This window comes from Archocentrus centrarchus, chromosome 2 (assembly GCF_007364275.1).
Source record: "Archocentrus centrarchus isolate MPI-CPG fArcCen1 chromosome 2, fArcCen1, whole genome shotgun sequence".
Taxonomy (NCBI): domain Eukaryota; kingdom Metazoa; phylum Chordata; class Actinopteri; order Cichliformes; family Cichlidae; genus Archocentrus; species Archocentrus centrarchus.
Window position 1 is genome coordinate 30,788,366 of NC_044347.1, and position 71,330 is coordinate 30,859,695.

Below are 71,330 nucleotides of genomic sequence, written 5' to 3' on the forward strand. Positions count from 1 at the left end.
GATCTGCAGCAATGTGACAGGTACATGTTTGTACTGTGTTGATGTGATTGGCCTAATGGCCTTTCAGCCACCCGTCACCTCTCATCTGTCGCATCCAGTCTGTTCTCTCTTTTTGCTGTTGTTGTTGTCTTCACACCCACATGCTGTCTCTCCATCACAACCTCAGTCTCTCTGCTCTGCTTTCAATTTCACTTTGATTTTCCCTTCTCCTGCCTTGGCTCTGGATTGTTTATTTATTTTGTATTTTTCTGATCTGCAGAAACTATTTGATCTTTTAACAGATTTGCTTTATCTGTATGACCTTGTGATGTCTTTCCCGCAGCACTTATGTGGGGGTATATGGGGAGTACATGGAGGGGGTTTACTTTCTCTACAATCGGCCTGTAGAAAAGAATTAAACCTTTGTCATCTGGCCTGAGCCATGAGAAGTATAATTCCTCACACAATTTCCTCTGTCCACACAAATACAAAAACATTCAGCCCGTGTTCTCACACTAACTGTGTCTTGGATGGATAATGTTCCCTCCATCATTTTTCTGAAAGTGCCTCTTAATTATAACTTTGCTCTGGATAATGACTCTGATATCTGAAATTGAAGTTCTTCATTTCTTTTATCCTTGAATTTCACAGACTCTGGGCTGACAGTGTGTCACACATGCACTTTCTAACAGCTAAGCTTTGCCACAGGCATTCCACTGAATAACTACTAGCTCCTTTATCTAGAAGAATAATTAAATCACAGCTCAAGGCTAAAGCATCATGAATTTAACCTCTGCTTGAATAATGAATGGCTGAGGTTAGCATTGCTTTGGTAGTTGTGTCACTGTGTTTGGGCTTCTGAAAAAGAGATTCAAAATACACCAGGTACATCTTTTGTTTGTGCTTATGAACATCCCTTTATTTGTTTCAGTGAGCTTACATTTGTAGAAAACGCAGTGATCAGTGGAGGGAACCTTCACTAAAGGAAAAAGAAGCAAGAAATGCTTTCCTGTTGTAATGTGGCTTGACTTACTGACCTCCCCTTCAGAGCATTTCCATGCCTTTCAAGGTTCTATGGGCATAGATTGCTGTAAATTGTAAATGGACTTGCATGTTTTTCTTGTATTAATGACCACCACAGGTCACATTCATACATTCAAATATAAACATACATTGTTTTTTTAATCAGTCTGCCTCTCACACACAGATGAAGGCTTCAGGACTAAAAGGGGTTTTGCTGTAGTTCTCCCCTTACTGATCTAAGCACACCTAAGCAGACAGCAGGTATAGTCTTCTTCATTAAGATGTTTCCTACAAAGTGCTGACAGAATAATTTTTTATGACACTCATTTATACAGTTTATGTCACTATACAAACAATGGCAAACACACTGCAAACAACAGAAGGCCTGCTAAATCTAGGAAAGGTCTACTGGTGTAAAACAATCCAACATAATAAATGGCCTCTATTTTTACAGCTTTAGCTTTCTTCTGGCTAATAGTGGGAAGAAGCTGATTTAGTTTATCTCTAGTTGTGTTGAGTTTGTTGTTAAAAAAAATTGAAGACAGCTGAGTGTAACAGGGATGCTGAGTTTGACTTAGCTGTGGCTGTTTGTCAGCCTGGCTATAGTGCTGAATAGAAATCTAGGATTATTCTTGCTCTGTTCAATCAGTGTTGAATAATATCTAGTTTGAGCCTGACGCAGAGCTGGCTTATAGGTTAAAAGACTAATTCTCCAGGCCTTCAGGGACTGCTCTGATTTGGAATGCCACCAAAGCCTTTCTAATTCATGAGATACTTGTTTGAGGGAACATATCTCGGCATTAAACCATGGTGTAGCTCTATTCAGTCTCAAAACCTTTTGTTTTAATGGAGCTACATTATCAAGAGCCATTGTAAATGAGCGCACAGCACCATTGACAAATTCATCACTTTTAATGAGATTAGAACTGTTGGAGGTGTTGTCAATAATATCTGAAGACATTGTTTTGAATATTGGTTGGGTTATTTCTTTAAAATGAGACACAGATTTATCACAAAGTTCTTCTAAATAGAGTCTTATTCATAGCAGCAGAGGAGCCCTTAAGTATAAACTGAAATTAATTCAAAATGAGCTGAGAGGTTACAGTTGTGAGGATGGACTATTACTTGACTGATCTCAACACGTATGTTAAAATAAGGTCTAATATGTGGTTGTAACTATGAGTTGGTTCATTTACTTTTGTTCTGTCCTCAATACATGTGCTGTATATATCTCTGGACAGACAGATAAACTCTTTTCTACTTCAAGACTCTGAAGACGTTGTCAGCTTGTCCACAGGTTTATTGAAGACTCAGAAAAGTGTGAAACTAAAACACATGAAAACACAAATCAGTTATATACTAATTTCTCTTAATGTACGTAAGCACAACAGAAATATACACAATTACATGAACTGCATATCTTAACATCACTGTATCTATAACCTCTTTGGTCTAGAAGATATGTTAACTTTATCAACTAACAAGTTTAAACAGTTATCATAGCTTGTTGACACACTGAACAATGTGCTCCGGCGCTAAGCCGTTCCGATCCGATTTCCCGTTACCGTCAACAAAATACACACTCGTTCCAAAAAATACACATCTCAAAATAAAGTTGTCTTAGTGTAAAGCGTACATACCCAAGATGCAATCACCACGCCTAAGATGAAAGGCAGATGTTACGCGATACTCTTACATGTGGTATCACAACACCATGTTTCTTCCGTAGCCATGCTCTCACTTCCTGAGTTAGGTCACATGACCGGAAGCTCCGTAGCTCTCTTAAAGCGACAGTACAAAACTGAACTCAATACATCATGCACTAACGTATTCCGTTAATCGTGTAACAGAACACTCCCCGCCTGACGTGGTTACACGTCACCCAAACAGTTATCATCTTAACTAATACAAACATCTAAACATCAGGAGGAAAAAGAAGAACTGTCTCTGAAATAGGTCTAAGAAAGAACGCGTTTCCACCAGGTTTCATGGTTTTCACTTCCACCTGGCGTACTCTTCCGTCCTTACTCGGAAAAGTCTTGGTTACCAGTCCAAGGGGCCACTCATTTCTCGGTGCTTGCACGTTCTTGAGAAGAACAACACTTCCTTGTGTGATATCCGGATGAGTGGAATGCCACTTCTTGCGAGGCTGTAGAGTTGGTAGGAACTGCTTCCGCCACCTGTCCCAAAAGGTGTTGGACAAGTGTTGCACTTGACGCCACTGACGTTTGTAGAGGTCCGACTCTCCAAATTCCCCTGCAGGAACTGGAACACCGCTAACCTTCTGCGTTAGAAGAGCAGTTGGCGTAAGTATGAACCGATCATCAGGATCTGTTCCCACAGGAATGAGAGGTCTGGAATTTATAATAGCTGCGACCTCCGCCATGAAGGTCACCAACACTTCATGAGTGAGTTTGTCTTTGAGTTGAAAGAATATGGACTCCAGAATCCTTCGAGCAAGACCTATCATCCTTTCCCATGTACCACCAAAATGGGATGCGTGTGGTGGATTGAAGGTCCACGAACAACCTTGGTTTGACAGGTAAGTCTTCACCTTCGTCCCATCAATGTTCGAAGGAATCTTCAAGTCTTTACAGGCATGGACGAAGTTTGTGCCGCGGTCAGACCGAATGTGTTTCACAGGTCCCCGCACAGCGAGGAAGCGTCTCAGGGCGTTGATGAAACTAGAGGTGTCCAGAGTCTCGATGACCTCTATGTGAACTGCCCTTACACTCATGCATGTGAAGATCACCGCCCATCGCTTGCTGCATGAGAGACCTCCTCTAATATGCCGTGAGGCAACGACCCATGGACCAAACACATCCAAACCTACATTTGTAAAAGGTGGGTCTGTTGAAAGACGATCTGATGGCAGACTAGCCATTTTCTGAATGCAAGTTGGAGCTCTTAGTCGTCTACAGGTGACACAAGAGTAGACGATGCTGCTCACTTTCCTTCTCCCGCCAACTATCCAATAGCCAGCTGCGCGGACAGCACCTTCTGTAAACAAACGCCCTTGGTGTTCAGTCTGTTTATGATAGTGTCTGATGAGCAGCGTAGCAACGTGATGTTTGCCAGGTATGATCAACGGATTTCTTTCATTTTGATCAAGGCTTGAATGGTCGAGACGTCCTCCGACTCTCAGAAGACCATGGTCGTCGATATAAGGACTCAGTTTCCTAATAGGATTGCTTTTGTTAATTTCCTCCTGCCTCTGGATGCATTTGATTTCTTGCTCATACTCTTCCTCTTGTGTGGCTCGGATGATGATTGTCAGTGCTTGTTCCGACTCGTCTGCTGTAAACTCTGAGTTGCAGTAATGCCAGCCCTTACAAGAGCTCTTTGCCTTCCCTGCGGTGTTGAAGGCTCTGACTATGTGTACAAGACGAGTAATAGCTCGAGTTACTGCCTTCCAACTGGAGAACTTGGCAAACCTTTGAGACCCAAGTTGGTTGACTGAAGTTGCAGTACCCAGGGTAGACACAAGAGGTCGAATGTCTGGGTCTGAAGTAGGATCAACCAGACCAAAAGCATTTCCAGACTCGTTTGTTTTTCCTGAGGTCAAGAATGGTGGCCCGGTTAACCAGTTTGTGTCCGTCAAACGGCTTGCTGGGACAAAGCGTGTTGCATGGTCTGCCGGGTTTTTGTCCGTGGACACATAACACCACTGGTCTGGGCTGGAAGATCTCCGGATACGAAGTACCCTGTTGCTTACGTAGACGTAGAAACGTCTAGTCTCGTTATGTATATATCCCAAGACTACCTTGCTGTCTGAGTAGTAAGTCACTGCATCAAGCTTTAGGTCCAGTTCTGTTGAGATGAGTTCTGCTAGCTCCACAGCAAGTACTGCTGCACACAGCTCTAACCTAGGGATCGTGTGCTCTGGTCGGGGTGCTAGTTTTGCTTTCCCCATTACAAATCCCACGAAGTTGTTCCCAGCTGAATCTGTGACCTTCAAGTACGCGACTGCTGCGATGGCCTTAATTGAAGCATCACAAAACACACATAACTCTCTTCTCACAGCACCGGAGGTTGATGTTGGGGTGTAGGGCCTCGGAACTGAAAGTTTAGATAGCTCTGTCAAAGAGGCTCTCCATGATGTCCAAACTCCTTCCATCTCTTGAGGCAATGGAGCATCCTAATCCCCGTTCTCCGCTGTAAGCTCCCTGAGGATAGCTTTGCCTTGTATTGTGACTGGCGCTGCGAATCCTAAAGGATCATAGAGGCTGTTGATGGTGGACAAGACACCCCGTCGAGTGTATGGCTTAACCTCCTCTGAGACAGTGAAGAGGAAATAGTCGGTTTGGAGGTCCCACTTGATACCCAGACTGTGTTGTGTCGGTAGCACGTCTGCATCCAGGTTAAGATCTTTAAAGTCGCTTGAATGATCGCTCTGCGGAAAAGCCTCCATGACCTTTCTATTGTTCGCTGCGATCTTGTGGAGTCTCAGGTTTGACTTTGAGAGAGTGTCTCGTGTCCTTCTCAACAAGCTAACAGCCTCCTCAACTGTGGGCAACGACGTCAAGCCATCATCCACATAAAAGTCTCGCATCACAAAGTGCTTGACATCTGGGTCCACATGGAAGTCGCTGAGCTGGACTGACTGGTGCAGGCAATGAATAGCCACAGAGGGTGATGGGCTGTTCCCAAACACGTGTACTCTCATGCGATATTCTACAACGTCTTTGCTAAGATCGTTGCCCTGGAACCAAAGGAACCGCAGGAAGTTCCTGTCTTCTTCCCTTACCAGGAAACAATAGAACATCTGTTCTACGTCTGCTGTGAACGCAATCGCTTCTCTTCTGAAACGAATCAGGACACCAAGCAGTGTGTTGTTCAAGTCAGGTCCCGTTAATAAGGTGTCGTTGAGCGACACACCATCGTATGGGGCGCTTGAATCGAACACCACCCGGATTTTGTCTGGTTTTCTTGGGTGGTAGACACCAAATATTGGCAGATACCAACGTTCTTCATCCTTGCCGAGAGGAGGAGCTAACTCTGCATGACCATTTTCAAACATCTGCTCCATGAACCTGAGAAAGTGATCCCTCATTTCGGGTTTCCTGTCGAGGTTGCGTTTAAGCGACATAAGACGTTTTAGTGCCTGGGGCCTGTTGCCAGGGAGACGTTGGCGTGGTGTTTTAAAGGGCAACGGAGCGATCCAACTACCGTCTGGGTCCCTTGTTAATCCTTCATCCATTATCCTTATGAATGCAATGTCCTGGACTGAGGGAGCCACTTGGTCATCATCCCTGCTGCGCTCAAACACTGTGCATCCCAGGTGACCTGTGTCACAAGGACTGCTTTCTTCAGGTGATGCTGGCGGATGTTTGAGGACCTGAATGTCACTGTATTTCTCCTTAATGTGGAATACATTAGGACACGGATCAAAGAGGGTAGGACGTTCCAACTCTGTGGTGTGTGTATAGAACGCCCTGACTGTAGGTGGTCTGTGAACTCTTCCAAGACACACATTACCAACAATAACCCACCCAAGATCCAACTTCTGAGCATAGGGTTGGTTGTGCGAGCCATTCACCTGCTTGCGGACCTTATGGACTCTGATAATGTCTCTGCCCAAAAGGAGAATTATTTGAGCCTGTGAGTCAATCTCTGGGATGAGATGGGCTACTGATTTCAGGTGTGGGTGATGAACAGCTGCGCTGGGGGTTGGTATTTCATCCCAGTTGTTAGGAATGTCATTACATTCAATGAGACTTGGTAGTGGGATCCTCACTGTTCCATCTAGTGATTCCACTTCAAAGCCACTGGCCCGTCTTCCCATAGTCTCCTTTTCTCCCGCACATGTCCTCAACACGTAAGGAGCACTTGGGCCTTGGTTGTTAAACAGATCGAAAAACTGAGAGCGAGCCAGCGAGCGGTTGCTCTGTTCATCCAATATTGCATACAGCTTCACCGCCTTTTCTCGCCGGCCGGCGGGGTACACATTCACAAGACAGATCTTAGAGCAAGATCTACCTGATAGATTTTCACCACAAACCTTAGTGCATTTGCTCGTGACTTGCGATTCCGAAAGGTTGTCCTCCTCCCCGCCGTGCTCTTGAGGCGAGGCTTCCTCTCTAATCCATGGAGCAGGTCCGGGGTGAAGTGCTGAGTTATGCCTGTCACTCTTACATTCTGCACACTGGATTTTAGCTTTACAGTTTCTGGCGATGTGTGTGGATGAAGCGCAGCATTTGAAACAGACGTTCCTCTGTCTCAGAAATGTTTTACGCTCCTCCATGGTCTTTTCTCTGAATGCATGACATTTACTTAAGGGGTGTGGCTTCCTGTGGATAGGACACTGTTTCTCTATGTTTTCTGAGTTTGTTGGAGGCTCATCAGTCTCTGTCGCCGTTTTGAAAGACGTCTCAGTTTTGTGGACGGAGACCTCACTGTATTTGTTTTGTCTCCAGACTGACTTCTCTGTCTTTGGGAGAATGTCTGTGTAGGAGGTGAATTTAAAGCTTGGGTCATTCCTTATCCTCGCTTCCTGACCGATGAATTCCACAAAGCACACAAAGGTTGGATAAGAAACACGATTTTGCTGCTTGTAACATGCACCAACTGAAGCCCACTTTTCCTGCAGATGAAATGGGAGTTTTTGAACAATCGGGTTGACCCCTCTTGCTGTGTCGAGGAAGGCAAGACCCGGTAAGTCTCCGTCTGCTTTTGCTGCCTCGAGTTCCATTAGCAAATCACTTAACCTTGTCAGTTTTGAGTAATCCCGGCTTGTGATTTTAGGGAAGGAGTCAATACGCCTGAACAGGGCGTCCTCTATCGCTTCTGGTGATCCATATATTTGATCGAGTCTGTCCCATGTCATAGCAAGCCCTGCTGCTGGGTGGTTAATATGAATTGCTCTGATCTGCTCCACGTGCTCTGCAGACTCCTTACCAAGCCACCTGAGCAGTAGATCCATTTCCTCACTTGGCAAGAGGGTCAGACCTGCAGTCACGGTGAGAAAGGACCGTTTCCACGCTCTGTAATTCTGTGGCCTATCGTTGAACTGCAATAAGCCTGTAGCCACTAGCTCACGACGCGCTAAGTACCTCACAAAGTCGTTCGTGTTTATGCCACCATCGTTGATGTCAGGAGATACTGGGTACGATGTCAAACTCGGGCGCTGCATGGGGGAGACAAAATCTCTATCAAACTTGACTTTACGTGATGCCGGGCTGTACTTATCTTCATAAGCGTAGGGCTGCTGTAAAGTAGAGTGAACTGCACCGTTTCGCCCTGGCACGAACGGTTTTGCTTTTGGCTTGAGGTGTGAGGCGCTGAAGCCTGTGCTTGGCTCTGCCTTAACGGGAGAAATGTCCTCGCCTAGCTGTTCACAATCCTGTGAAAGTTCTGAACCTTTGACTTTAGCCTGGTCGACCACATATTGTCTTGTGCGTTCCGTGGCTTCCAAGGGAGAGGAGTCGAGATTCAGTTTGCAGCTGTGTTTCTCACTTGCTCCATCGACAGCTGCTTCAAGTGCTTCTGCCTCTGCAATGGCTGCAGCAGCTTCTTTTTTATGACTCAGCATTTCTATGCTTGCTTCTAGCTTAGCTTTCTCCAGTTTTAAGCTTACTTCCTCTTCTAGAAAGGTAAGGCGTGTCTTAGCGGCCTCCGCTCTTGCCCTGGCCTTGGCTGCCGCTGAGCCAGTAGAAGATGCTCTGGATACTGATGTTGCAGCTGACACTTGAGAGCGTGTCTTTAACGATGAAGCTTTTTCTGCCATGGCGTAGGTTAGCGTTGTAGCTCCACTTTACTGCTTCCGTGATGACTATTCACATGCCACATGTGACCAGGTAAGTAACACTGCGCTTGTCTTGTCCGCTAGAAAGCCTTGGTTTCACTGTTCTGTCCTCAATACATGTGCTGTATATATCTCTGGACAGACAGATAAACTCTTTTCTACTTCAAGACTCTGAAGACGTTGTCAGCTTGTCCACAGGTTTATTGAAGACTCAGAAAAGTGTGAAACTAAAACACATGAAAACACAAATCAGTTATATACTAATTTCTCTTAACGTACGTAAGCACAACAGAAATATACACAATTACATGAACTGCATATCTTAACATCACTGTATCTATAACCTCTTCGGTCTAGAAGATATGTTAACTTTATCAACTAACAAGTTTAAACAGTTATCATAGCTTGTTGACACACTGAACAATGTGCTCCGGCGCTAAGCCGTTCCGATCCGATTTCCCGTTACCGTCAACAAAATACACACTCGTTCCAAAAAATACACATCTCAAAATAAAGTTGTCTTAGTGTAAAGCGTACATACCCAAGATGCAATCACCACGCCTAAGATGAAAGGCAGATGTTACGCGATACTCTTACATGTGGTATCACAACACCATGTTTCTTCCGTAGCCATGCTCTCACTTCCTGAGTTAGGTCACATGACCGGAAGCTCCGTAGCTCTCTTAAAGCGACAGTACAAAACTGAACTCAATACATCATGCACTAACGTATTCCGTTAATCGTGTAACAGAACAACTTTATTTTTGAATAAAGTCAGCAGAGTCTGGGGTGGCTGTAGTTCAGGAGGTAGAGCAGGTCACCTACTGATCGGAAGGTCAGCGGTTCAATTCCTGGCTACTCCAGGCTGTGTGCCACTGCATCCTTGGGTAAGATACTTAACCCCAAGGTGCTTTCCGATGCAAGCGTTGGAGTGTGAATGTTAGATAATAAAAAAGCACTTAGCTTAGTTAATCATGGAAATGCTCGTATGAATGGGGTAAATGTGTTGTATAAGCGCTTTGAGTTCTCAGACAGAGTAGAAAAGCACTATACAGTATAAGAACTAATCCTTTGTCCATCTAGTAGGGCAATAAATGCATTGCGTAGACTGTCAATACTATCATCAACATGTATATTATTACAATTTATCTGAGTGAAGACACAGAATAAAAAGTCATAAAATTCATTTAAAATTTCTGAATAGGGGCCATGGGGGGGGGGGCAGTCTTTTGTAGGTGCTACAAAATCTTTACATGTTCCAGATCCTTGGGAGACCTCTTCCTTTCCTTGAATATTTACTGAAGCTGCAAAGCCAAATGGGTCACACAGACTGGTTATCATCGATACACCTCTCCCACATATTGTGAGAGCAGGTAATGAACTGTTCCCAAAAACATAACCCCCATGTGTTAAACTGTGATGAGCACCTCCATATTGTTGTTTCAATGCCAAAGGGACTGATATCAGCAGTGACTGCCACGTGCTCCTTGCAGAGCTACATAAGCACATTCAGCAAGTTGTTGTTGAGATTGGGGCCTGTTAGGACACTGTTCAGCGTGCCCTGGAGTCAAAAACCACCCTTATTTGATCTGGTTTCTGTGGGTGAGAAACCTCCCAGACAAACGAATGAGCGATGCCAGCATTCCTCTTGTTCCTTCAGTGCCAGTTAATTATGTTTGTTATCAAATATACCCTGCATAAACTCTCATTTCAGGCTGCTCCTTCAGTATGCAACAGACTGAGGCAAGATGGCGGCTAACTTCCAGTTTGTTGATGGGGAGTCACGGTCTTAGAGCACAGACGGGCATCGAAGCTACCCAGCTACGTCTTTGTGTTATCCTGGTACTCTCCTTTTTCCCATTACCTTTAGGAAGGCTTGTTCTTCTGTGCAGTAAGGAGCTTTTTCTTCTGCTCATGTTGTCTGAAAGACGGTTTCTCTCATGTTGTCAGCATCAGACAACCTATTATTTGTCCAGAAGTGGGAGAGTTCATCACTGGACAACGTTAATGGTCTTAATTTTAAAAATGTACTTTTTCAAATTTATTTGTTATATTTATTTAGGTTTTAAAGCTGTTGATGGCTTGGGCCCAGTGTATATGCATATGCATTAATATTGTAGCATATCAGTGAACATTAGAACTGCTGTCCCTCACTAACCAGCAGGCAGCCTTGAGTTCTTCATGCAAGAACCAGACTGACCCTACGTCACTCTAAAAGCATAGAGGAGACAGAGTGTTACCTGCTTGTGGAACAACTTGCCTGTGAAACTTTGGCATCAGCATCTTCTTTTGAATCACTAGTGAAGTTCTATTGATGTCAGAAGGCTTTCCCATTTTTCTTTTCATGACTGGGATAGTCTTAAGAACCTATGCTTTCAGATTTTCACTTACTTGTTACTTTTCTTTTTTTATTCTCTCTCTGGGTTTGTTGAGGTCATCAGGCGTCTGTATGTGTGTGTGAGCCCTGGGATGGACTGGTCACTTGTCCAGGTGTGCTTTGTCTTGCCCAAGGATACATTGGCATGTAGCCCGGAGTAGCCAGGAATCGAACCACTGACCTTCCGATCAGTAGGTGACCTGCTCTACCTACTGAGCTACAGCCATGTGGTGGTGCGTTTTAGTTTTATAAAGGAGCAAGTTAAGATTCTGTTTGCTAATTATGTGTACATAAACCCTCATATATGACCTGTTCTCTTATTACCATTAGCAACCACACTGTAGTTTACTCACGCCACATCAAGCTTCTAGAAAGACTCGTTTAGAAATGTGGATAACTGCTGCTAAAAACAAGCCTCAACAATTCATCTTTTTATTTCTGTGAGCAGATATTTGTGTGTTTTAAGCAGGAAACAGAATGAGTTCCTTGTGTTGCCAGATTTCCTGTGACATGTATTAATATATATTTGTGACTAAAAACAAATACATCTTACTATACTCCTGATGAGCTGGTGGAGGTGACTGGGGAGAGGGAAGCCTGGGCTTCTCTGTTTAGCTGCTGCCCCCGCAACCCAGCCCAGGATAAGCAGAAGAGAATGGATGGATGGATGGATGGATGGATGGATGGATGGATGGATGGATGGATGGATGGATGGATGGATGGATGGACATCTTACTATCTTAACCACATATCCCTCTTATGGTCCCAGGACAAAATCTGAGAGGAGGAAGAGAGAGACAGACAGAGAGAAAGAGCAACACAGAGAGTGAGAGAGAGAGAGAGAGCAACAGAGAGCAACAGAGAGAGAGAGCAGCAGAGAGAGAGAGCAACAGAGAGCAACAGAGAGAGAGAGCAGCAGAGAGAGAGAGAGAGAGAGCAACAGAGAGCAACAGAGAGAGAGAGAGCAGCAGAGAGCAACAGAGAGAGAGAGCAGCAGAGAGAGAGAGAGAGCAGCAGAGAGAGAGAGAGAGAGAGAGCAGCAGAGAGAGAGAGAGAGAGCAGCAGAGAGAGAGAGCAACAGAGAGAGAGAGAGAGAGCAGCAGAGAGAGAGAGAGAGCAGCAGAGAGAGAGAGCAGCAGAGAGAGAGAGAGAGAGAGCAGCAGAGAGAGAGAGCAACAGAGAGAGAGAGAGAGAGCAGCAGAGAGAGAGAGAGAGCAGCAGAGAGAGAGAGCAGCAGAGAGAGAGAGAGAGAGAGCAGCAGAGAGAGAGAGGTGCAGTAAAGCTGTAGGAGCTGCTCTGTGGGACTTGCACACACATCTTTAATGTGTTTGGCAGGTGCTTCAAGCATCTGAGAGAATTTGCCACAGTTTTGTACATGTTTGTGTGTATTTTTCCATAGTGAGTTTTAATTGTGTTTTATGCAGTGTCACACTAGAAATCAACACAACTGCTGTTAGTCTGTCACCAAACAAAATGCATTATCTTCCCTACATTATTTAGACAGCCCACTAACATCATTTCCTCCTCTGATGGAGTTCAGCTCTGCTTTTCTCCACAATGTGTAACCTACCTAATCCACTTTAGGCAATAAATAATTCTAAGCAATACTAAAAGAGTGGAAAATTTGTGCTGACATTCCAGGAAAGCAGAGCATGAGCAAAATGCAGAGAATTCCGATGGCAGCAGGTCCAATGGAAATAAATGCTGACTGAAGTGCTTCGGGGGCAGAAATACACTCTGTGGACTGCTTTAGGTGAGAAACTGACAAACTGCAGTTAATTATAAAACTGGATAGTGTTTTATTGTTTGGGTTATTATATGGACATCAGAACTGCTGTCCGACAGCAGCCAGCAGCTTTGTGGCACTCTCACGTGGTGTTGGCTTTCACTGAGGTGTGATATCACTTCCTGTTCCAGCTGCAACCCACAGTGGTGTTTTCTGCAGCTTAATCTGTGAAGCTTAATTTATTACAAATTTTTACACAGCAGCTTGTTGCATATCTCATCCTTTTCCATGCACACTTTATCTTAAATCCCCCACAAATTATATTCATAGTATTAGTGCAATAACAGGTGCAGACTCAACAGCACTTTCAGATTAGTGTCTCTGAGACGTCATTAAGTTTAATCAGACTGTTATTAATATATTTTAATATACTCTTAAATCAAGATGTAGGCCTGTGTTTCTCCTGTGGTCCTCACAGAACAGCCACTACACACATATGGTTTTATTGAATATGCATCACTGTAGATTAGAGTATAAAGTTGTTAAATTGAGTTTAACCTTAAACATCTTCAGCCGGAATATGAATCCACATGACCCATATAACACTAATTACTTTTTCTTTTGATAATTTGTGTACATTTTGCCAAGAATACACTTTCATGTGTCGTGAGACATTTTCATAATGCTTTATTGCTTCTTTTGCTAAAGGAAAGGCTCTAAAAAAAATTCCTCCACAACTCCTCATTGTTAGATAACAGTTATTATTTTTTTGTTAATACAGTAGATCTTTATTTAACTATAAGTATACTAATAATATACTACAGTTCCTCAGCCAGGAGTGAGTGCAGAACAAAGACGTTGGTGTGGAGTGCAGCCAGCTGCAGGAGGCTGTCAGCACAAGACTGTGTGTTTTAATCTGGTCCAATTTGTCTTGTTAAACAGAGGAAGAAGCTGTGTGTGTGTCTCCACCTGCCTTTCTCTAAGTCACCGCACACCCCTGGGGGGGGTGGTATGTGTTCTTTCTCAAGCTGGGGTCTCTGCCAGAGGCCTGAGTTTGAAGGGTTAGGACTGCTTCATCTGGACAGAGACCTCTGATGTTCCCAGAATCTGCTGGAGCCACTCTTCCAGTTTCAGGGTTGCAGCTCCGAATGCTCCCGTTACCACGGGGACCATCCCGGACTTTATCTTCCACGTCGGCTGCAGTTTTTCCTTCAGCCTCCGGCACGGCTCGAGTTCCTCTCCCTGCTGATGTTGCTGTCTGCTGGGGTTGCCACATCACATCTACCACAACTGTGGTCTTCTGCTCCTGGCCAACCACCGTGTGTGCGTGTGTGTGTGTGTAATTCTGTGCAAAAGTCTTGAGTCACCCATCATTTTTTAAAAATATTTAGCCAGACAGGTTTTCCTGCACTTTTTATTAAAGTGGTCTGGAGCAACAGTTCTCGAGTCTTTCTTCAAAGTCTCTCTCTGGGCATTGGCTGCTTTGTTTTTTAGCTGAGTCGAGGAATGTGATCAATAGCTAACAATGATTACAGTGTCACAGTTAGAGCTGATGATCAATTACAGATGAGAAAAAAGCTGTTTCTCATCAGCTCCAAGGAAAACACAAATAAATAAATAAATAAAAAATGGAAACCATTCTGTGATGACAACATTTAAAATAAACTAAAATCATAAAAATCTCTCTTGACCACAGAGCAATCTGAGCCCTCTCCTGTTTTTAACTTGTTCTGATGCAGCTGTAATCTTAGCATTTTTTAGCACCTGCAAAAGACTCCAAAGCCAAAGTTATGCCCTACAATATGCTTGTTCATTTAGAAAGTTTTGCTACTGGAATGCAGACGAGGGTTATTCACATTTACTGTTTCATTCATTCAGAGTTCAGATTAACTTTCATGTTGACATTCTGAGGATTTTTCTACCTTAAAGCGCCACATTTAGCAACAATGTCTCATCACCCTGTCTGTCTATGTTTACTCTCTGTTGTTACTGGGATGTAGGCTTTCTGCGTTACAGTTTAAATATTTTAATTAGTTCACTGCTTGAAATAAATAAATAGAGTTCGGGGAAGTTTTATTTTGAATTCATGAGCAGAAGAAGCGTTGTTTACTTCCGGTGTCCGCAGGAAGTTCCCGCACGGTTCGTTCTGTGACAAGAGGTACAAAATATGATTATAGTGATGGTTATTAGTTTTGTCATTAAACATAAAGAGTTAGCCGTAAGTGTTCGGTATCAGACACGGCGTGCTGTTCTCTTCATTTTGACCGCTTGTTGCGTTTTTAAGCACTTTGAACGAGCTTAGCATTTTTGTCCTTTTATGTGACCACAGCTCAACGTGAAGTAGAGCAACAAAGGGACAGGTGTGGAACGCATGCGCGACGTGGCGGAAGCGCACGCGGTGCTGTGCCAGCAAACGAGTTCCGGTATTTGCTAGAAAGTGATTGGCTGTATTTAAACTGCTGTAAAGGACTTTTTAGGTCAAACATATCTGACATGAAGTCATTCTGAGTGAGGAACATCATTGCTGTCATAAAGCAGAAGCTGCTCTGTGGCAAACTGACTTTTATTCTTTATTTCTCAGGGTAAAAATGGCATTAAAATGTCTTTTTCCTGAGAGCTGTGGGCAGGAGGGCAGCAGAAACTTCAACAAATATAACATCACAGCTCTATAAAGATATTTGAACTGGATTGATTATAATGTAGATACAATAACACATAAAGATGCTTGTAAACAGGTCATTTCTTCATTTCATATATTAGCCCTTCATAAATCCTGTTGACTGCAGCCTAGTTACAGATATAAGCAAACACATATAAACAGAAGTCATTTTAGGCACAACACTGGCTTCATAAAGGACACATGTTTTCATTATGGATGTGTTTTCACATGCTGCCCTCATACAGCAGCACATGTGAGCAGTGCAGAGGAGTCTGGTCAAAGTCGTGTTTCATGCTGAGCGTTTCCACTGGCTTCCTCGTTTATATGAAAAAGTGCACAATCATACATGAATTACACAAAATTGCTAAGTGCAGCTTGTATAACGTGATTCCACTGAAAGTGAAAATGATTATATGGTCTTATTGCTCAGATCTCCCTACTTGCTTGTATATGTTTCATCAAATGTGCAGTAATCACACACAGATTTCTGGTTTCATGTTGTGCAGGTGCTGAGGATGACAGTCCTGAACCTGTCCTTTGCTGCGTGCGGTTTCCTGGGGATCTATCACTTGGGTGCCGCGGGGGCCTTTCTCCGGCATGGAGACAAGCTGCTGGGCTCCCTCAGGGCCTGTGCAGGAGCTTCGGCCGGGGCGCTGGTGGCTGCTGTAATGATCACGGCACCTGAAAAGTTAGAGGTATCGAGTACTCGCCACTTCATCCTGTCCTCGGGCATGTAGCCTGAGTGGAACCCTCTGAGCTCTTTGAGCAGTTTTCAGAGGTCCCTGAGCAAAATGGGGAGAGACATTTTAGAAGTGCTTCACTCTCCCAATCATTATTTCTTCTTCTGTAGTACAGCTTTAAAATTATGTGTATGGAATTAAAGATGTTGTCAGGGTGAAGGATTTTCAGAGACTCATCATCACAGATTCAGCATCTCAGTAGAAGAACTGACACACTGTAACGGCCACTGCACCCTCAAAACATAAAGGAGCCAATTTATAACTCAGATCCGATTGTAATATACGCAGAAGGAGTAATTGAAGTGTAAATTCAGGAATCTGGATGAACAAAAAATGATTTAGAGAAATATTTTTTATAAGGCAGGCTGTTTTTTTTTTTACAGTGTGTCATTGAGCTGAATTTAAACTTCTGCATTGAATCGATGCAGAGTCCATGATGTAGCTGTCACTGCTGCTGTATTTGGATCTGTGCTGGTCAGCCTCCGTCGCTCTGCTCTTTCATTAGGTGGCGGTAGAGTTTCTCTAAGTTGACCAATCCTCATTCAGAAGAAGAAGGCGTTCATGCACAGGAGGAAACAAAGGTGGCGAGTCCATGTTTCAGAATGGTTTTACACTTACTGACCTGCAGCTTAGACCTAACACAGAAGAAGAACGCCTCTGTTACTGTAGCCCTCCGTGTTTCCTCTGCAGTTACTGTCACAGATTTCAGATTTGGGCTGTACTGAAACAAATCACCAACGGACCAGAAAAAAGAGCTGTGTGAATAAACCTCGTTATACCAGGTGTGACTGCCTGACATAAGATGTGTGATTTCATCACATTGTTTGTTTCCTTCTTCCAGCACTGCAAAGATTTCACCTACAGGTTTGCTGAAAGTGTGAGGCAGCAGCGGTTTGGAGCTGTCACGCCAGGATTCAACTTTATGCTCACGCTCCGGTAATTACTTAGCCAAGGTTTCCTGGAAAATGATTCTTGATGTCATAAATGAAACACAGATAACACCAGCTGGTGGTCAGTGACAGTGTGAAAACAGGAAGCACTGTGGAGATTCTTTCTGCCTACTGCAGCATCAGTTTTGTCTCACTCCAGCAGACAAGCACAGATTCCTTTTAGAGAGAAGGTGCAGTGATGTTGTTGGATTTATTGGATCTTGCACCACTGTCAGGTGTTCCCTGTGTCCTCTGTGGCTGTGTGATGATGGACTTTGGAATCATAAGGTTCTTTCTGAAAGTTTGGCTAAATCGAGGACCTGAGCACGAGTTGCTGTGGGCAGGCTGGTTATCAGGAAGCAGTGACTTAAGTCCTTAACAGAGGTCAGGATTTTGTGGAAGAACATGAGTTCAAACAGACAGAACATCTCTGAGGATCACAGCGCACACGTGCTTTCCATCAATCCTGACCCGGCTTGGGACGATTTGTTGGGAAAATTGGACTAAACTGCACAACTCCAGGCCTGCAAACCAGAGTTATTATAGTTTAGTTTTTCATTTTTATTTTCAACTTAGTTTGGTTTCAGTTAGTTTGCAGTCTCTGTATTTTTATTAGCTGGTTTTGTGGCCAGGGGTCGGTGTCCTCCTGGTGCCGGGCCCAAGTCTGGATAAATGAAGGGGGTTGTGTCAGGAAGGACATCCACTGTACAGTCTTGGCCAAATCAAATATATGGATCATAAAGAATGAGATTTCCATACCGGATCAGTCGGAGCCCAGGTTAGCAGCAAAGGGTGGACAACACGGTGCTGGAGGAAACTGTGCTGCTGTTGGCAGAAGACAAAGGAGGAGAGAGAGGGAAGGTGGGTTAGGAGGCAGCAAAAGAGAGAAGGAAAGGCAGGGGTGTGGTGGTGAGAGCAAGGACTGTAAATGTAGGCACTCTGGGAAAGGAAGAGAGCTGGCTGATATGATGGAGAGGAGGAAGGTGGATGTGTTTTGTGTGCAGGAGACAAGGTGGAAGGGAAGCCACGCCAGGAGCATCGCGGGATTCAAACCTTTCTTCCATGGAGTCGATAGGATGGAGCAGGCGGGATCATGACGAGTGTGAACACTGCTGTGGAGGTGGAGAGAGCCTCAGACAGGATCACGAGTCTGAAGCTGGAATTCAGAGGGGTGATGTTGAATGGTATGAGCTCAAAGGAAAAGAGGAAGACCTCAGAGAAGATTCCTGGATGCAGTGAAGGAGGGCGTGCTGAGGGGTGGCGTGGCAGGGAGAGATGGAGGCAGGTGAGCCACTGTGGCGACCCCTAAAGAGAGCAGCTGAAGAAGGAGAAGTTCTGTAAGCTCACAAAGAGTTTCGGTTTGAATTGTTTTCAGTGGATTGAAATGTTTTAGTTTTGAGTTCAGTCTCAGTGAAGGACAACAGCACTGATGCAGCTCCTGAATGACACTCAGAGCTGTGACTCTCCTGCAAAGTGACGTCACAGAGTGGAGCGTTAGCAAGAGATGACTGCGAAGAAATGCTAAAAACACGGTTTTGTTCTGTTGTTGGCTCGAGTATGAAAGCTCGTTTCTGCCACTAAAGCGAGAAAAAAAAACTGCCATCCATAACTCGAAATTTGGAGTTAACTCTGCCCATCAGGAAGCTCCATGAAGGTAGCAGGAGGCTGAAGGCATCAGCTGTCCAACAGTTCCACATTGAGTCCTTTTATGCAGCTTATTGGCTAGAAGGTCAAAGGTAACTGATACTGTCTCTGCCCGGTTTTGAGTGCACATGCATTGGAGTCGTCTGCTTCTGGGTAACAAAATGACTTCTTTCATGGAGCGTCGTGATTCACAGAGCCAACTCGACATTTTGACTTGTCACGGCGATATTTTGAGATCCATAACTCGATATGGGCTACACTTGGAGGTACAGTACGTGTCTCCAGTACACACACCTTCTGTCACTGTAAACCAGCTGAAGCTACTCAGTTGTAACTCTTGAGCCAGGATTCCTAATTCAGTGTGTGAGCTATTCTTCCAACTCCGGTATCATAAATCTCAGGTCTGTGCGTGCTCTTGCACCCTAGTGTGTCTGAACCCTGTGAATCTAAGTTATTAATATTTATTGATGTTTCATTTGCTGCTGACCCTGTGTGTGAACACAGAGAGGGAACAAAGGAAAGAGAGAGGGTGACCTGCTGCTGATTGTTGGTGTAAGATGACATTTGCTTGTGTAGAATATGAAGTATCAAAGTATCTGTTACCACATCTAACTGAGAGAGTATCAAGGAAGCATGGAAACCAAACACTAAGATATATCTCTTCATTAGTATGCTTCGGTCATTCTGAACTTATTTAACAGCTTGAGTAATAATTACATGTTGCCATTAAAAAACCTGAAACAAAACAGTGTTTATGATGCCATGTGGAGATATTATTATCATTAAAGCTGTGACAGATGAACATCTGTGTTTGGATTTTCCCCAGGGAGGGGATAGAAGAGATTCTGCCCGGAGAAGCTCACAGTCTGGCCACGCACCGCCTCTATGTGTCGGTAACACACTCAGAAAGTGGCAAGAACCACATCATATCCACATTTACCTCCAGGGAGGAGCTCATAAAGGTGCACAGCCCTCTCCATATACTTACAGCAGTGATGCTTTCAGTTTCAAACGCAGTCATAAATGTTTATGATTGTTTTACATCCTTGTTGTTCTCCAGTCTCCAGTTTAGTGTTTGTTCTTTTACTGCTCTGACCTAAAAATGACATTATCAAACTCACTACTTTTTGATGAATGGCTGCATGCTGTGTATGAGCCCAACTTCAGGTACCGTCACCTTCTCCTGCAGTCACAGCAAACGTGACTCAGGCCCCTCCTGCTGCACTGCCAGTGTTTCGTGTGACTTTGGTGGTCACTGGCTGACTGTCTGCCTCTTCTGTCTTGTGCAGGTTCTGTTAGCCAGCAGCTTTGTGCCGGTCTATGCTGGACTCAGACCAGTGGAGTTCAGAGGAAAGGTAAAAGCTTGAGGTTTGATCAAAATAAACTGTGAGGGACTGAGCACGTACTCAGCTGTGTTAAACCTAATGTTTTGGTGACTGAGTTTATGGTGTATAATGTTTAAAAAGCAGTAAATAAAGAGCTGTGTGTAACTGAACACTGAGATTAATAATTGATGCTCCCAGGTTCCTGTTTATGTGACTAATACAAAGGTACAGATTATTGAAGTGACTGATGGCACTGGGTCAGAGTCTGATAAATATTTGACTGGGAATAAATGTCAGCTTTTTCTCCTGCAGACAAACAGCAGATGCTCCTGGGCTTTAATGAGTGATTCATGCAGGGTTAAAATGGGCTTCATATTTAACATGTGGGCATAAAAAGTCAGTGTTATGAGTAATACCTGAGATTTTCCTGCAAGAAGCCAAGATGTGTGAAGAAAATATCTGAATGTGTCTTTAGCCACTTTCACGCATGGATTGATGGTGACAGGCTGTGACATTATCTAAAGCTGCCCTTTCAATCAAAGCGCACATGTAGCAGGTCCACTTCAGACGTGCTCTTACTGTTGGGAACACTCCTGTTGCTTTAGGCGAGGGTGCTGCCTGGTTAGAGTGCGCAGGAGGCAGCACACGTGACACCCACGGTAAATTCAGCAGGCCTGCGCTCTTCTCACATGGATGCAGTTTGACATCACATGGCCTTTGAGCCGGGGCGCTGGCAGGCTCGTCTGATCTGACTGCATCGGGCATTTGAGTTACACACATCTCTGCTGGCTAAGGTCTAGTTCAGGTTTGTGTTTAATGACGAGACTCTTTATGCATTTAATTTAGGTGCTCTTTGGTTTCCCGAAAAGCAAACAGTGAAGAGGTCCAAAGGTCTGAAAGCTCCTCTGCTTTAAAGTTTATTTGTGGCGGTTCTGTGGAGGACCGGCAGTCTTTACACACCCTGTGGCTTTGTTTTCATTAGAAATGGATTGATGGAGGATTCACTGACAGCCTGCCCATTCTGCCTGTGGGCCGAACCATCACAGTGTCCCCCTTTGCTGGACTGCAGGATGTGTGTCCCGTCCACAGGGGGAGCTTCAACACGCAACTCAGACTGGCCAACATGAACATAATGGTGAGAAGTAGAGCACCGGATTGGTCTGTATAACACTTCAATGCACTGAAACCTGTGTGTGTGTGTGTGTGTGTGTGTGTGTGTGTGTGTGTGTGTGTGTGTGTGTGTGTGTGTGTGTGTGTGTGTGTGTGTGTGTGTGTGTGTGTGTGTGGACTGCCATCAGCAGTGGCTCTCAGATGAGGTCCCTTATTGATCAGTTCAAACTAGTGCTGGGTAATAAAATCCTAACAGTAATTATCACACGCAGGAAAATGAGAGTGCAAAGCTCACTGCTGCCTCTGTGGGCAGTTTTACTTTAACCTCCTTCTAAGTGAGCAGTGTTGTACTTTGTGTACATTCATTTGGCTTTCTTTGTCCTTTTTAAATGTACTTTAAATTTGCAGTGCAGTAAAAATGTAGGAGCAGGTTTGGGTCAGTAAATAACTGACATGAGTAAGTGCAGCTCATTATATAACATTACACTGCAGCATGGTTCTAACCAGCCAGGCGGCTCTTTCTCTTTCTCCTCACACTTGAAGCTACAACACATTTCAGGGTCAACTTGAAAGAAGGCAGATGTAAAATGTAAGCGTGAGGTCAGAGGTCAAATGTGATATTTGGAAGCAAACTGATGATACCCGTATCATTTCCTAAATGTTGCCAAACAAAGACAAAGGCAGCAGAATTTGAAGCAGTTTTAAAGATTAAAGATATTTATGAAAGTTTGACCTTGAAGAAGAGGTCAGAGGTCCAAAGTAACGTGATATATCATTTACTGTACGTCTGTATGCTGTCAGTACAAACAATGGCAGTAAGAAACATAGATGTAAACAGCTCTGTGCAGCGTTCTTATCACCTTGACCTTCAGATCAACCAGTTTTATTAATGTGACCTAGAATGTTCAAATTCACACCACAGATCTCAGAACAGTTTGAATCTCGCCGACCTTGACCTGAAAGTAAAGGTCAGAGGTCGAGGTTTCTAAAACTCTTTGAACGTGGCCTAGGATGTTTGAATTGACAGCATAGATGCATACTGTTCAAACGAGACCCATCAAACTTCACTCTAACAGCACTTTGACCCCCTCCACCCACCCACCCACACACACACACACACACACACACACACACACACACACACACCCTTCCCCAGTCTGAAACAAGATGGGAAAAATGATATTCATGATCAGTCCTGTTTTGATGTAGTGTAGGAGTGGAGCTGGAAAGCATGTTAGAAGAGGTACTTGACAGATGCTGCTGCCTATAAATAAATGGCACCACGGCTCTTGTGATCACATTAGAAGATGAGGTCTTTGACTTCATCCTGTTCCAGCACAAAGCAGAGCACGCTGAGCTGTGGTCGCAGAGACCTCCGACTGTCTGAATGGGAGTGCAGAAAGACTCACACTTCTTTGGATGAAGGGAACCGAGTCAGAAACACTGATCTGTATTTCTGTCACTGACTCCCTTGAAGATGTGATGTAAATGCAGTGTTTCCGTTGGTTTCCTCAGTTTTCCGTGGAGAACATCAAACGTCTGAACCAGGCTCTGTTCCCTCCATCCACCAGCACCCTGCAGTCTTTATGTGAAGAAGGCTTCGCTGATGCTGTGAAGTTCTTAAAGAGGGAAGCCCTGATGAGCTGAGTGTCATGGGAAAAAGCATGTGACGCTTGAAGCATCATTTAGAGAATAAATATTGTGTATTTTCTGTATTTATTTCCTGGGTGGCTTCAGTTTGTTAAAAAAAATGCCCAAATATCAGGACTGTTTCCACGGAGCGATGGTGAGAAATACTGTGTCCTTTTTTTTTTTTCCTGGATCGAGATCTCAGTGGATGTTTGTGAAGCATGAAGCAAGGTGTGCATGATTGTGAGCTTCAGTCAGATAACTTCTATCACACAGGTGTCCTCTTCATGACAGCAGCTCAACACGATGAAAGGCCCACGTGTGAACGTGGACTTTTCATCAATTTTCCAAGGAAGCATTTAATTTCCCCTGACTTGAAGCAGTGCAAAAAATATCGGATATCCATTACCCGCTTCACAGGAAGTTCATGCTGCCGTCATGGATGTTTGGGAGCGCCCTCGGGACACGCGGGAGCGTCGTCTTTGAAGTGTTGGATGTTTCTTGTAGGTTTGACTGCTGCTGGGTTACCGTTTGATTTCCTTCAGCTTCGGGAAACGGAGCAAATTCTCCCGTTTCCAGCCGACTGGAGCGGTCCGTGAAAGCTGCTCTCCCTCCGGACAGTCTGACGTACAGGCAGCTGCTTCACTGAACAGTTAGATTTATATAAACTGCACAGTGATTACAAGGAGCTGGGACTGCACATACACACACTGTATGAAAGGAGTGGATGTCGCCACCATGACATCACCCACACGTCTGTGGACTGTTGTTTGGACTGAGTTTGGATTTGTCCACTTTGGCTGAGAGAGTGGCACTGGTCACTTTAACACACGGGGGCTAAGTCCATCTTTCAGATACAGTCTGTGTGCACGTTTCATTTCTGTAAACAAACACGTGACACTTTTCTTTCAAACTGTTTCATCTGAGTGGAATATATGAATATATGAGCAGAGACAGCTTATTTAAACGTGAAACTAATTTCAGTATCTTCATCATCACTCTCAGCTGATGGTCAGAACAGTTCATCAGTGAACTTCTTCCCTCTGAAAGCTTTGAACAGACTAATACAAACTTGGCATGAGGTTGAATATACCTGGAAAAGTTTGGATTCATTACAATAACCTGGATCATATTCAGAGTTCTGGAACAGGTGCTGCTCACACTTTAAAAACACCACAGGTTCCTTTCAAATAAATTCTTCCTGGGAAACATTAAGGATTGTTTTACTACTGAATTTCATGACATCTACATTTGATTTTGTAAGCTCGCGCACACACACACGCACACGTGTTTCCCGGTGTTATTATGTAAGCTCACCTGCTGGCTCTGGTAATAAGGCTTCCTTTAAATGGCCGACTCCACCCGGAGCAGAGGAACCTCAGCGTGTGTGCTGGAGTTCAGGCTCAGTAATGAAGTACAGGAGGAGCTGCTGTCTGGACAGAGGCCAGCTGAACGAGCTCATTTGTTAGTGTAATGATTCAGCTGTTGACTTCGGTGTATGCTTCTGAAAAGCCGTTGTTCACACCTGCAATGTGTTACTTCTGCGATAAGCAGGTTGAGATGTGCTGAAAAGCAGAGAATGCCAGCTCCCCAAAGTTTTTTATCTGCGAGCTGCACCGTCCTAAATGAATGCAGAGTAAACTGATTCTCCAACGGCCCGCGGAGGATCGACCGAAGGAAAAATCCTCTTAGTCTAGTATTTATGCCGTCCACAAAAATTCACGCTTTGTTGTGCTTCTGTCCACAGTTATTTTGGGATGTGTGATTGTGGGTTGTAGCCACGTTACTACAGTGGAGGTTCCTGCTGTGCCCCAGCGCCGCCGGGAGATCCACTCGGGCTAATAATCAAATGACTGCACACGCTTCCATACTACACAAATAAATCTTCATCACCTGAGGGTATAACAGGTATTTCATAATTACTTTAATGTGTGTGTAGGTGCTGCGTGTTTAAGTATGCAGTCCTAGCTGAAGGTGAATCAGGAAGATCCCACTCTCAGCAGACAATTAGATGTTATCACAGCGTCTGATGTGATTTAAGGTCTGTCGTCTTCATCAGAGTCCGTCTGTTCACTCCTTGCTCCTCAAAGCGAAGCGCTCACATCACTGCTCAAACACTCCAGGGCTGCCGGGCTGGTTCTCCAGAGAATTGGGCTACTTTTGAAGTGCTGCTGTGCTTTGATTGAGTTATTTATTTTATTTTTGGTCCGCTGTTCACTAGACATATTTTGCATGCATATGCAGATAGTGTATCCAATTGCAAAAATGCTGTTTTAGAGCCTGGAGGAATGAAGCTGTCAGGAAAGAAGACTTGAGGCTGGATGCTGAGCATTTGTGCTGGTTTCACGACAGGCCTGAACCCTGAAACACACCTTTAGCAGTGAGTAACATATTACAGTTCACGTGCCCTGATGTTCAGTTCAGTTCAGTTCATTTCTTTGGTTATTGCTGCGTTCAGATGACCTTTGAACAGAAACATAACACAGTGAATCAGAGCTGAGCTGACAACAGTGAGGAGTCGGTGACAACTGTGACTCAGTGCTGTCGCTTCACATCCAGAATCATTTATGCATGTGCTGAGCAGGAAAGGCTTCCAGATCCTCACACTGACCACACGTTTCCCGACTGAATCGGACCATCGACCACTCAGCTGCAAAAGGCACAACATAGGATTTCAGCAGCACCAGGACACTGCCTCAGCCCGCACCTGCCTCCCAAACTGGGGGTGGGAAACGACTGGTTTCCACATTTATTGCATATTTGATTTCATGTTGAGGTGTGAGGGGTTTATTTGGGGGGGCTGCTGCAGTGTTTTGATCTGTGATTTACAGCTGCTCCTCTTCCTCATTCTTCAGCTGTGATTTGTTGGAGGTCAGTTATTTACACTGCTGATCAAACTCTGAACACTGGGATCAGGGAGAGACAAACTGCAGCTCTCTGTCATTACACAGTCTGCTGCCAATCCACTACTGCCCCATACCTGATATGATTACAGAGCTACTGCAGCTGTCATCAGTAACAGCCACAGACACACAACTCACAGATATTTCACCAGGCTTGAACCCACTACAGCACCGCACAAGATGAAGAGTTTCTGTACATCTAAATGTGGTTCAGGCATTTTTGTAATTTCAAGTAGCGCTCTTGTGATTGTGCACTGAACCTAAGCTGGGACACACACACACACACACACACACAATAACTGATGGTTTTTCTGAAAAATGCTCCTGATCAGGATTAGACAGTGACATTGTCTCTCTGTGCTCTCCTTGTTTCTCTCCTCTTTCCCATGTTGTGGGAATCTGAAACAAATAACTGAGACTCCAAATGTGGTTTTACTTCTTTACTGAACCTGTAATGAAGCTCTAATGAAACCACAGAAACACAAACAGTGTGTTAATGTCTGAGGGGAATCCTCCGGCCTCTACAGCATGCTTCAATCATGCACACATTACCTGCAGTTACACACAAAAAGCAAACAGAAGTCAGAGCTGTGAACTGGTGCTGTATGAATGAAACTGAATTGCACTGAATCTAACCCAGATGGCAGCGGTGTGTCAGAGTATCTGCAGCACTCTTCCTACCTGCTCATCAAACCTCGTCACTGATGCTGGGTTGTGTTAACCAGCTTGTCTCTGATCATCTCTGTGAGCAATAATTGAGTAATTCTTTTCATGTCAGAAATAAGTCAGTCTTTAGAAATGCATCGGTGCTCTTTATGACATCAGGAGGGTTCTGAGTTGAGAACAGAAGCCACAACAGTCAGAATGGTGGCGGCAGCTACAGTGACGAACATGCAGCCCAGCTGAGGCAGCCATCGCAGTGCACTGAACACCCCACAGGTTAAATATTGTCTTCACATTTTTAATGGAACCAGATCAAAGAGTTGTGTTTATAGGCCAGACAAGCAAACACAGCCTGACACAGCTGAGCTGATTCATATAACAAACTGTTAAAAACAGAACACACCGAAGGGCCTCGCTTGCTTTCTGAGACACTCTTTAATGAACATCATGTTCTCATGTTAAAACTCTGCTACAAACAATGTAAAAGCAAAGGTGCTGTATGGACTGAATCTAAGGTTCACATCAGCTGCTTTTTAGGTAAAAGCCCCTCATTCTGCAGAACAGCTCGGACCCTCTGGGGCACAAAAACAGGACCTCCAGGGATGCTCTACAGATATTAGCAAGGGATCCTTTTGTATCCTGTCCATGCAGGGTGTGGTCTCCATGTCTGCTGTTCTTGAACAGCTGGTGCACTGTGGTGGGGACACAGTCCTCCAGGCTGAGGTGGTCCTTCTGTTAGCAAATGCTTCTTAAAGTGAGAACTGCTGAGCTCAGTGCCAAAGCCGCTTCCACCTGGCCAGATTTTCAGTGCGTTAGCCAAACCAAAGCTCCAGTATCAGATCATGAGTATCATGACAATGGTTACCAACTATCTTTGTCATAACTCGAGTTTTTTTCCTCAGATTCTGGACACAGAAAGAGATCACATTATTTGACTTTTCGTCTGTGCTGGGAGCTAATCAGAGTTTAAAACTATTAAAGCTAAAATCAGAGAGAGCAGCGCTGCAGGACAGTGTTAATCCTGTGAATTCCCATGTGAATACATTTATATCACACTGAATTTATTCTTTCCAGCTCACAGCACTTCATGTTTGTATAAGACAATACTCTGAACTTTAAGGTCTGGCACCATCTCATAATAACAGAGATGATTATTCTCTGTGTTAAGTACCAATAAAAATGTATTTGTAATCTGACAGCTGGTAACTGTACTTAGTGTCCGCTCAGCTTTACTGTTGCCTGATCCAGTTTATAACAGCCAGCTGAGGTACTGATTCTAAAAGCTTTTGTTACTACACTGAGTGAATTAACATCAGTCACATGACTGCATTCTGACAAATCAAAGGTTCATTAATGGATTTGAAGAGTTTTATATTCAGATTGGTCTACCATCACTGTGCTGCAGCCCTGACAGCAGCCTATGGGTCCTGCTGGCACTGACACAGCTGTGTGACAGTGGAGCAGCAGGGCTGCAGCCAGGGCTTCCACACCACGTTCCCTGGACTTAACTGGCTCTTCACGGGCTTCAGTGACCGCTGATGCATCTCCACGGCTTCCTTCATTGTGGCCACGATGGAGTGAAAGGCGGGCTCAGTGTCCGGAGTCAGTGGGGTGCTCTCTGATGGGTCCTTCGAGAGATCGAAGAGCAGCGGAGGATCGTGGTAGGTCACATAGTCCGACGTGCAAAAGCAGCTAAATGTGTGGAAACATGCCATCTTGTCTTGTGGGTAGAAGTTTGGTGTGAAGTAAAAAGCTTTCCACACCGAGCTGCCTGAGAAATAACAATGAAAGCACTCAGTGTTACAGTAATGTGCTGAAGGTCACTTTGACATGTTAGAGAAAGACACGGTTTGGTTTGGTAGTTTTGCCTGTGTACACCACCACAGTGGATTTGAAATCAATCTATCAGGATGTGAAGTGCAGACTTTCAGCTTTAATTCAAGGAGTTTAACAAACATTATGCATTAACTGTTTAGAAATGACAGCCATCTCCCATTTTCAGAGGCTCTAAAGTAATTTGTCAAACTAACAATTTTAAATATAAGGACTGAGCGGAGAAAACAATCCATCCAGCTGTTCCTCTCAGCAGTCACATCATCAGTAAACACTCATGGCCGTGGCTGACAGATGTAGTGTGCTTTGAACCGTGAGCTGTTTCTCTTCCCCTCACTTTGGTTTCATCGGTCCAAAGAACTGCTTTCAGTTTTCCGGCTCTTTTAGATATTTTCTGGCAAAGCTTATGAGTACTTCCTGTCCTCGACTTGTAAACTCTCCATGTCCACTCACAAAGACGTCTATGGATTGTAGCCCTCGACAATAATACTACTTCTCCAAGAGTGTTCTTGACCTGCTTAGATGTTGTGAAATTGTTTTTCTTAATCATGGAAATAGTTGTCATCATGCACCTTGACCTCTGGTTTTTCAGGCCTTTTGATGTTGCTGAGCAGATCAGCAGATTCCTTCTTTTTAAGGCTGCACCCAGGGCTGACTGGGACAAACTAATCGGCCCTGGCATTTTTGGCTTAGTCCGGCCCGCAACTATGTCTTAGAAGCATTTGACACTGTTTTACTCTTATTCAGTGTGGGCATACCTTTTGCTAATAATACTTTTATACTTTTTTTTAAACTTACTTTAGTAATGCTTAAATTGCAAAGCTTTGACGTATCATTTAGTTTTTAAAATCTTTTATTTCACCTGCTTGAGGGCTTTTTAAAACATGTTTAACCAGCACAGAGGCTACAAATTCAAACTACTGTGCAGCCTTTCAACACACCTTTAACCTAAATATCTAAAATGCTGTGATGCAGCCTAAAATGGACACTTGCTGCTCATCCAACACTTCTCGTGGCTGCCAGATTTGGGGAAGTATGCAAATGTAAATAAATATTGATATTAATCAATGGCCATTGCTCATCATGCTGCTGCTGTCTTCACCTACAGCAGAGTCAGCCCAAGCATTGGGGGGGGGGACCTAAGCAATATTTGATTTGGGGCCCCCTTCACACCACTTCATTGTCCCCTGAACTTAATTGTTATTAATGCTGGAGGGTTAAAGTTGATTTATTTTTTTATTTTATTTTTTTTTTTAGGATATATTACAGTTTCAGCCTTTTCAATTCAATTTTTCAATTCAGTTACATTTTATTTATACAGTGCCAACTCACAACAAACAGACATCTCAAGGCACTTTATAGTGTAAGGTAAAGACCCCACAATAATTACAGAGAAAACCCATCGTTCATCCTAATCTTAAAAATAGAGAGGGTGTCTGTCTCCTGAATCCAAGCTGGGAGCTGGTTCCACAGAAGAGGGGCCTGAAAGCTGAAGGCTCTGCCTCCCATTCTACTCTGAAGTATCCTAGGAACCACAAGTAAGCCAGCAGTCTGAGAGAGAAGTGCTCTGTTGGGGTGATACTTATAGTTAGAGCTGGATCAGGTGACCCTGAACCCTCCCTTAGTGATGCTGCTATAGGCCTAGGCTGCTGGGGGGGTTCATATAATGCACTGTTTCTTCTCATTCACCTTATTTACTTTGTTTATACTCCACTCTGCATTTAATCATTAATTGATATTAATCTCTGGCTCTCTTCCACAGCATGTCTTTCTCTCTCCTCAGCCCCCCCTCAGCAGATGACCCCCCCTCCCTGAGCCTGGTTCTGATGGAGGTTTCTTCCTGTTAAAGGAAGTTTTTCCTTCCCACTGTCACCAAGTGCTGCTCATAGGGGGTCGTTTTGACTGTTGGGTTTTCTCTGTATTATTGTAGGGTCTTTACCCACAATACAAAGCGCCTTGAGGCGACAGTTGTGATTTGGCGCCATATAAATAAAATTGAATTTCTTCACACAGATGTAGGCCTGCTGGGTTCACACTTTCCATCTCTTTTTAAAGCAAAGCCCCAAACACAGGTATAACAGAGCTAAGGCATAATTCTGTGTAAAGTGTAGTAGTATAATATCTGCTTCAGTGTGCCCTCATAATGGGCTATGATGCAGCTCAGCTGTGGCTGGGCCCTTTGGGAAAACTGCTCTACTGTCTGTTAAAGTTCAAATAAATAGAAACGCTGCAAACACACATTTAAAAATGAAGCTTTCCACAGCTTCACTCTTTATTTTAGGAACTCCTGAAAATAGTTTGGACACACAAATAGGTCAGATCCTTGTTTCCACCTTCATTCATGTTCCTGCTAGTAAACACTTTTAGTGGCAGTTACTCATTTAGGTCATTTCAGCTTGTGAGAGAACGTCAGGCTGTGTTTCAGGTCAGGGGTCTGGTACAAACCGCTCCAAGAAGTTTGTCCTTCAGTTTAGGTGAGTTAGACTTTAGTAGTTTAGTAGTTAATCTGTTACTTTGTACTTATTAGGACATATCTGTATCTGTGCACTGTGGCTGCACAGGTTGCTAACCATGCTAGCTGGATAACTGTACCCTCTCAGCTAAATATGGTCCTATCAGTCTCTAAAACTAACAACAAGGTGATGTCATGATGACTCCATCCATCTTTAATATACAGTCTGTGTTTCAGACTTACTGTTTCGGGGATGCCATCTGACAGCGTTCAAGTAGGCATTACAATAATGGAACAGAAATTCATGCTTCGACCTTTCAGCTCTCCCCTGCAGCAAATCCATGAGGTCGTGACCATCTATCTCCCTGCAGACAGAAAGTGAACATGGAATAACACAGAACCACATTGTCTGATGAAACCGTGCGATCAAAGCCTCTGGATTACCTTAATACCCCCCCTCTTCATTAGCAAACATGTTTCCTCTGCTCAGATCCAGGATTTCCCTCACTGTGAGCCCAGTGAAGCACTCAGCCTCTCACTGCCTCTCCCTTCTTTAAATGTGACCTAGATTTCAGGCTGCACTTGTTCTGACTGACATGAGGAAGGAGTGCAGGCTCCCTGCTGCGCAGCCTCACCTGTCCTCTGGGACTGAAGCTCCACTCAGCTGCACCACCGTAGGAAACAGGTCCATGTTGCTGGTGGGCTCGTCGATCTGTCTGCCACCGGGGATTCTGCCAGGCCAACGCAAAATTCCAGGGACCCTGATTCCTCCCTCCCAATTTGTGGACTTCCCTGCTGCTCAGAGAACAAAAAAGGACACAGTCATAAAAACAGTTCTCAACCAGCTACTACAGCATTACACTGAATCCCTGTTGAGCCTTCTACACAGGCGGTACTGTCGCTGTCTACATTAATACTGTGCTGGTGTGTCTGGAGTGCTCTGCCATCACGATTACAAATGAGCTGCTCGTGCTGGACTTGGAGCTCATAAATCTTGAACGTTTTCACGTCTTAGGTTTGAAACGGCAACGAGCGAAGACAGAATGAGTCTTTACACGTACTGTCAGCGCTCTGGAAAAAGCAGCATACTGGCAGAATACTACCTATTTTTCTAGCACACCAGGAGAGCTAGATAAAACTACAGCCTATTACATTTCAGTTCATGAAGTATGATCCCAGTGCTAATTAATATACCGTGTTAACACCACATGTAACTACCAGACAAGCCTATCACACTTGCAGGGAGAAGGGGAGAGAGCTACACTGCTGTAGCTTAATGCAGTACTATACATTAACTCAGCAGGCCTGGGCTGAAAGCACTCCTGGGTTTGTAACTAAAGGAACAACTCACTTCTTGAGACTGACCCCTTGCAGAGATTAAAGGGCACGGCAGCCATGGCAGCCTTACAGAACGCTCACTGCTCTTTGAACCAAATCTGCAGAGTCCCCGCAGCATCAGTGACGAGGATCTGCTGCCGACTGTCAGAACAAACCAGTCCACCCTCAGTCTGCCATATCAATAAAATACATGGTAATAGTACCAGGGTTTTTTGATCTGCACTTTGTCACATCCACGGGGGAGGGTTTATTTTAGCCGAGCTTTATTCTCCCATAATTTCATACAAAGCTTCCTGCAGCAAACAGGGCAATTCAGAGCTAACTACAGAGAGGGTGAGGCAGTGCTCTCAGTTATCCTTCCTTGTGTGGTGCTGAAAATGGTAACTTTTGAACAGATGTGTGAAAGAGTATTTAAACAAGCTTTAGGTTTACTTATATTTAATGGCAGTACATATTTGCTGTAAGTGCTTGCTTTATTCATAGCTGTATTGTGCTTACAGTGGTTTTCTCTTTGGGCTTAAGTCTACAAACTGTCAAAAAGCAACTGTCCAGTGTATGGTGTGGAAAACTATGTCCTGGTCCAGGGTTGGGTGGGGTTTTCTCCCTCTTTCTCTCCAGCCTACTCCGTTCCCTCAGTTCTCAGGTGGAGTTTGGGCTGGCCCCGCCTTGGCCTCCACCTGCTGGCAGTGTTTGCCTGTTTCCAGCTCTTCAGCCAACACACCTGTTTGTTCTCTGTTCTTGTAACCTCTGTATTTATGCAGCAGCTCCAGCCTGCACCCCTCACCAGACTGTCATTGAATATTACTGAAAACATCATCCTTGGTTGGCTGATGCTCCCAAAAGGATTACACTTCCAGATTCCCGAGCCGGTTTGTTCCTGTGGAAGAAGAATTTTACTTGCCTACGCCTCACCTGCCTGCTCACCCTCCACTGCTTCCTTTTCTTTCTAGAAAGACTCCGGGAGGAAAGGAAGCAGTCTATTCTGGGAAAGAAATCCAAAGGACCACTTCCATGACATTCACTTGAGAATCTCTGAATGCCAAGCTCTCCCTCTGCTGATGTTTGTGCCTATCCCAAAAAGGCCTGAGCTCTTGGAGTGTGGTCACTGTTGTGGAAAGTTGTCAGCTCTTCTCTGGTAGAACCTGGCAGGGTGTGAGTACTGCCCTGCCTGCCATGTACCGCAGCAAACCCTGATTCCACAGCAGCAAACCTGCCTCACTCTGTAGCACGTCAGTCCTTTAGCAACCAGGCCAGGATTCAGAACTGCCCCTCGCCTCATCAAATTACAGCAAGGCAAGCATCAAAATCTGCCTGCAGACTCCTGCCTGGACAGTGCATTGGCTGGAGCGCTGCTACACCCAGAGTGGTCGTTAACCTCAACATCAAAAACTGATAGCTGCACTGTCCACCTGTGCTCTACCACACCCAACTTGGCTGTTTGAGGTGGCACCGAGGATTATCATCAGATCACACAAAACACTTGGATCCCTGTAAATAATTGAACCGCCCATTTTAAAGGAACCTATGGAGCTTCATCTACTGCAGTGATGCTCATTTTTCTCAGCCTGGCGTAACCTGGGACTACTCATCCTGCTGAAAGCATCCAGCCCCTAGACCGCGCTGACTGGCACCCGTCTCCACTAGGAAGGGTTGGATGAAATCAGCAAAACACAAAATGGGAGCTGAAGTAAGTTTGTCCTTCAATTTTAGAACATCTTTCATATCTTGATGAAAAACAAACAGCTATATTAAACACACATACGGCCTTTTTAATATTCCTCTATGAAATATAATATTCATATATGATCCATTCGGTCATTTTACTAAATAGCTCCTGGTTAAGTCTGTTGTGTTATATTGTGTTATGGATCTTGTGAGGTTACACTGATGCTGTTTGTGATGCTGCTGATGCATATTGATGTAAGATGTTTGTCAGACTAATCTCCATAGATTTTTTTTATTGAATAGCTGAAACAAAAGGGGGTGGAGAAGTGAACATTAAGAAACAGTATTCTGTATTTGAGCAGTGTTCATTTTTATCTAGGATTTCTCTCACAGCAGGCAGCCCTTGTAATGATTATTTGCTTTCTCACTGAGCTCTCTATATTCACTGCTACTCTGCTCCCTGCTTTTAGATTAGCACTGTGTCTCTCACCACCTAACCAGTCTGACTCTGCCAAACTAACTCCTGAATGATTGCACTGAGTGGTCCTGGCAGGAAAGTTTTTACCCTTTAGCATTAAAAAAAGGTTCTCAGTTTTCCCTCCATGCTGTACCTTTGTATATTCCGTTCCAACCCCTGTGAACTTCCCCTGTGGCAGAGATTTCCTCCAGGTGAGCCCCTTGGTCTGAAGTAGGGTTTAATATTTTTCCCGAAAATGGCATGAATCAAATCCCGGGAAAAGACGAGCAATTTCCCGGGAATCCCGGGAAAAAGTGGGTTTTATTTATTTTTATTTTAATTAGGCCTTCTGTAGCCTGTGTCTGGCTTAACCTATTTTGATATTGTAGATATTTTACTCAACTCCATTTTAAAAGCGAAATATGTTTAAGTAATCTATTTCATGAGACCTTCTTCACACATTAGGCCCGTATTCTAATTCATGATTGTTAGTAAGTGGCTGCAAACGAGGAAAAGAAACACTCGAAGTTAAACAGATATTTCTTTATTGTTCAGGCATATACTATAGGCTATATAATGCAAGATAACAATATATAATAATATAAAATTAACAACAAATTAAAGAGGAAAGAAGTACAACTGTGTATTAAAACGCTTGAAACGGAGGCTGAACGTGCCTGAAATGAAAAGTAATGCTTTCGCATTAAACGAACCCTTCTGTCAATATTTCCTTAACTTTAACATTCGGAAGCTTTCTTTTTTTTCTGAAAGTGTGCTTTTAAGAAGCAGAGAGCATCGAGAGATTCTGCGCTTAAGCGATTTCGGAGTTTAGTGACAAATTGGCCGCAGATAGAAAATGCTCTCTCCGCCTCCACGGATGTAGCCTGAACAGAATGCAGGGCATCAAACAACTGCTGCAGGTGGGGCGGTCTCCTGTTTGTAGCTTCGAACAGAGAAAACTCTTTGGTCAGAACTTTCATGAGGTCACCCTCTTTGATTTCATCTGACGCCGGCGTAGTGGTCATTGAAATGGCCTGCTGCAGATCCAATGCTAGGTTCCCTTCAGTTGAGACGTCTTCAGTCGGTGATGTAGGTCTGGCATCTGCATCACCCTCGCTCGCGCTCTCTTCGGAGAAACGGCCGAGGAAAAGACGCTCCACAAGTCCCTTAGCCGTCCGTATCAGCATCTGTCTTGATGGCATGGTGAAAATCTCAGTGGGCCTTGGTGCTGGTGCGACTAGAACACCGGGATCCAGAAGGTACCTGCCAAAAAATATAGTACTGAAAATGAGCGGATTGACCAAGGCCTCATTCTCCGATCACAAAATTAATAGGCTACGTTACTACTACTACTACTACTACTACTACTACTACTACTACTACTACTACTACTACTATAATAATAATAATAATAATAATGCTCACCTATACAAAGATACCAAGTTCTTCTGTCTCCGTTCCATGAATCTCCTCTCAATCGCATCCCTCATTTCAAGGCTCAGGGGGGTGTCCTGCTTTGTCAACTGGTCAATCATGAAGATGAAAATCCCATCAGCTTTAACGAGGGTGGTGTCACGGTTACAAAGCGATTCGACTCCCATCTTCACCGGCTTTAAGCAGGAGCTGAGTTGCTGAATGAGTGCAAGCTCTTCGTTGGTGATGATTAGTGCATTGTTGATATCAACGAGGGTCTTCGTCACTGGTCTGTGTAGTGCAATGTAGCGGTCCAGCATGTCAGCCAAACTGTTCCATCTGGTGCGACAATCCAAGATGAGTGCCAACTCTTTCCCCTGGTCTTGTTTGACACATTCCCTCAGCTTGTCGTTGCTGACTGGGGATTTGTGGAAGTGCCTCGCAATTTTACGCACTCGCTCCACGCTCCTGTACATGTCCTCTCTCACTGACCGATACCCATCCTCGCACACAGCTAACTCGTCATCAGAGTCTTCACTGCTCTCCTCCTCTTCTTCACTTGCTTTGCTCTCTCCATCAGAGGTGGCACGGTGGTAGAGCACATCTGTGACAGCCAGGTGAACTGCGTGGGCATAGCACAGCTGTAATTCCGGCAGCACCAGTCTCCCAAACTTCACCATCACTGATGCTCCATCCGTAGTGCAGCACACAATGTGTTGGTTCATGTCAAGCTTGAAACATTGAAGCTGATCGTCAACCAATGCTTTCACTTTTTCTGCTGGCATTGTTCCACGGACATGTATGACACCTAAATTCCAGTAAGTTTGCGCACCGTGCACATTTATGCTCATGTACCGCTTATGTTGGGAAGAAGTGTATTCGTCAATGGTCAACGAAAAACGCAACCCTTTCTTCACCATGTCTTGGAACATTTCGGCCAGTTTAATTTTCTCCTCGTTCGCAAACACTCTAACCTGCTTGGAGATTTCTGTGGGATTCTTTGGGAGAGTGTAGCCATCCCTCTTGAGTGCTGATCTCAGATACTCACATTTCGCCATACTATTAAAGGAGAATCCATCAAAAGCTGCCATCTCCGCTAGTATTTCTTCAAGAGACTTGCTGCTAACTCGGCTAAAGTAGCCATCCAGCATTTTAGCACGTTTTGAACATGATGGCCTTTCTTCGTGTTTGTCATGTTTGGACTCTAAATGTCTGCGTAGTCCGCTTGTTGATCCACCAGAACATTTGACGACTCGGTCACACAACATACATTTGGCGCTGTCATTATCTATTTTTGTAAAATGCCCCCACACAAAACTGTTCGTAGACATCATTGCCTGTATGCGCCTCGCTTCTGCTGAGTTACCGCAATACCGTAAGTACTGTTGACTCATCACCCCATCAATGTTACCGTATGACAACAAATCGACGTGCGCGACTTTTTTCCCGGTTTCCCGTCTTACGTTTCCCGGGAAACGGGAAATGGTTCTGATCGCATTTCCCGGGAATCCCGGATCCCGGGCTTAAACCCTAGTCTGAAGTCAGGTAAACAAGAGTGTTTTCAGTCAAGTTAAGTCGGTCCAGTGTCTCCATGATCTGACCTGAGAGCAGACACAATGGAAACTGTAACTGTTAAACATTTTCTTGTATTGCCTCTGTTCTCCTGCATACTGAAAATAAGATAAACAGTGTCTGATAATTAAAGGTTCAGCTCAACTCAATTCAGCACAGTTTTACTATAAAGTGGCAGTTTATGCTAACAGCCATCCCAAAGTACTTTTATATTTCATCTTCTCCAATATATTTTATACTGGAGAGGTTTAGATTTGAGTATGAATAGCAGAACATGGGATATGGCAACTGTAAAACAGGGCTGTATGTAAAGTTAGAGAGGTAAGGCTGCGATGGTTTGGACATGTGCAGAGGAGGGACAGTGGATATACTGGACAATGGAAATGGAGGTGGCAGGCAGGAGGAAAAGAGGAAGACCTCAGAGGAGGTTCATGGATGTAGTGAAGGAGGACATGCATGACATGACCGGATGAGATGGAGGCAGGTGATCAACTGTGGTGGCCCCTAAAGAGGCTTTAAACCACAACCTCCTATTAACCATTCTCATCCTCCTTAATCTGAGTGTAGCTTTGACACTATATCCCATAATAATCTTCCTGACAGACTAGCTTCTATTGGAAGCACCAACACAGCTTTAAACTGGTTTTAATCCCATCTCTTTGACAGCACTCAGTTCATTCAACTCAAACTTCAAATCCCATCCATATCCAGTTACTACTGGTGTCAGCCAGGCATCTGACCTAAGGCCTCTTCCATTTATCATCTACTTCCTCTTGGTCAAAGCATCTGTAAATTTAACCAGTTTCCATTGTTATGCTGATGGCACCCAGCTCTAACTGTCTACCAAGCCTACCATCACTCTCCCACCCACCGCCCTCTGTTTGCCTCAGGGACTCGAGTCCTGGTTCTCCTGGAACTTTCTCAAATTGAACAGATCACAAAACCAGGGTTCTCCTCACTGACACCAAATCCAGTTGTCTAAATAGAACAGTCTTTCCCTGCCTACTGACAACTCCTCGGTTTCTCCCTCCCCACAATTCTGGGTGTCATCCTTGAGAGTACACTTTCTTTTCAAGCGCACATCAAATTAGGTCCTCGTACCTCCACCTTCATAACATTAATCGCCTCCATCCATTCCTCCCACCTCGTATGGTCTTCCTTGTTCATACCTTGCTTACATCCCACATTGATTACTGTAACTCTTCTTTTCGGTCTTCCTTTCGTCCATACATAAGTTTCAACTGATCCAGAACTCTGCTGCTTGTATCATCACCAGAGCTCCTTCCATTAGTCATATCACACCTGTCCTTCAGCAGCTCCACTGGCTTCCTATTCAATATATTGATTTCAAGATTCTGAACTTCTACACACCCATTTACACTCTCAGGTCTTCTTCTCACCATCTCACTGACCTTTCCCACCGTTTGACTGCCATAGGGTCTAGAGAAGGGGTCGGCCACCCCTTTGCTCATTCAGGCCTAATCTGCGGCTCTGTGCGGCTCGCGGAAGTAAATTATAAGTATCCAATTAAAGTGCATTTTATTTTTGTCAGTTCGGTTTTTGTTGTAGTTTTAAATTGGAACATTATTGTGATCTTGAAATATTAAAATAAAATCATTTTATTTATCTATTTATTTGTTTTCGTTTCTCAATATATGCGTCACTCACGGTAGCCGCTACCAGCTTCCGCGAGTATTTGCGGCTCTCACTGTTTTGTTTTCCGTTGAAACCGGGTTCAAATGGCTCTTTCCGGATTACAGGTTGCCGACCCCTGGTCTAGAGCGTTCAGGTGCTCTGCTCATCGACTCTGGAATTCCTTCCCACCAGACACCTGAAACACTGACTGCCTCTACTTTCAAATCCTGTCTTGAAATGCACCTCTGTTCTTAATGATTTGTTTTGAGTGTTTTGAAAAGTGCTTAAAATGAAATGTTAATTACATTATTATGATCTAAATGCTGAACCATTTAAGAGGTATAGCAAATATTTACATTGCTATGCAGATGATACCCAGCTTTATCTATGAGGAAAAAAATGTCAGTCCAGGCTGGATTAACAATCCAGCCTGCCCTTCTTCACACTTAAGTCACTTAAGGATTGTTAAGTCTGAAGGGCAGTCTTGCCTGAAACGTTACTGCTTTGAGGCTCTTTTTGGATTAAATTTTGCTCCAGGAGCTCTTGGTGTACGGACATTTTTTTCCCTTATTGATGTTTATTGTTCCTGCACTCTTTTTACATCTCAGATGTGTGGTAAATGGTAAATGGACTAGCTCTTATATAGCGCTTTTCTACTCAGTCAGAGCACTCAAAGCGCTTACACAACATGTTTACATTTACCCATGCACTCACATTCATACAAGCACTTCCATGTTTACTAAGCTAAGTGCTTTTAATTAACTACCATTCACACACATTCATACTCCGACAGGATGGTTGGAGAGCAACTTGGGGTTAAGTATCTTGCCCAAGGATACATTGGCATGTAGCCTGGAGTAGCCAGGAATCGAACCGCTGACCTTCCAATCAGTAGGTGACCTGCTCTACCTACTGAGTTCTTGTTCTCAGCCCCACAAATCTTAGCAACATGGTGTCTAACCAGATACTCTGGATGGAATAACCTTGGCCTCAAGTACCAATGTGAGGAATCGTGCGCCTGTTTTCCACTTGTACCTACTCCACTTGGCTTGACTCGACTGTACTCGATTTTGTTTGTTTTCCATTACAATTGAGTAAAATTGAGAAGGATTTTAAATTCTATTCTAGATTTAACAGGGAGCCAATGAAGAGAAGCCAATATGGGAGAAATCTGCTCTCTCTTTCTAGTCCCTGTCAGTACTCTAGCTGCAGCATTTTGGATCAGCTGAAGGCTTTTCAGGGAGCTTTTAGGACAGCCTGATAATAATGAATTACAATAGTCCACCCTAGAAGTAATAAATGCATGAATTAGCTTTTCAGCATCACTCTGAGAAAGGATGTTTCTAATTTTAGAAATATTGCACAAATGCAAAAAAGCGGTCCTACATATTTGTTTAATATGTGCATTGAAGGACATATCCTGCTCAAAAATTACTCCAGTGCCACTTTTTCACTTGTACCTACTCTGCCACGATTCCAGGAAATTAGAAGTCATCCAGGCCTTTATGTCTTTAACCCTTTAAGAGCGGGTGATCGCTGCCAATGCACCTCTTACCTGCCCTTACTTGCCGTGAACAGCTGGTTAACACCGAGCATATCACCACTGAAACCTCTGATCTTTGAATTTCCTCTGCACTTTGCATTTTGAATTTCTGTAATTACGCAATCTATCGGAAAAATTACAACGGTTTCCGACAGCTGAGAAATTGCACTTCACACCCAACATAGGGTTATTACGGTAATTATTGCCAGAAGTCCACGAATGGCGGCACTTTTGAAGTTAACAGACCCCCTAGCAGGCACGTGGTAAATAAAGACATCCCTGCAGTTTAATTAATTGATGTGTATCATCAGGCTTCATAGATCAATAAAGCTGGGTATCATCTGCATAACAATGAAAATTGATGCAGTGCTTTCTAATAATACTGCCTAAGGGAAGCATGTATAATGTAAACAGAATTGGTCCTAGCACAGAACCCTGTGGAACTCCATAATTAACCTTAGTGTGTGAAGAAGACTCCCCATTTACATGAACAAATTGGAATCTATTGGATAAACATGACTGAAACCACTGCAGCACAGTAGCTTTAATACCTATAGTATGCTCTAATCTCAACAGCATTGAACACTGCACTGAGGTCTAGCAGGTCAAGCACAGAGATAACTTCTTTGAGCAGTCTAGTACACTGTGTTGGCACATGGCACTGAAGATTACAGTGGAGGAATATCTTTAAATTTAGTTACACAACTTTTAAAAATAGTACTACTGCAATGAAATGTATCCCCCACTGCTGTGTAATCCATTATTGTAAATTTGATAGATTGTGTTAGATTGCTGATGTCTCCTGCTCTGGCCCCTGGAAGACAATCAACAGTTGTTGTAACTCTAGCTTGATGTTTCTCAAAACAGAGTGATCAATAACCAAAGAAGGTTCCTTGGTGGGTGTGTTGCTGAGGGGGGAAAATGAATTTGCATCTCCATTGATCTCATCACAGGTCTTGCAACACATCTCACCCATCAGTTCTTCTCTCCCCTTCAGCACCACTGCTGCCTGCATTGTTAGCTGAAAGCTGGGGGGAATTTCGCACAGACTTCAGAAGATGACTACCCTTTTAATATGATAACATCATCAGATCTAATTGCCAGGGAGTACATACTTTCCTTCTGTGCATGCTTTCATAATAAATTGATTTAATTACTCTTGAAGCCTAGTTCTTTACTAGTGTCATTTGACTGAATTGGGCTTAAAGGTGAAAACACAGAAGAAAGGTGAGAAGGTACTGATCATTTTACTGGATTTGAAGGCAACCCTCTAACACCAGACTTGTCTTTTAAAGTGACGTTGCTGACCTACCTACACTCCAGTCCACCTCATGGACAGCGTCTCCATAGATGCCGTGGCGGCTCATTCCTCTGAAAGCTGCTGAAGCAAATATGGCTGTGTGGACTTGGAGGAAAGAGAAGAAGAGCAGGAAAGGCCTCTGTGAATTCCTGCAGAAACAAGTAGTAGTTTGATTACATGTAGCGGAATAAACTCAGATAACACTCAATCTTTCTTTAGAAAAACAATTCAGATCAGAGCGTTATCCTATTATTTGAAGAAAGTATTGCTTGGACTAACACAGCAATAAACGCTGTGTGAAAACAAGGGCAATTGGCAAGAGCTCTTTCTGATTTATGTGAAACAGGAAAGCTGACATGTACCTCTCTATAAAGTCGACTGCCTCATGGATCATCCTCTGTGTCAGATTTTCAGATTTAAATGGCTGCTCCACAATATCGTGGTCCCTCAGGAGAACACAGTTGAAATATGGAATGATCATCGTAAATGCTACGAGCAAACCAGTGACCACAAGCAACAGAAACAGCAAACTCAGAACCAGCCCTCTGCGGATGGTGATGACCCCACTGTAGTGGAGTACAAGTGCAGTGAGCAGAACAATGCCTGCCGTTATTTTGCCTTTTGTTAAATACTTATGGAAGTGGAAAACAGTGCCATGTCCAGGCTGGCAGTCCCGCAGGTTGGTCAGAGGGATGCCAAAGAAATAATTGAAGCCGTGGACGCTGGGGTGGTGGCAGTGATCGTCACTGCTCTTACAGTTAAGTCCTAGGTGCCATTTTCCTGGGGACAGGAAAAGAAAACCAAACATGTAATTCAGAAACCGTAAACCCAGTTAAACTGAAATACACAATTTTATTTAGTGGAAAGGTTTGAAATTGTTCATCTCTTGTGAAAAAACAAACCCCCACAAGACAGGGCCCACTACAGTTATTGGTATTATTGTGCCTTGTGTTTTCAGCATAACTTTGTGTGTGACTGAACAGTTATTCTTTCATTTTGACATACAGTACTGTATTAACACACTGGACCTAAAAATCACACAAAAACAAAATCAAAGTTGGCTTTTTTTTTTTTTTTTTACTGTGAAAACCACAAACATGTTTAATAAACTATTTGCACAACGTAAAATACAAATATAAGTTGTAAATTTTAAAAACTTGTGTGTTTTTGTTTTTTTGTACAACTATTTACAGACAATGAGGCGTCACAATAAGATGAAAAAACAAATTATTTGTACCACTCCAAAAAAACGTTCCTGTCCACTACAGCCTGAGGAGCGCATAACAGGCAAAACTTGCCAACAACTTTCACACCTGTTCCTCAGGTGCTACAGTATATAATTTTTTTGATTGGTTGATATGGTGCATTTCTCCACTAATAGCAAAAGGGGATGTAGTGAATTTCTTTGTTTTTTTTCTTCATAAGCACTTCCTGCTAGCAAAATTCCTGCTTTTGCCATTTCTTCCTGTGCAAAACGAGTATCGAACGTGAGAACAATATACAGGAAAAAGCATGGTGTAAATTATTGATCATAAATTTGGTTTTACTTGGCCTATTAACACAATTTAAAAACTGGTACGTAGTTTGAAGTCCGCTATTTCAACTCAAGTGGAAATGGAAACTCTGCTTCAGCGTCCCAATGCTACATCATCCGTCTTTCAACCCCAGAGGGTTAATGTCTGTGTAGATTCTCAGGCATCCTGGTCATAATAGTCTCAAGAGCTTGAAAAAAGGAAACTGGACTACTTAAAAAATTTTTGAAGACATTTCACCTCTTATCCAATAAGTTTCTTCAGTTCTAAAACCAAAAGGTGGAAAGTGACAAGTATTGTAACCCTAGTGAGGTTTGTCCCCTTTGGAGGTGGTCATTGACCCACAGCTCTGGAAATTCCAAACACTGCAAACAAAAGCTTACCACTCTGAGTCAATACCCAGACCATCAGAACAAGAACAGGAAGACATCACAAAGAGGGTAAGTGGGATAAGTTGGTCAAGAACTTATCAGAGAGGGTCCTCACTAAACCCAAAAGGAATATGCTACCAAACGGATCAAATTTGCCATATCGCTTTTTTTTTTTTTTTTAATTCATTTTTTATTTGGAGAAGCAAGTGTTGCAGACAATATCTTCTGTGTACAGTTCAATTATCACATCAAAAATCAGTTGCTAATCAAGGTTTAACTACAATAAGCAAACAAAAGAAAATAACAAGTGAGGGGGGGGGGGGACACATTCAAAAAACAGAATCCAAGTTTAAGCAGACTAACCAAACAAAACAATATAACCTATGGGCGGGGAGCGGTAACTCCTAATCTTATCGTGTCCTGGTGTGTGTTTGCAGTATTTTCATGTATATTTAATCCACAGGGATTACTGGTTTAACATAGTTTGTCCATTTTGACCAGATCCTGAACAAAGATTTCCTTTGACCTTTAACAGTGAATGACACTTTCTCTAGAACGTAAATTTCCTGTACGATCATGAACCATTCTTCAATTGTAGGAGCTTCAGGTTTTAACCATTTTCTAGTAATCGTCTTTTTGCTTGCTGCCAGAAGCATTAACAGTTTCTTATCTTTCATAGTCCAGATATTGTATGGGATGTCTCCGAAGTACAGGGCTTCACATTTACAGGGGATTCTCTCCATAAAGATGTTGAAGTGAACACATATCTGTTCCTAGAATACTTTAATCACTGGACAACCCCAGAAAATATGATGGTTTGCCTCATTTGTCCCACAGATGTCTCCCCTGCCTTGATGTTTTTTTTTTTGAGCTGGAGTTACAAAGTATCGAACAGTGTTTTTCCAACTGAATTCTCTCCATATGTTGGAGCTCGAGGTCATCCAGTGTAATTTGTTGATCCTTTCCCAGCTTTCAGACGAGATAATTCAATTTCCTTCTTTTACCCACTTGTTTCTTATATGGTCTGTGTCACCTTGTTTAGCCAAAAGAATACCATTATATGTTCTAGAAACAAGTTTTCTACATGAATCTGATTCCAGCAAAGACAGTAACACAATAAAAAAATCCTGGTTCAGCTGTTTCCCAAGTTTCTCATAGATTTTGATTAAAATAGGCCTTAACATGCAGATATCTGTAGAAGTCATCCTTTTCCAACCTGTGCCCAAACTCGGCCCGCGGGCCGCTCCGGCCCCGCCCCTACTTCCGGTCCTCGAATTGAGGTCAAAAATAACATAGAATTTGGCCCTTTAAATTCCTTTTTTTTGCATTTCGCCATCCCCTGCAATTAAGAGGGTTAAGTGAACTGTCAAAAAAGTAACTTAAAGGGCCAAATTGTATGTCATTTTGACATCAATTCGCGGACCAGAACGGGGCGGGGCCGGAAGCGGGCCGCAAGTTTGGGCACCCTTTGAAGTTCCTCAAAACTCTGAAACGCCCCCTTCTGTGTAAATGTGTGCTAAGTGGTTAATCCTTTTGGGATCCCGCTTTTAAATCTCCCATCGTTCTTGTTTGGTTTAAAAGCTGACTCAAAGGCACACCATCTGAGTATTTTGATCTGTTTATCTAATTTGCACATCCTATTTTTTTTTTTGAAGAATCCAGCATTGTGTGTAACATTGAACCATGTGGTATTGTCAGCTCCTCTTGTAGATCTTTATCCATTAACACTGATATTAGAGGTATTCCTTCCACTGTTGTGCCTTCTATATCTTTCCATCCTGCATCATAAGATGAAGAGCAAAGACAGATCACTGGTCTTAACTGAGCTGCAGGGTAATGGACCTGTAAATTGGGAAGACCCAGTCCACCTTTCTCCTTTTTTAACTGCAAAGTTCTGTATCTCACTCTGGCCTTTTGCCCTTGCCAGATATACTGTGATATTAATCTGTCCCACTCCACGAATCACCTGTTATCCTAATAGGTAAACATTGAAATAAATAGAGCAAGTGCGGAAGAATATACATCCTAACTGACTCTATTCTGGAGTATAAATGCGAAAAAGGGATCAAATTCCATCTCTGTATGTCTGATTTTTTCTTTGAGATTAGGGGTCCATAGGTAGCACCCGAAGTTCTGGAAAAAATCCTTGCGTAATATGACCCCTAAATATTTTATGGATTCTGCTTCCCAATTCCATTTGTACAAATTCCTAAATGTGTTCTGTGGGTTGTAGTTCAGTGTTAAAACCTGAGTCTTGGTAATGTTTATCTTGTAACCTGATAGTGAACCAAATTCTTAAATCATCTCCATAAGCGTGGTTAACGTTTGAGCTGGGTTTGTTATAGTTAAAAGTAAATCATCCATGCACAGAACCCTGTGGAACTCCATAATTAACCTTAGTGTGTGAAGAAGACTCCCCATTTACATGAACAAACTGGAGTCTATGAAATAAATATGACTCAAACCACTGCAGTGCAGTACCTTTAATACCTATAGTATGCTCTAATCTCTGTAATAAAATGTTATGGTCAACAGTATCAAAGCTGCACTGAGGTCCAACAGGACAAGAACAGAGATGAGTCCACTGTCAGAGGCTCTAAGAAGATCATTGGTAACCTTCACTAATGCTGTTTCTGTGCTGTGATGAATTCTGAAACCTGACTGAAACTCTTCAAATAAACCGTTCCTCTGCAGATGATCAGTGAGCTGTTTTACAACTACTCTTTCAAGAATCTTTGAGAGAAAAGGAAGGTTGGAGATTGGCCTATAATTAGCTAAGACAGCTGGTCCAGTCTGCATGCCAAAGAATCCTTGGGTGAGATACTGAACCCCAAGTTGCTCTCCGATGCAACCGTTTGGAGTGTGAATGTCAGATAGAAAGCACTTTGCTATAGAAAACAGTGCTTGGGTAAATGCAAACATGTTGTATAAATGCTTTGAGTGCTCAGCTAGATTAGAAGAGCACTATAAGAACTAGTCCATTTACCATATATATGCAGACAGTTTTTGAAAGCCAATAAAATAAATTTCTAGTCTTTGTGATCTACTCATTATGAGTGCCCCTATCGTTTACTTTCTTGTAGAATAACATGAATTTCTAACTGTATTTGAGTCGTATTCAATTAAATTTTATTTATATAGCGCCAAATCACAACGAACAGACACCTCAAAGCGAGGGGTGTCAGAGGGTGAACATTAGAACCATGGATATTATGACATAAATAATACCATCAGTATGTTTTCTATAACTTTAATGTTTCACAATAAAAACCTTTTTAAGAAACAAAGTGTCTCTGACCAGATCATCTTCTGGGTTCACAGACACTCACGTTCTCTATTAACTCATTTAGAATATATTTGTCACTCTCGTCCAATGATCTAGTTGCCTATGATCTTCAGGCTAATTCGTCCATAGTCCCTATTCTTCACATTCACAATGATCTGCTACACGCCTTTTAAAGCCCTCCATCATGCATCCTTCTCTTCCCCACCTCCACCTCATTCTGGTTTTACATTCTTTCATTCATTCTTTGCCTCCTTTAGTACGTTTAGGCCATTGCAGATTTGTCTTCATTTGGGACTCTCCTCTGATACATAAACATACCTGCTCACCTTTGGCTCTCCTAAAACACTGTAAACAATGCTCTACCCTACGCCCTGACAAGTTGTAATGTTGTCGTACTGGAAGCAAAGTTGATGTTTTAGAATGCATTTTATGCAGTGCTCTCTACAAATTAAGAAACATAATAATCATGAAGTCATATCATTCTAACCTGCAGATGTTAGAAAAACCTTGTTTCAAATCACCAAGTCAGACAAGTTAGTTCCACACAGCAACTGAGCAGGATCGGGTCCATCCCGGGATCGGGTCCATCCCGGGATCGGGTCCATCCCGGGATCGGGTCCATCCCGGGATCTTGGAATTACTGGTATCCTGCAGGTTCAGGGTGGATTTACCTGCCTGGTATAAATTTCTAAAGTCTTTCAGTCACGTTCTTCTGCTATTCAAACTGCTACACTGATATATTCATAAAGTTAACAGCCCAGAGTTTATATTAGAGAAATAACTATTTGGAATCAGTAAGTAGAGCATGTAAAATGTCAGCTTCTACCTGGATTAAACTGGACTCCTGACAGCAAGACACTTTAAAGGTTTTCCACACACAGAAGAAAAGCATTAATACATAAAAGATGTGTGAGCAGTCTGCAGTGACCAACTTTTTTTTTTGCTGTTACAGAAGTAAAAGGTAAGCATGCATCATACCTATAAGAGCAGTCTCATAGCCTTGTTGTTTGGCAGCTTTAGCAAATGTGATCTCCTGGCTGGGGAGACCTCCAGATGCTGCATTAAATATAAAGACACCCAGGATGTTGTAACCAGCTATGCCTGATAGACAGAAAAATGCAGAGAAAATAACACATGCATGAAATAATATTGATTGAGAACAACATGGTGGTGTAGAGTGTGAACAAAGAGGTCTGTAGACAGTGTGTTTGTCTTTGGACTCAAAGTAATCCTTTTAAATAGCTCTGTAAATAAAGGGCTTTTCCTGACAAAGCAGAGCACAGATCTGCTGAAGGTTCTGTGCTCTGGACTCTGTGTGTGTGTGTGTGTGTGTGTGTGTGTGTGTGTGTGTGTGTGTGTGTGTGTACTGGCCTGATCGCACCGGGTACCGTCCGGTAAGAAATGCTGCCCTGCTGGGAGTGCAGAGGCTCGCTGCAGCTATGTGGTGGGTCAGCTTCACCCCTTCCTGAGCCAGCTGGTCAATATTGGGGGTCCTGCAAAGCACATCATCGACATTCACAGAGCAGGGTTAACATTCAGAGGAACCATGTTGGCCCTGGAAATAACTCAAATCAAGTAAAACAGCTAGAACCCAAGAATCTCTCATCAGTTTATTATTTCAGTTTTAAAGCCCAAGTTTTCCAATCAATTACAAATCATCGCTTTTATTCATTTTATAAAATCAATGTCCCTATTTTAGAAAAAAAAAAAAACTGTATCAAAGACAAAATCTGACTTTGAATATGCTTTTGTTTGGCAAAATCAGGACTGAGGTTTAAACAATCCATCGGGACACTCTGCTGTGAGCTACTTCTGTGTCTCTGATATTTCTGAATACACGAAATAAAAGGAGGTAAAGCTTCGAACGCAGCAACATCTTCACAGAAGTAATGTCCTGTTAAAATTCCACTCAGCTTTACTGGGGGGGGCACAGAAAGAAAGATCAGACAGAGAGATCCCAGAGCCCGGACAAATAAAACTGACTGCACGGATACGAGAGGGCAGGAATAAAATATGATCAAAGAATATAAAATACTGGTATGGATTCTTATTGTAACGGTTTTTATACTTTAAGACAGCATCATAAATCAAATTCAGTTCTACACTCACCTCAGTGTGCTTCATAATACTGACCCTACGATATTCGAGAGAAGCCAACAAGCCAAAGATGCTCTGTGAGCAGCACGTGACAGGAAGAGACGCCCAACAGAAGCTCAAGGAGAGGCCGCAAACACACGAGAGCAAAAAACACACTAAAGGGCAAAGACGACAAAGCTTTGCTCCTAATTGGTTTTCCCCAATCTAAATGAAAGTTTTAATCGTTCCTCACAGCCTCATGACTCCAAGCAGTCAGGAGTCATTGTCCTCTGACCTCTGACATCAACAAGGTGTTGTCATCCACAGAGCTGCCGCTCACTGGATTGTTTTTCAGAGCATTCTCTGTAAACCCCAGAGATGAAAATCCCAGCAGATCAACACTTTCTGAAACTGTCTGGCACCAACAAGCATCAAGTCACCTGAATCACGTCTCTGATGCTCAGTTTGAACTTCAGCAGGTCGTCGTGACCACGTCTGCAGGCCTCAAAGAGCAGAGCTGCTGCCACGAGATTGGCTGATTAGATATTTGCATTAACAAGCAGCTAAACAGATGTACCTAATAAAGTGGTTGTTGAATGTATGTAGAGTTGAGGGCATAAAGGTTTCCCCTACAATGAATCAAATACAGAAGTAGTAACATTGTGGCTGATTTTAAACATACTGCAGAAGTCCCTGGAGTCACACGTGAAGGTAAAGGTCTGAACCCTCAGATACTGAAGTCAGCAATCAACACAGCAACAATCAGATATTTAAGGTTCTTTATTGTTTCCTTTGGAAGGAATCTGGCTTGGGTTGGGGGGGGGGGGGGGGGGGGGGGGGGGGGGGGGGTACTGCTGCACAGACCATAAGAGCATTCGGACCAATCAAACACTCCAATATGGGAACAAAAGGACAAAAACAGAAGGGAAAATGAGTCCCCGTTTCTGTCAGTCATCTTTCTAAACCACAGCAGCCAAACTGCACTTCAGCAGCAAGCTTTTACCTCAGCGAGTTGTTGCCATAACAGCCGAGATCTCCGATTCCCAGGTCATCCACCATCATCAGGACAAAATTAGGCCTGCTGCTCTCCTGAAGACAAACACTGCTTACCTCCAACAGCAGCAGGAGCAGAGAGGACTTCATGTTGTCAGAACAGAAACACCTGAGGACACATCAAACCAGATGCTGTGTTTTAAACATACTCTCACATATATCCATCCTTACAGCAGACATTTTTACCACTGATGGTTTTAAAGCATCTGTCAGCTGATGGATGCTGCTGATGATCCAGGAATAGATGACAGACTTCCACTTCATCCCACTGTAACTGTGGGTTACTAATGGGTAGACTTTAATGGACCACAGTCAAATAGCCTTGATGCTTTCATTATTGTTTGTTTGCTAGATTGCAGTGAAAATACTGGGCCAAATTTCATGAAGTAGTCGATCAAAGGCCAAAGAACAAATGCAATGTTGGGCACTGGTGTTGGCCAAGGACTGAGCTCCTATTCTCTCCTTTTATTATAATGAACACCACAAAGTATTCACAGTATTCAGCACACAGCTGAGTGACAGTCTGTGACGGGCACATCAGGCAGTATTAGAGGCAAGAAAAGGCTCCAGCTCCTTTTCCTGTTTTACATTTGATTTTGGGACTGTTGGGTCCATTCATGTTCAGCCCTGATCCACAATCTGCATTACATATATGAATACTGAATACCACTCAGCTCATTCTGAAGCATCATATCAACATTATTCTCTTGGTTATGCATGTGCTGCACTATAAACATCTGGATGCAGTACAGTACAAAGAACACCTTGAACCCGCTGCAGTGACTGAATGCGAGACTTTTCAACCATTAATATCTACATGAATTTGTTTACACATTGATTCCATGCACACAGTTCAGAATGCGCACACTCAGATCTCCACACAGATACAAATACTCAAGCACAAAGAGTTTGCTACACTCACAGCCCCATCCCGTCCTGACAGCTTCTCTCAGGTCAGCCTTTACATCAGATCAGCTGATCAGAACCTTGGTATTAATTTGAACCTTTACTGGAACTCTCAGCTTCCACTGTCTGCAGTCTGATGACTGCAGCTCTGAAAACTGGACAGCACTCACACATAATCCCTGTTCTGCCCTTACAGTGAAGTTCATTATTATTATTACCTCATAAAGCCTTACAAAGGCTCCTGCATATACAGCAGTGCCACTGAGGGCGCATCCCTGCAGTCTCCCATCATCCGAACAGGTTCTTTAAACCGATAAAAACTCATTTTGATCGGTTCGCTTTTCTTTAACCTTTCACCCATTATTTTTAGGCTATAGTTCACATGGAAGTGACAAACACTTCCATGTGAACTATGTGTCGGTGTCTGGAACATGTGCACTTGTGTGCCTTTATCCAAACCATGAAGCACTTTAAGTGTTTAAAAACTGCTATACAAATACAACGATTATTATTACTAGAAAAAGCATTTCCTGAAGAAAATGCACTGTGAATGCTGAAAGCTGAAAGAATGCAGCTAAAATGCCAAGAAAGGCTTCAAGGAGCTGAAACTTTATTTGCTGAATGAGCTTCAACAGCTTAACAGCTGAACAACTGAACTTCTGTATAGCTGAAAGGCTTGGCTTTATTTTAAAACCTAAATGGTGTCTCTAGCTGAAATGCTAGGAAATGCTCCAAAGAGCTTAAATCTGGCTAAAAGAGTTTAAGCTGGTGAATGAATGCTCAATGGAAAATTTTTAAAGTTTGGAGTAAAGTGGGACTTGAACCTGCTCTGTCTGCTTCTTGTGCATTGATGGTTCAGTGTTTCTACCACTGAGCCAACAGGAGTGTCACACAAGCAGTGAGGTTTGCAAGCATACATATTGGAGAGCTCTGCCAAGCTGAGTGCTTGTAAATGCGCCAATTGAAAACACCTGCCAGGTGCACTGCTTACCTGCTGAGATGCATGCACTCTGTCAAATTTGCCTTGGCACACCTGTCAAATAACTGCTTCTAAGTCAAAAACAGTAGCTCCTATCAAAATCATTTTTGAACTGTGAGCATCACAAGGACCTGCTCTAAACAGTGGTGTAGTTTTTATTTTCCTGGGCTCAAAAGTGTGGCCGTGGGAGCAGTTTAAAAAAGGTGCTCATTTCTGCTTTGGAGAAAATCACCTCTCTGAAATTACTATGGAGGTTAATGAAGGAGTTGGAAGGTACTCCCTCTGTTTGAATGCTTACAGTTTAAAAAGTGTACATTTGACAGGGTTTAGAGACACATTGTTTGAAAGTAGAGAAGCAGCTCTACATTTTGAGCATAAAATCATGGCTGTAGCGCAAAGAGTGTGGACACAGTGGCAGTTTAAAAATAAATTTTCCACCTGAAAGTTTTGAAGTCTCCCACTCTACGAATCAGGCTCCCACTCTAGCAAACGCAATACACAACCATTATAAACTCTGAAACGGCTGAAAAAACACCTTAAACTTAAACGCTCACTGTGCTTAAACCGTAAAAGACTTTGAAACACCAAGTAAAAGCTGAATAGCTGAAAGGCTTGGCTTCATTTTAAAGCTTAAATGGTTTTTCTAGCTGAAAGCATGCTGAAGTTATTAGCTTTTAAAGTCTGAAAGGATTTGAAACTTCCCCATTCATTTTGAATGGCAAAAAGGAAGATTATAAAAAGTTCAATATCTTAAAAAGTATCAAGGTTACAAAAAAGAAAAGTAATAGCATAAATCTCCAGAACAGGCTGAACGTTTTGATACCAGAACGGTGCCTGTAGCCCAAACGCTGCTTGAGTTTTTAGCGACCGAAAGGTTTTGGAGTACAAGAACAATGCGCTCTTGTACTCCTGAAAAGTAGCTGCGCGGCTATGAATGTGAAGGTTGTTCAATCCGGTTCCAGGACTTTCACTTCCTACCTGCAGACGGCTGCACGAGTTTACACAATCCCACCTGCACGTACGTGCACCTGTATACAGGTGTCACTCCCCCCGCAGTGCCTGGCAGCTGCTCCTGAACTCTCTCACTCTACCAGGTGAGGCTGCGCGTCCACAACCACGCGATGCGCTCATCCGGTCGGAGGCGGCAGCTTTATTGCACAGGAGTACTTCCTGTTACGAATTTCAAAACAAGACTCGCACTAGTCAGTAAAAAAATCTGCCCTTTCAACACAGGATGCTGAATACTGTTTTAATGTCCTCTTGAAGGCCTCGCAAAGCCTCATGGGATTATAAGACAGTAAATATATGAGCGCACTGTGATATTTACTGAGCCTCACCTTCCAAATGTGGCAGAAATGAGTCAGGCTGCTTTGTGGGTCTCCCACTGATTCAACTATGTGATTATGACCTTGTGTTGTCCAGGCTTTCATACAACTGTAATTATTAATAATTCTGCTTTTCTTTATTTCTATGAAGCGCTTTGAGTGTAGAGCAGGAGGTCAGGGTTCAGTCACACCTGTGTGCAAACAGTGTGACCTTGGATCTTCATGCAAACAGATTCTATGACACACACACCAAGCCCTCCACTGACACACTGCTCTGCCATGAGCAGCCAATGACATGAGCTCAAATCAGTGATGGAAGCACGATTCCTCAGATATGTGTAAAATAACAGCTCAGAGACACACACCAGGAGCCAGCAGGCCTCCTCCTCTCTGCTCATGTATCTGCTGCTGGTTCTTCACTTTCCTTCATTCGAAAGCTTTGAACGACATAAACTCATGCTTGTGTTACATCCACACAGATTACTGCGGCTCCCCCTCTGACTCAGCATGCAACCTCCAAATCAGCTACAGCACTTAACAAGGTTATTAGACACCTTCATAAAAACAAGAAAAAACAAACAGTTTGGAAAAATGTGTTTAAAAATAGAAATTTGATTGTTTTTAGGAGGCAAATTCATGTTTTTATCCCACATGCAAATCAATCATACATCAGATTTAACCATTTTAACCACTTTTCTGTTCAGAAATGCAAGTAAATGACTCTAATTTGGCATCTTAATAAAAAAATGGGGTTTTGTAAAACAAAAAAATTAAAATTCATGGATAACAACAATAATTCTTTTTTAACATTAAAAGTATCATTTCAGTTAAAGAGCTTGAACATACTGATCATCACAGAAACATCAAAATGATAGGGTCGTCTAACACATTTTTAACCACTGCATTTTATATGTTTTGCACACATTTTTTATGCATTTGATCATTTCATCTTTCCTGTTGCAGCCAAAGGATTCAATGATTTGGCTCCTGGTTTTATTTTTGACCTGAGAGCTGCTGGTGAGCCTCTTTAAAGGCAGTTATGGCCTCTCAGTCTGCTCAAGACAGTTTAGTTCTGTTTGTGCATATTTAAAGAACATATCATTATTAGACGTTTGTTCATCTTTGCTTGGATTTTAGTTTAAATGTAAATACATGGAACATTTCATGAAATGTGCCATATCAAAGACGAGCAGTCTGAGGTAATTGCAAAGAATGTGCAAATTCTTAATTCTGGTTAGCTAATCGATAATCGTCATGGTGAAAGGAAGAGATCATGATGTGGATCTTCTTACAGGAACAAAGTGAGTGGATCATAAATGTGAACAGGATCAGAGGCTGAACTGAATGTTACTGAGAATAATGTAACACTGAAATCATGAAGGTTTACAACCATAAATCATATACTATGTGGGTTCTAACAAAAAGTGTGTGTGGGTGTGGGTGTGGGGGGGATGTAAAGGGTCTACAGAGAAGGAATTGTTGGAATTCAGGGTTCAGTTTGGCAAACCTAGGATACAACTCCAATTCCAAACAAAGTGGAATTTGGATGTTGTCCTGGGGTCTTTGGTTATTTGAGTTCTGTTGTTATTGAATATCTGTGGTTGTCATTTTCAGGAGCCTTTTGGAGTTTAGAGTTTGGTCCTGGTTCCGGTTTGTTGTGTTCACGGGTCCCTGTGTTTGGTCTCGTCTGCTTTTGTGTCATGTCAGGTCACTTCCTGTTTTATTTTGTTAGTCTTCCTTAGTGTTTGCTCTCCGGGCTCCGGCCTGTGTTATTGAGTGTTTGGTATTTTCAAGAAGTAACTTGAGCATATTTAACTTCAGCTGTGCCAGTGATAGATTAATCTTTGTACATGTTGAGAAGAGTCTTCATCAACAAAGCTGCTCCAAGTTCAACGCTTGTCTCCCGTGTTTGGATAAACACGGCTCAGTCTCAGCTTCCATGAGACATGTTGCTGCAATCAAATTCAAAATCATCTTATTTTTTCTTAAAATTGTACATTTTCTCATTTTACACATTTGCCATGTTTTTCATGTTCTATTGTGAATAAAATATTTCCAGGTACTTGTATAGTTTGAACTGTTTACACAGCGGCACAACAGAGTACATGTTAACACACGTGCTGTAGTATTACACTGGCCAGTAGCATATCCCAGCAATGCTGTATCCATAGCTGTTTTTCCATCACTTCATTTTAGTAAATTCTTTCACATAAATTAAAATGGTCATGTTATACGATTCATACATAACCTGTTTATTGTTTAGGCTTTATTTGGCCTTATATAACACGTGTGTGTGTGTGTGTGTGTGTGTGTGTGTGTGTGTGTGTGTGTGTGTGTGTGTGTGTGTGTGTGTGTGTGTGTGTGTGTGTGTGTGTGTATGAGGAGCACGAGGAGCTGGTAGGCTGCTGTGGCTTTTCAAGCTAACTTGCTAATTCACGGTCACAGTGGAGCACAACCTCAGGTTGTTTTCTGTCCTCATAAATGACATTTGTCCTTCTGTTCACATCCTTCCCTGCATCATTTTTATGGCCTTTTCCTGCACCTGATATGCTGGATTTGGGAAGCAGTGGAAGTGTGAAGAAATACTGGCATCTGTTGTTAGGGGCCAACACTGCAGATTCTGCACTTGAACTGTGATCCTCAGAGCTGAGCATGGCTGCAGGGTCCTTCAGGGCCTTTCAGGAGGTTCAGGGAAAAGGGCAGACCTGATTTGGACAGAGATCATCTGAGCTAAAGAACGGCTGAAAATGTGTTTGACATCAAAGGTTTGAGTATCACAGCTGTTTAGAGAAAACAGTAAATCCACACAATCCAAGGCAACAAGTAATACATAAAGTGAGTCTCTGCGATCACATTAAAGCCACAGAGATTTATTCAGAACATTTAAATACCTGTGAATTTTTTAAAGCTTCATCAAATACAGCGACGTACCATCTCTGATTCATGAAGCACTGGTAAGTTCAAACCAATGCTAAAATATTTCCTCTGATTTGGAGTTTTGATGATGGTAATAGTCCAGATTCTCTCACAGGGCTTCAGCTGGGATTCTGTCACATCATTTTAATCTTCAGTTTTCAGTAACCACTGTGACACATGCTGCAGGTCCAGCTGTCACACTGAACTGGACTCTCCTTTTGTTTCTTGCTGATGTGCAGGGTAGAATAGAATTATGCCATATGAGGGTAATTCATGGATAATTTATGGCACCATTACTCTAATGATGGCATAAATGATGTGACTTTTATCCAGAAGAAAGGGCCAAAACTCCTGGTCAGGAATTCGCAGAGATCCGGTTATTTTTTCCAACATTAAAATGTTATCAGAGCTGGTTAGAAGGCAGACGTCTCTAACCTGAACAAGCTTCCCTCACATCTTGGTTACAAAGCCCTCGACAATTACACACCAACAGAGAAGAGTTGAATATACTTTCATGGCCTCGTTTTTAGACACTGAGGGACTCAGGGTGTTAAAAGGTGATGCCAAGGAGTCCTGACCAGGCTCGTGATGAGGTGGGGGTGAAACGGCCCTGTTCAGTGGGCCTTTGTGTCCTCTGGATGGGGGCACAACAGCCAGGATAGACCAGTACCACACCCCAAGCAATACAACCTGCAAACTCTCGATAACTGCAGAAACACCATACGCGACCCCTTCATTCACAACTGTTTGTAAAGGCAGATAGTGTGGCTCAGTGCCTGACTTTATGGGGCCGAAAACACCTGAATTTAAAGATTAAGAGGCGTGCCCTAAGAATGGCAATGCTGTTGTGCAATATGCTTGGCTAGTAAATTCAATATTCACTTAATATTCTTAATATTCACTAAGTTAAAGTAACAGGCACACATTTATCTAAAGGATCTTGAGTTTGAATTTCATATATAACAATGTGCAGTGACTCAAAGATTCTGCATATACAGCAAATATGCATCTAGATCATTTTCTTCACCACTGCCTGTGTACACATGCACCTCTGTTTTGGGTGCTCTGTGGCCACAATAACCATCTTCTAGCTTGCAGTGAACATAATAGACCATCAGCACTTGACTACACTGCTATCAAGCTGCCTCAAAACCCAACTATTAAGCATTGTCATGAACAGCCAATTCACATCCCTGCAGGTTTCTGCAGCCCCCACTGTGCAGAGCTCTTAAAAACACTCCTCTCTTGTCTGTGTCTCTGATGCATTAAAGAATTTTTATTCTTCAAGGCCTCTTCAAAGACTGCTCCATCGTCAGCCTTCTCTAACACAGAGGTTGGAGAACAGAGCGCGCAATCCTCCTGCATGCTGATAAGAGCCACTCGTGGCAAAGCCCTTTGAACTTTGGACTAACACAGCATCACAGGCATCAGTGAATGTTGGTGGATCAAATATAAACAGTGTCTATAAAGCAGAAGTGATGCTGGCTCGCAGCGTGGTGACATCACTGCAACAAATTCCATTTATTGGGTTTAAGCAGGTGCAGCATCTGAAATGCAGCACCATCAAAGGTCAAAGGTGAGCCGGACATGGATCTGCATCTTTGAGTGAATGACAGAGATCAGTCACATCTTTTGTCCTGTTTTGAATTCTCTACAGAGATGTCACTCTGGATACTCTGGATAAATAGTTTTTTATTACCGTATTTTTCGGACCATAAGGCGCACTATCAATGAACGGGTCTATTTTCACACATAAGGCGCACCGGGTTATAAGGCGCATGATAAAACATATGTAGAGCAAAGCAAAAGCGTCAGGTAAGTCGAACTTTATTCAACTCATTCACAATAACTCAGAATATTGTTTAGTTGTAACAAATACAGAAAAATACCCTCACATTTTAAATTCCTCATCTTCAGTGTCTGAGTTGAACAGTTGGGCGATTTCAGCATCAAGCGTGCCGGGTTCCCTCTGTCATTATCCGAGTCAGTCTCGTTGTTGTTACTGTTTTGGTTTGCGGCACACAGCAACCATTTAATTGTTAATAAAAGTGAAACTTTTGAGACAGCCAACAGCGAGTTTTGTTGCACAAAAGTTGGCAACAGCGCCGGAAATAGGCCGGAACATGTAGAATAAAACTGCGTACTGTTTCTGTTTTTGGAACAATCCTTCTTGTTGAATTTATCTCCGGCGGCTTTGGCTGCTTTCCACACCTGCTGCGCTGCACTCACAGATTGTTCCTGTCTAATACTGTATCAGTAGAGTCATTTTGTGGATAGATGATGGACTATTTTAGAGAATTCAATGAGGCCTTTGAACTGATGTGCCAGACCGGAGGAAATATCGCTGCAGACCACGCAATGGTGCAGCGGTGTGGATGCCTCGGCCATCGGCGGTCAGACAGGAGCGCTCAACTATTTGAAAAGCATACCGCCCACCCCCCCCGTTGTAAGCTTTGTACGCTCTGGAATATTTTGATATTTATTAAACATCCCTTTCCAAAGTCGCACTAAAACATTTAGACATATTTTTGAGCGCAGCGTACCACATAAAATTGGTTCAACGTCAGTCAGCACAAGAAGACTTCAAACTAAGGCACACTGCCGATTTTTGAGGAAATTTAAGGATTTTAAGTGCGCCTAATAGCCAGAAAAATACGGTAATACAAATGACAGAGAAAACTACAAAATAACACTCAGTAAATGTTTCCTGCTCACGCATCTGAGTGACAGCTTTGCAGATGTAACAAAGTTCCTTAAAGAAAACCGTATATGCAAGAAGGTATCAGCACAATGCTACTGCTTTGAATTATAATTATTATAATTATATTAAACAAGAAGCAAATGATTTTTGGGCTGCTTTTTACATGTGTGCACAGATCAGGGAGTGTTTTAATTTAGATTTTAATCAAAGACCCAGACAAAGTTTTCATTCTTTTGAAAGCCTGACTCTTAGTCTTGTCCATCCTAATTGGGAAAATCAAAAACCTGTTTTATTTGTTATTATCTATCGTCCACCTGGTCCTTACTCAGAGTTTCTGTCTGATTTCTCAGACTTTTTATCTGATTTAGTGCTCAGTTCAGATAAAATAATTATAGTGGGTGATTTTAACATCCATGTAGATGCTGAGAATGACAGCCTCAACACTGCATTTAATCTATTGTTAGATTCAATTGGCTTCTCTCAAAATGTAAAGGAGCCCACCCACCACTTTAATCATACTCTGGATCTTGTCCTGACATATGGCATAAAAACTGAAGACTTAACAGTATTCCCTGAAAGCCCCCTCCTGTCTGATCATTTCTTAGTAACATTTACATTTACTTTAATGGATTACACAGCAGTGGGGAATAAGTTTTATTACAGTAGGAGTCTTTTTGAAAGTGCTGTAACTAAGTTTAAGGATCTAATTCCTTCATTGTTATGCTCTTCAGTGCCAACACAGTGCAGAGCAGCTACCTAAACTCTGCTCCCAGTGAGGTCGATTATCTCGTCAATAGTTTTACAACCTCACTGCGTACGACTTTGGATACTGTGGCTCCTCTGAAAAGGAAAGCTTCAAATCAGAAGTGCCTGACTCCGTGGTATAATTCACAAACGCACAGCTTAAAGCAGATAACCTGAAAGCTGGAGAGGGAATGGCGTCTCACTAAATTAGAAGATGCTCATTTAGCCTGGAAAAAGAGTTTGTTGCTCTATAAAAAAGCCCTCCGTAAAGCTAGGACATCTTACTATTCATCATTAATTGAAGAAAATAAGAACAACCCCAGGTTTGTTTTCAGCACTGTAGCCAGGCTGACAAAGAGTCAGAGCTCTGTAGAGCCGAGTATTCCTTTCACGTTAACTAGTAGTGACTTCATGGATTTCTTTACAAATAAAATTTTAGACATTAGAGAAAAAATTATTCATAACCATCTCAAAGATTATTCTTCATGTTCGGCTGCTTTCAGCACTGCTGGTATTTGTTTAGACTCTTTTGCTCCAGTTGATCTTTCAGAGTTAACATCAATATTTACTTCCTCCAAACCAGCAACATGTTTGTTAGATCCCATTCCTACTAGACTGTTCAAAGAAGTCTTTCCAATTATTGATGCTTCAGTCTTAAAAATGATCAATCAGTCTTTATTAGTTGGCTATGTACCACAGACCTTCAAGGTGGCTGTAATTAAACCTCAACTTAAAAAGCCATCACTGACCCAGCTGTCTTAGCTAATTATAGGCCAATCTCCAACCTTCCGTGTCTCTCAAAGACTCTTGAAAGAGTAGTTGTAAAACAGCTAACTGATCATCTGCAGAGGAACGGTTTATTTGAAGAGTTTCAGTCAGGTTTCAGAATTCATCACAGTACAGAAACAGCATTAGTGAAGGTTACAAATGATCTTCTTACAGCCTCTGACAGTGGACTCATCTCTGTTCTTGTCCTGTTGGACCTCAGTGCAGCTTTGATACTGTTGACCATAACATTTTATTACAGAGATTAGAGCTTGCTATAGGTATAAAAGGTACTGCACTGCAGTGGTTTGAATCATATTTATCTCATAGACTCCAATTTGTTCATGTAAATGGGGAGTCTTCTTCACACACTAAGGTTAATTATGGAGTTCCACAGGGTTCTGTGCTAGGACCAATTTTATTTACATTATACATGCTTCCCTTAGGCAGTATTATTAGAAAGCACTGCATCAATTTTCATTGTTATGCAGATGATACTCAGCTTTACCTATCAATGAAGCCAGATGACACACATCAATGAGTTAAACTGCAGGAATGTCTTAAAGACATTAAGGCCTGGATGACCTCTAATTTCCTGCTTCTAAATTCAGATCAAACTGAAATTCTTGTTCTCGGCCCCACAAATCTTAGAAACATGGTGTCTAACCAGATACTTACTCTGGATGGCATTACTTTGGCCTACAGTAACACTGTGAGAAATCTTGGAGTCATTTTTGACCAGGATATGTCCTTCAATGCACATATTAAACAAATATGTAGGACCGCTTTTTTGCATTTGTGCAATATTTCTAAAATTAGAAACATCCTTTCTCAGAGTGATGCTGAAAAGCTAATTCATGCATTTATTACTTCTAGGCTGGACTATTGTAATTCATTATTATCAGGCTGTCCTAAAAGCTTTCTGAAAAGCCTTCAGCTGATCCAAAATGCTGCAGCTAGAGTACTGACAGGGACTAGAAAGAGAGAGCAGATTTCTCCCATATTGGCTTCTCTTCATTGGCTCCCTGTTAAATCTAGAATAGAATTTAAAATTCTTCTCCTCAAATATAAGGTCTTGAATAATCAGGCCCCATCTTATCTCAAAGACCTCATAGTCCCATATCACCCCAACAGAGCACTTCACTCTCAGACTGCTGGCTTACTTGTGGTTCCTAGGATATTTAAGAGTAGAATGGGAGGCAGAGCCTTCAGCTTTCAGGCGCCTCTTCTGTGGAACCAGCTTCCAGCTTGGATTCGGGAGACAGACACCCTCTCTATTTTTAAGATTAGGCTTAAAATTTCCTTTATGATAAAGCTTATAGTTTAGGGCTGGATCAGGTGACCCTGAACCATCCCTTAGTTATGCTGCTATAGGCCTAGTCTGCTGGGGGTTCACATAATGCACTGTTTCTTCTCATTCACCTTATTTACTTTGTTTATACTCCACTCTGAATTTAATCATTAATTGATATTAATCTCTGGCTCTCTTCCACAGCATGTCTTTCTCTCCCTTCAGCCCCCCCTCAGCAGATGACCCCCCCCCTCCCTGAGCCTGGTTCTGCTGGAGGTTTCTTCCTGTTAAAGGGAGTTTTTCCTTCCCACTGTCACCAAGTGCTGCTCATAGGGGGTCGTTTTGACTGTTGGGTTTTCTCTGTATTATTGTAGGGTCTTTACCCACAATACAAAGCGCCTTGAGGCGACAGTTTGTTGTGATTTGGCGCTATATAAATAAAATTGAATTGAATTGAATTGAATTGAATTTTAAGGTTTAGAAGCCAAAGGCAGCAAAATCCTTTTACGTCTGTATCCAGGAACAACCCAAAACAGGACAAGACACTGCGTTTCTAATATTGATCTTAAGAAGGAAACCACATGAGGAGTTAGTAGAAATTTACTGCATGAAACCCTAAGCAGAGCCTAGACTTTATCGAGGCACAGAAAGTCTTCTTTCCTGCTTCCCATCCTTTATATCATCTGCACTGATGAAAAGAGCACTGCAGGGCTTAAAGGTCTCCATTTGGCTCACCTTTGGCTGTGAGGATGTCACCATCACCAGGCAGAGATCGGGAGGGCTGGTGAAGCTCAGTGATCCACGGTGATCCACGGTGCTCCTTTGTGGCGACACTGCTTGTTTGAGTTTGAGCACCGGTTAAGGGTGCCACGCTGGATGATGCTGAGGGTTCCTCTGTTTGAAGGTGGAGACCTCACGATGGATCACAGACACAAAGGGCTGTGATACTGCACATGTGTGCTTCTGTGCTCAGTCATCCACCCCTCCATCCCATAAAGGATGCAGAGCATAGGAAACCTTGGCTTAAGCAGCATTTCACCGGGAACTTTATGACCCTACATAGGCTGCTAGAAAACCATCTCAGAGTTTTCCAGTTGGTGTGAAGGAGCATATTTTAACCCTGACTGTTTTCCTGAACTTTAACCAAGCAGTTTTAGTGCTTTAAGCAAACTGAAGCAGAACTAAAAAGGTTAAAAAAATGAACGTGAACCAAAGTGACTGAGAACCAAGTGACAAAATAAAACTCCCAAACTGGAAATCTGCTCTGCTTTGCATACAGATGCTGCAGAGCTACAGGTCACAGCGATGCTGCTCAGTCTTTGCCTCGCTGAGTCCTCAGGCTAAAACCTTTATAAAAAAAATAGCTATGGTGTCCTCCCAAAAGTTAAATGTTGTTCATGATTACGATGAGAAAGAGTAGCACAAACAGAATGTGGTGCAGAAAAGCAACACAACTATAGACTGGGCGATTTTTGGCCAGTCTATAGACACCATTTTAGCACACTGTATTCTAAAATTCAGCTGCCCTCATCAAAATATGGAGTTATCACTTAGCCTTTTTCTTCCAGTCATGATCCATAAATACATACATGAAGTGACACTCAAGGACTTTCAGCAGCAATCGTGGCTACATTAATACTGCAGATTGTGTTGTGTCTTGTGTGTTTGCGGCGCGATCCAGCAAACCTGATAAAGTCGCTGATAGTTTCCTTCAGGACGGCGCTGCTGTCTTCATTATCTGCCGGCTCTCTCGCCTCCACTCCCATCTGATACAGCGCCCCACACTTTACCTCTGAGTGACTCATCTTCATAACAGGGCACATCATTACTTTGGCATTTAAAGGAAACGCACCGGCTTAAATCAAACCACACAGCTTGGTGTGTGTGTGTGTGTGTGTGTGTGTGTGTGTGTGTGTGTGTGTGTGTGTGTGTGTGTGTGTGTGTGTGTGTGTGTGTGTGTTTTGTTAATAATTGTTTAAGCTGCAAAGACTTTATTCGTGGGGTTTTTGAGGTTCTGAATCCTGATGTTGTGTTGACGGTGCATTGATACACACAGCAGTGAGAACCCATTAGTGTGAGCAGTGTGAACTCACCCCCGTCCAGTATGAATATTTATGTCCTTTCTGAAATTCAGTGCCACTGTCAAAACATGACAAAACATGCACACTGATTGGACAATAATACGTATGATTCACTGTCTTTATCTGTCAGCTTCATCTGCATCTTTATTTCAGCCCAGAGTCTCATGAATGTGATGTTCTAAACAACACAATGGATGCTTTAACATTTAAATTATCATTAATCCAAAGACTGTTTCATGTGCATCAGTGTTTATCAGAGACCTGCTGTAATAGTCACTCTGTAGAAAAGCCACTTAACACTGACTGCATGGTTTATCAGTCCTCTGAAAATCTCCAAAAGGTGCTTTGACTCAAATCCCCACATGCACACATGTAAGTGAGGAGCCTGTGCTGGTGGTGAGTGCACACTGTTCACTCAAATAGAAAAAAGAAACTGAAAAAATTGACAGGATATTGTTGAGTTTATTTGATTTCATGCAGTGCTTGGAAGTGAAACAAATTATTCTTTCAGGTCATGCTTCAAGAAACATTTCACTGGTCTACAGAACAGATTTTTCTCCATTTCAAGAAACCTTCGCAAGTATAATTGTCTGACTATCAGATAAACACAATCACCTCTTGTATCTCCTTAAATCTAGTATTCAAAACTTTATATTTAGGTAGATGTTTGTTGCAGTGGAAAAGCTGTTCAGCTGTTTGCTGTGTAATATCAGTCCAGGCTAGAAACTAATTTCAGCAATAATCAGCTTGGCAGCAGTCTCCTTACTCTACTTGGGGAAAAACTGAAACATGCTTTTGAGACTGTATGCTTCAGTTGTGCGGCTATAAGTCAGAGCTCCTCTGGACATTCTTACAATTGCTTGAGCATGAAATCTGCCTCTGGTTGATTCTGCAGTTTGCAGCACATTTGCAGCCAGTGCTTTGATTAGAAGAATATTCCAGATATTTCTTCAAGCTTTTACCCTGATGTCACATTCTTTGTTCCCCCTCCACCTCCCTCTGTCTTCACCAGTATCTTCAATTTTATTAAAGTACATGCGTGCATGCGTACGTGTGTGCGTGTGGGTGGTCTTTGTCCTCCAAGCTCGGGTCCTCTACCAGAGACCTGGGAGCTTGAGGGTCCTGTGCAGTATCTTAGCTGTTCCCAGGACTCTTCTGGACAGAGATCTCGGATGTTGTTCCAGGAATCTGCTGGAGCCATTCTCCCAGTTTGGGGGTCAGTGCCCCGGGTGGTCCCATTACCACGGGGACCACTGTTACCTTCATCTTTCCCATCCTTTCCAGCTCCTCTCTGAGCCCTTGGTATTTGTCGAGCTTCTCGTGTTCCTTCTTCTTGATGTTCCCGTCACTTGGTATTGTAACGTCTATCACCATGACTTTCTTCCTTTGTTTGTCCACCACTATGACACCCAGTTGGTTAGCCACCACAAGTTTGTCTGTCTGCATCTGGAAGTCCCACAGGATCCTTAGCTCTGTTGTTCTCAGCCACCCTTGAGGGCATATCCCATTTTGACCTCGGGACTTCCAGGTCATACTCGGCACAGATGTTCCTGTATACTATGCCGGCCACTTGGTTATGGTGTTCCATGTATGCCCTGCCTGCTAGCATCTTGCACCCTGCTGTTATGTGCTGGATTGTCTCAGGAGCATCTCTGCACAGCTTGCACCTGGGGTCCTGCCTGGTGTGGTAGACCCCAGCCTCTACTGATCTTGTACTCAGAGCTTGTTCCTGTGCTGCCATGATTAGTGCCTCTGTGCTGTCTGTCAGTCCAGCCTTGTCCAGCCATTGGTAGGATTTCTCTATATCAGCCACTTCTTCTATCTGCCGGTGGTACATGCTGTGCAGAGGCCTGTCCTTCCATGATGGTTCCTGTTCTTCCTCCTCTTCTTTCTCTGGTTTCTGCTGCCTGAGGTACTCACTAAGCACATGATCCTTTGTGACCATCTTCCTGATGTACTCATGGATCTTCATTGTTTTATCTAGAACAGTGGTTCTGGCACTCACTAGTCCTCGGCCTCATTCCTTCCACTTAGCGTACAGTCTCAGGGTGCTGGATTTGGGGTGAAGTCCTCCATGCATGGTAAGGAGCTTTCTTGTCTTAACATCAGTGGCTTCTATTTCCTCCTTTGGCCAGCTTATTATCCCAGCAGGGTATCTGACCACTGGTAGGGCATAGGTGTTGATATTCTGGATCTTGTTCTTCCCATTCAGCTGACTCTTCAGGACTTGCCTTACTCTCTGCAGGTACTTGGAGGTTGCAGCTTTCCTAGCGGCCTCTTGATGGTTCCCATTTTCCCGTGGGATTCCAAGGTACTTGTAGCTGTCCTCAATGTCTGTAATGTAGCCTGCTTGCCCCCTTATAGGGATCTTTGGGGATCAGGACTGTCCAGCCTTCAGTCAGCATCTTATCCATTAGCAGCTGGTTCATTTGTGCTTGTAGGTTCTCATTGAGAGCAGTTAGCTTTTTTAGCCAGTAGGTGTGACTCATGTCAGGCCCTGGTGCATATTTGAGACTCTTTCCTGGATGTCTGCCACTGTGATGATTACTGGAGCCTTATCAGAGAGGGCTCCAGTAATAGTGGATCTGCTCTTAGATCCACTAGCCAACTGGCTAACTTCCCTCCAGCCTTCTTTTCCATGGAGGGTAATCTCATATCCAAGCAGTAGGGATTGTCCTTAGTGCTGCAGTCACGTCTTCTAGTAGACTTTCAGAGAGTACTTCATGTAGTCTTGGTAATCAGCCATGGAGGGTCCAGTTTTCTAGCTTGGTAATGATCTTATCTTTCAGGTCAACTACTGAATAACATACCAGTTGTTCTTGGGGCTTGGTGCCCAATCTTGGAGAGTGAGGATATCACCCCCCTGACCTCCTGTCGTGGCTCCCCCTTGCCGTAGCATTGTGTTGTACCTTGCCAATCTCTAGTTGTGATAGCAGTTGCTTCTTGTGGATGTTGGGGCTCTGAGCTGCTACAGTAGTTGTTTCTGTGTTACTCTAGATCAGGGGTCACCAACCTTTTTGAAACTGACAGCTACTTCATGGGTACTGAGTCATACAAAGGGCACCAGTTTGACACGCTCTTCTGAAATAACAAATTTACTCAGTTTGCCTTTAGTTATACATTATCAATAATGATTAATGATACTCATCTATGAGAAGACACTGATCATGTTAATGGTTTCTCCCAATAATTAGCAATGAAAACAAGGTGGGAAACATATCAATATTCAGCACTTTATCTCTTTTAATCTCAGTAATTGTCACATTTTTAGATAATCACTTACATCACTACATTTCATAGGAAAAATGTCCAATTTTCACTAGCCATTCACAAACATTTTTTTAGCAAATCATGAACTATGTTGCACCATGTTTCAAAAAGTTATTATGTAATGTTAAAGAAAAATCAACTTACATATTTTTAAATAAATCTTGTCACATTTTGAACTCATGACCAAATCTGCTGCATTTTTAACAAAATTATAACTTATATGTCATGAACACACTTTTAAATTGAACACAATTCCTCAATATTTTAATTAAACTTTGCCATGACACTGCCATGTTGCCACTAACATCTGGCATTGGTTTCTTTATTAGTGAGAAGACTGGCATTGCATGCTGTTCACCAGTGCACTGTAATCTGGTGTGTAACTTGAAACTGCAACTGTGAGTGCATCTTTCAGATGTGCATCAGTGAGGCATGTTCTGTGTTTGTTCTTGATGAAGTTCATGTCAGAAAACGCTGATTCACAGAGATAGGTTGAACCAAACAGGCTGGCAACCTTCATAGCTGCTGTGCATACACCACTGTACTTCTCTGTGTCAACAAGGGACCAAAAGTTTGGTGCAGTCTGGTAAACTTTGAGGTGTAGGTCATTTTGCAATGTTATGATTTCCATCTCCACCTGTCCAGCATCCAAGTTGAATGTTGCACTTAGTTTCTCAGCAAAGTATGTTGTGTCCACATTCATGAAAGGATTGGAAATGAATGACACACATGGCTCAAGCTGATCAAGATCACAAAACCTATTCTCAAACTCTTGCCCAAGTCTGTTTATGACTTCACAGTACTTTTCTGCAACTTTGTCAAATGTGTCAGATGCAGAAGCATTGTTTTTCAGCACCAACTGCACAGAGGGAAAGTGCAGCACTTTTTTTCTCTGTAAATCCACAGAGAAAATGTTCATCTTGGCTTTAAATGCATTTAAAGCACTTATCATATCAACAACAGTTTTACCTTTGCCTTGCAGCTCGCAGTTCAAGACGTTTAGTTTCCCAGTAATGTCCGTCAAAAATGCAAGGTCAAGGGTCCACTCTGTGTCTTCTAGCAGTGAGACGTCTTCGCCTTTGGACTGCATGAACTCTTTGATTTCACCCAAAAGTGACAAAAAACGAAATAAAACTCGTCCTCTGCTGAGCCATCGGATTTCTGTGTGTAGCAGCAGTTCACCATATTCAGCTGACATCTCCTCCAATAGCACCTTGAAAATCCTGTGCTGTTTAGCTTTGGAGCGGATGTTGTTAATTATTTTTACAACGGGAGTCATCACGTGCTCAAAGCCGATCACTTTTGCACATAACGCCTGCTGGTGAATGACACAGTGATAATGCAGAAATGTTGGGAAGTCTGGGTCACCTTTACAGTGAGCGATGAAACCTGTATGTCGGCCGATCATAGCAGGAGCCCCGTCTGTTGTCACCGCCACCAGTTTTTCCAATGCTACCTTCTTCTGCACGAAAAACTCCTTCAGCGTGTTATAAATGTCAACTCCCCTCGTAGTTGTCTTTAAGGGCAGTAGTGTCAGGAGGTCTTCTCTTGTGGAGAAATCTTCAAACACCATCCGGATGAAGACCAATAGCTGCGCTGTACTGCTGCCGTCCACGGACTCGTCGCACTGGATGCTAAACCACCTGCACTTTGCCAGATCCCGGTCCAGCTGATCGGCCAGGTTACCAGACATAGCTGACACTCGTCTAGCCATCGTAGATGCCCCCAGTTGGACGTCGGAGAGAGTACAGATTAGATCGGTTCCATTTTTGTCGTCTTTAAGTACAGTGTTAGCTATTATCATCATTGCTTCTTTGACAACTGCTCCATCTGAAAATGCCTTCTTCTTCTTGATCAGAAAATGTGTAGCTCTGAACGAGGCTTCGGTTGCTTTTAGTGACTTTTTTCCCGCCCTCGTGAAAAAAGATTGTTGCTTACCCAAAGCTGCCTTTAGCTCACTGGCTTTTTCTGCACGTAGTGCGCTTCCCGGTGGGTAGTTAGCATGGTAATTTTTGTGACACGTAGTGAAATGTCTCTCAATATTGTGCCGCTTTGCCGTCGCTACGGTCGCCCCACAAATGAGACACACGCAGGTTTCTTTCACAACCGTAAAAAAGAACTCCTTCTCCCATTCCTCGTTAAAGTGATAAGTTTTCTTTCTTTTTTCAGCCATATTTTTGGGGAAAGAAACTGCACTCAGCGCCCATCTTCGCTGTGTCCGCTAGCCTACGTTCCATTAGCACTGGTTTTGTCATGCGCACAATACTGACCATTGAATTAGAACTAGAGTAAGTCAGAGTTCACCCTAACTTTTCTAAACGTCATGTATAATGAGGATATTTTTAAGATACTGTCATTTTTAAAGCTATATAAATGCAAGTGTGATTATAAAAAAGAATAGCAACAGAATAAAAATTTTTTTAGACACAGCTCACTAGTGAGTTGTGCTATTTTTAGAACGGGCCTGCGGGCGACTCATGTGGTCCTTGCGGGCGACCAGGTGCCCGCGGGCACCGTGTTGGTGAGCCCTGCTCTAGATGTTGGGTGGCAAAGAATCCATAGGTCCCACATCTGTTTGATGGTAACTGGTTCTTATATGACACAAAGTGCTTTATTCAACATGCCTCTTATACCCAAGCACTTTTCTCTATACCTTTTTCTATGCTTTCTATCTGACAGTCACACACCACTGAACACATCTTTATTTATTTGACCTGTAAGTTATTTTTGTACTGTATTTTTGTGTGTTGTGTTTGCCACTTGAGAGAATTAGTGCACCAGTAAAACTCACTTAATTCCTTATCAGGAGGTAACAAGGAGATAACTGTGAGGGTGCTGCAGTGTCAACAGCAGGGAACAGTGTTGCTAAAGCATCGTTCAGGTCAGGCGGCAGTAACCTTGCACTGAATGCGCTCCTGCTGTGGAGTGTATAATGTTTCATTTAATTAGATGTGAAACCTAAAGCACAAACATGTATTCTTGCAGTTTATAGTCTTTGATTATAGCAGCTGTTCACTGGAGGGTTTTAGCCTTAAATGAACAAATATATGAACTTATAAGGTGCAAAGTCCCACTGTTTGTTGTTGAAACCTGAATTTAGCCAACACTGAGAAACTGTTAGCATAGGTATATGTTAATATGTTTATTATTATATTATAAATTAAGGTTCAGAGTGTGTAATTATTATTAATATGCAGTAATAAAGCATGCTAGTCATTGAGTGGATTTTCAGTCTGCTGCTAACATACCTTATTTACTGATTTATTTATAATTCATATATAAACAGGGTGAAAAAAGAGGCCCTTTGCACAGACACAGTTGCAAATCTCTAAAGTAGCAAAAGCATCTTTGCTCCACTGTTAACATACTTCTGGGGGGCACTGCATATACAAGGGAGCAGTAACAGAAGTGAATGTTGATGAGCCTCCATACATTCAGGACAGCTACTGTTTCAGTGAGAGCTGCTCTGTGTGCCTCACTCTGATCTGGTTTGGCAAATATTCTGAAAACTGAATGAGAATTTTCACAGCAAGACTAAAAACCTGCATGTACATAAGCTGAGGCAGTCTGAAACTAGCATGCATTTATTTATGCACAGCTAGACTGCAGAAGATGAACGGCAGTGTTCAAGTTATAGAGGTTCATAAAGAGCAACCTCAATTAAAAGCGTTGTTTCCCTGCAATCCCAGGTTTATACAGCATTTCCTTCCATTAGTCAGTGCCCATTAATATAAACAAATTAATATGAATCATTTCAATATATAATTAATATAAAGATAATGGTGACCTGAGATACAGCATTATTATTACCATTTTCACAAAGCCATCATCTCTTCCAGCTAAGTGCAAAGTCTGATAGTCACACTGAGGACTTCTGTGACCTCCAGTCAGCCACAGTCTGCATGTGTCTGCTCTCTGCTCAGAGGTGCCTCCTGCTGACTCGGATGCAGTTCAGAAATATTGTGACACATTCAGCCAGAGACTGTACCAAACCTAAACATACCCAGGAAATCATTTGGCTGCGTAGTATTTCAGAGATGCAATGGCCTCTACATTCATTCATTCATGCTAAGAGTTTTAGCTGAAAGAGAATCTGAGTTTGAAAGATAACAAAGTTATCTCGTTCATAACTGTGTTGCTGCTCAGCTGTACTATTTGTGCAATGCAGAGTTTACAGAGGGATGGCTCTGCTTCCTCAGATGAGCTATATGCATTACAGCTGAAACTAATTAATTTAGTTTCATGATGCTTCCTTAGAATGACTATTTGTATTTTAATAGCAAATTTGGAACTGGAACATGGAGCTAAATGGACTGAAGCTTTATCCTTTGAGTAGTAATGTTAAACTTTAGAATCAGCGTCTAACTGTGACCTC

General features: G+C 42.9%; 3 protein-coding genes across 4 annotated transcripts; 1 reads left to right on the top strand and 2 right to left on the bottom strand.

Moving 5' to 3' along the window:
• Positions 1-14,957: 14,957 nt before the first annotated feature.
• On the top strand, positions 14,958-24,083 carry pnpla4 (patatin-like phospholipase domain containing 4). Of its 2 annotated transcripts, XM_030745095.1 has the most exons (8): positions 14,970-15,007; positions 15,179-15,272; positions 16,015-16,203; positions 17,090-17,184; positions 19,648-19,783; positions 20,111-20,176; positions 21,129-21,281; positions 22,772-24,083. In XM_030745095.1, the coding sequence occupies exons 3-8, from the start codon at positions 16,024-16,026 to the stop codon at positions 22,901-22,903; spliced, it is 762 nt and encodes a 253-aa protein (XP_030600955.1). In that variant the 5' UTR covers positions 14,970-15,007; positions 15,179-15,272; positions 16,015-16,023; the 3' UTR covers positions 22,904-24,083. The 2 variants fall into 2 exon arrangements, with proteins under 2 accessions (XP_030600964.1, XP_030600955.1); XM_030745104.1 differs by lacking the exon at positions 15,179-15,272 and having other exon boundaries at positions 14,958-15,007.
• Positions 24,084-26,286: 2,203 nt separating this feature from the next.
• Positions 26,287-52,991, bottom strand: sts (steroid sulfatase (microsomal), isozyme S). The gene is made up of 11 exons (XM_030753645.1): positions 52,841-52,991; positions 49,928-50,086; positions 48,220-48,341; positions 47,827-47,949; positions 42,022-42,439; positions 41,672-41,808; positions 37,152-37,210; positions 34,351-34,429; positions 31,372-31,531; positions 30,980-31,101; positions 26,287-28,222 (listed from the first exon to the last, which is right to left on the bottom strand). The coding sequence occupies exons 2-11, from the start codon at positions 50,065-50,067 to the stop codon at positions 27,870-27,872; spliced, it is 1,713 nt and encodes a 570-aa protein (XP_030609505.1). The 5' UTR covers positions 50,068-50,086; positions 52,841-52,991; the 3' UTR covers positions 26,287-27,869.
• Positions 34,875-37,133, bottom strand: LOC115797143 (zinc finger BED domain-containing protein 4-like). Its single transcript, XM_030753632.1, has 2 exons — positions 35,622-37,133; positions 34,875-35,459 (listed from the first exon to the last, which is right to left on the bottom strand). Exons 1-2 carry the CDS (start codon positions 37,001-37,003, stop codon positions 34,934-34,936), a joined length of 1,908 nt encoding a protein of 635 aa, XP_030609492.1. The 5' UTR covers positions 37,004-37,133; the 3' UTR covers positions 34,875-34,933.
• Positions 52,992-71,330: the final 18,339 nt, after the last annotated feature.

Bases quoted from the DNA above. Each gene is read 5' to 3' on its own strand.
- LOC115797143 (XM_030753632.1), bottom strand. From the start codon at position 37,003: ATGAGTCAACAGTACTTACGGTATTGCGGTAACTCAGCAGAAGCGAGG. The intron at 35,460-35,621 runs GTGAGCATTATT...ATTTTTTGGCAG, and splicing joins AACTTGGTATCTTTGTATAG to GTACCTTCTGGATCCCGGTG.
- pnpla4 (XM_030745104.1), top strand. From the start codon at position 16,024: ATGACAGTCCTGAACCTGTCCTTTGCTGCGTGCGGTTTCCTGGGGATC. The intron at 19,784-20,110 runs GTGCACAGCCCT...TGTCTTGTGCAG, and splicing joins CCAGGGAGGAGCTCATAAAG to GTTCTGTTAGCCAGCAGCTT. The intron at 21,282-22,771 runs GTGAGAAGTAGA...TGGTTTCCTCAG, and splicing joins TGGCCAACATGAACATAATG to TTTTCCGTGGAGAACATCAA.
- sts (XM_030753645.1), bottom strand. From the start codon at position 50,067: ATGAAGTCCTCTCTGCTCCTGCTGCTGTTGGAGGTAAGCAGTGTTTGT. The intron at 47,950-48,219 runs GCCAGTACACAC...TCTGTCTATCAG, and splicing joins ACGGTACCCGGTGCGATCAG to GCATAGCTGGTTACAACATC. The intron at 42,440-47,826 runs GTATGATGCATG...TCCTGTCCCCAG, and splicing joins CTATGAGACTGCTCTTATAG to GAAAATGGCACCTAGGACTT.